Source organism: Dipteris shenzhenensis, chromosome 17, assembly GCF_047967505.1.
Source record: "Dipteris shenzhenensis isolate YYH24624 ecotype China chromosome 17, Dip_SZ_1.0, whole genome shotgun sequence".
NCBI classification, from domain to species: Eukaryota; Viridiplantae; Streptophyta; class Polypodiopsida; order Gleicheniales; family Dipteridaceae; genus Dipteris; species Dipteris shenzhenensis.
Genome location: NC_141612.1, coordinates 53,279,202 through 53,343,168, shown reverse-complemented (window position 1 = coordinate 53,343,168; position 63,967 = coordinate 53,279,202). Strand labels below are relative to the sequence as shown.

The following is a 63,967-nucleotide window of genomic DNA, read 5'->3' as shown; positions in this document are numbered from 1 at the left end:
AGTTTGGGAGCAAATCTCTGCAGGTAGCACAGCCAGAAGTGCAGGAGTGCACTGTTTCAGATTGAGAAGCTCTTCACGGTGTGGCGAGAGCGCAGTATATGCTGCGGGGCCCGTTTTGAAGGCGGAAGTTCTTCGCAAGCACTCAGAAAAAGACCCTGTTTTTTGCTGTGCGACCACTGCGCGGCTAGTCGGTGGAAAGGTGCCACAGAAATTGCATCGTATGCCTGTGTGCAGAGATATTGGGAGTTGCAGATTCATGCCTGTTGCCTGTTGATGCAAAATCGTCACTAGGAAGTGATTGTGTGGTGAAATACCACTTTCGTCAGTGTTGCAGATCTGCCCCTGTGAGGCTTTTTGCAGAAGTTTTGCTATTTGCCCTTGTGAGGCATTTGCTGTGTTTACAGGTTGCTGTTGCAATTCGTGATTTGTAAAATGTCTGAGAATCTGTCTACCATTGTCAGTGAGAAGCTTGACAAGAACAACTTCCAAGCATGGAAGTTCAGGATGACAAACTTCCTTATGGGAAAGGGAGTTTGGGAGTACATCAGTGGTGAAACTGCAGAACCAGTGTTGGGTGCTGCTCCCACTCCTGCTGAATTGAAGGCCTTTAAAGAATGGCATGAAAAAGCCAGAAAATGCTTGTATTGGCTGTCTGTTAGCATTTCAGATTCTATGATTGTGCATATACAGGATGTAGAGACACCTAAGGAGGCATGGGATACATTGGTGAAGCTGTATAGCACAAATACCAAAGCACGAAAGATGCAGCTAAAGCAGGAGTTGCACAATGTGCAAAGGAAAAATATGAATATAAATGAGTATTCCTTGAAGGTGAAAGGCCTTGCAGATTCTCTTGCCTCCATTGGAGCACCTGTTGATGATGAGGACTTAGTGTCCGTGACCTTGAATGGTCTTGGGAAAGATTATGCACAGTTTCGGACATCCATTGGAGTCCGTGAAACATTTCCTGATTTTCAGGAACTTATTGCTCTCTTGCTGAGTGAAGAGCAAAGGAATGGTGGTTCAGCCACCTCAACTTCTCAAGAGACTGCTTTCTACTCGAATACAGGTAGAGGCAGGGGTAGAGGAAGAGGCCGTTTTGGTGGCCGTGTAGGAAATCAGAACCAGCAGCAACAACAGGAAAACCAGTCCTATGGAGGGGGACGTGGTAATTCTAGAGGCAGGGGGAGCCAAAGAGGCCGTGGTTCATGGCAAAGGAACCAGCAAGTAAATAGCAGCACAGAATGCTATTATTGTGGAAAGCCTGGACACAAGGAGAATACATGCTATAAAAAGCAGAATGACATCAAAAGTGGGAAGTTGCAGCAAAGCAACTATGCATCATCAAGTGGGCATGGTGACGACAGAAATGAGCACCTTTTTGTGATGCAGCATATGGTTAACTCCATGTCAGGAGATGCTGCAGCTTGCAATGATGTTTGGTATGTTGATTCAGGTGCCTCTAACCACATGACCAGTCATGGTGAGTGGTTTCATGATGTTAGAAATTTGGATAAGCCAGGTTATGTTGAAACAGGTGATGATACTGCGCACCCAATTACGCAGGTTGGTAAAGTGCCATTGGCTATGCAGGATGGCAAAACGAAGTACTTGGCAGATGTACTTCATGTTCCAAAAATCACTAAGAACCTGGTTTCAGTTGGCCAGATGGTTGAGCAAGGTCTGCAGGTTAGATTTAATCCTGATGGATGCTTTGTTGAGGACTTGAAAAATAAGTGCCGCTTGGTTGCGAAAGGCAACAAAAATGGCAGAATGTTCACCTTGGATGTTGATATGCCTGAGGTGAAAGCTGCTATGTTTGCGCATGTTTATGTTTGCGCATGGGAGAGGTGTCATTGCAGATATTGAGATATGGCACAAGCGCATTGGGCACGTGAATATACAAAGGCTGAAATCTATGCAAACGAAAAACATTGTTGCAGGTTTGCCTAAATTCAGAGTTGAGGGAATGCAAAAGGTACGTGAAGCATGCCAAATGGGTAAGCAGGCCAGACATGCATTTCCCAAAAATGCTAAGGTGAGCAGAAGACCTTTGGAAGTGATCCATTCAGATGTTTGGACAACCAAAACTGCTTCTATTGGTGGATGCCATTATTATGTGACGTTTATTGATGACTACACTAGGAAGGTGTGGATTTATTTTATGAAGCACAAAAGTGAAGTGTTCAGCCATTTCAAGGCTTTTAAGGCCATGGTTGAAAAAGAGAAAGGTGTGCATATTAAAGTGCTAAGATCTGATGGAGGGGGAGAGTACTTTTCAGAAGAATTTTGTGAATATCTAAAAGAACAGGGAATTCAAAGGAAGTACTCATGCAAGTCTACCCCTCAGCAGAATGGGGTTGCAGAAAGGAAGAACAGGCATATTGCAGAAGTAGGACGGGCGATCCTAAATGAGAAAAACATGCCTGATTATTTTTGGGCTGAAGCAGTAGCAACTGCTGTTTATATTATGAACAGAACCCCCACTGCAGCTGTCCATGGCATGACGCCTGAAGAAATGTATACAGGCCAAAACCAGATATTTCTCACTTGAAGGTATTTGGTTGCATAGCTTATGTTCATGTTCTTGATGAGAAGAGAACAAAGCTGGATCCAAAGGCAGAAAAATGCATCTTTATTGGATATGCTCAGCACCAGAAAGGGTATCGCTGTTATAACCCTTCCACCCGCAAAATGCAAGTGAGCAGAGATGTTGTTTTTGATGAAATGAGCAGCTGGTATGCACCAACTGTTATGGTAGGAGATGCAGATGCAGGAAATGGGAATGCTGCAATAAATGCAGAGCAGCAATCTCAAGCCTTGAGTGGACCCAGAGAGTCCTCTACTAGTGGATCTAATGCATGGACAGGGAGATTGAGATCTAGTGAATCGTCACATGGCAGTCCTGATAGTGTTGTGCAGGTATCACATAAGGGAAAATAAAAAGTGGACCATGCTCCAGTGTTTGATGTGTCTGCTAGTAGCTCTCATGTTGATGGAGAGTCAAGTGGCTCTGAAATGAGCCTTGATGAGGAACTTGGGATTCCTTCTGTTGTTACACCTGGTGCAAGGAAAAGCAGGCATGATTTAAAGACTCCTGCAACTGATCCAGTTGTACGGAGGTCCACTCGTATTAAGTATCCAGTTGACAGAGATATGATGGGTATACAGCACATCACTATGCTTATATGGTCAAGGTTCTAGAGGAGCCAGAGCCCACATGTTTTGAGGATGCAGCAGGGCATAAAAATTGGGAAGCAGCTATGGATGAAGAGATGGCTGCCTTGGATGCAAACCACACTTGGGATTTGATGCCTTTGCCTCATGATAAGAAGGCTATTGGCTGCAAGTGGGTTTACAAAGTAAAGCACAATGCTGATGGGTCTGTTAGCAGGTACAAGGTAAGATTGGTTGCCAAAGGTTTTGCACAGACATATGGAATTGACTATGAGGAAACTTTCAGCCCAGTTGCAAGGATGGCAACCGTGAGAGCAGTAATTGCTATGGCTGCTGAAAAGGGATGGTCTTTGCATCAGATGGATGTGAAAAATGCCTTCTTGCATGGTGATTTGCAGGAAGAGGTTTATATGATGCAGCCAGAAGGTTATGAGGATAATTCACACCCCGATTTTGTATGCAGGTTGCGCAAAGCCTTGTATGGCTTAAAACAGGCGCTGAGGGCATGGTCAGACAAGATAGGGCAATATCTTGTCACTATTGGATTTCAGATTTCCAATTCAGATTTTTCACTTTATGTGAAAAGGACAAACAGAGGGATTGTGCTTATAGTCATCTATGTTGATGACTTGATTATTACAGGTGATAGTGATGCAGACATTAATGAAGTGAAGCTGCTGTTGAAGCAGAAATTTGAGATGAAGGATTTGGGAGAGCTGCGTTACTTCTTGGGCATTGAGGTTATTAGATCCCCGAGTGGGATATGGCTGTTGCAAAGGCAATACGGTTTGGACATGCTGTCCAAATATGGGATGACAGGCTGTAAGCCTATCTCTGTTCCATTGGAGCAGAATGTGAAGCTCAATGCAGAGACAGGTGAGCTTCTTGAAGATATTACTATGTACAGGCACATAGTAGGTAGCTTGATTTACATGACTATAACCAGACCAGATTTGAGCTATGCTGTGGGGCTGGTGAGTCAGTTTATGCAGGCACCGAGGAAGCCACATTTGGATGCGGCTAGGCGCATACAGCGGTATGTGAAGTCCACATTGCATTATGGACTGTTTTATGAAGCTGGGTGTGTATTACAAGTACATGGATACACAGATGCTGACTGGGCTGGTAGTGTCTCAGACAGGAGATCTACTAGTGGTTTTATGTTTTCCCTTGGGAGTGGTGCCATCAGTTGGAGCAGCAAGAAGCAGCCAACAGTTGCCTTGTCGAGCACAGAGGCTGAGTACAGGGGTGCAGCAATGGCTGCATGTGAGGTAGCTTGGTTACGGAAGCTACTTGCAAATATGGGACAGTCAATTCATGCAGCAGTTGTCATTCATTGTGACAACATTAGCAGCATCATGCTTGCTAATAACCCAGTTTATCATGCTAGAACGAAGCACATTGAGGTGCATTATCACTTTGTGAGAGAGAAGGTTCTAGCTGGTGAGATTGATCTTGTCTATGTCAGCACTGAGGAGCAGGTGGCTGATATTTTTACGAAGGCATTGGGTACCGAGAAGCTTCGCAGATTTAGGAGCTTGCTTGGTGTACGTGAGATGGATTTGAGCTTGAGGGGGAGTGTTGAGATATCAAGCTCTACCCTCGATATATCTCCTGGATGACTATCATTTATGTCACCGCCTATGTTAGTTGTACTCGTGGTGTAGTTAGACTACCACGTATGTTTTTGGTTTGGGTTCACATATGAACTAGGTATTCTAGGTTTTGACATATAGGGTATTTCCCTCTTCTATTGTATTGTTGTTGTGTGCAAAAGTGAAGAAAGGCTTCACCCTCCAACCTTGTGTCCTCTCTCTTTTGTGTGTTGTGAAGAAAGCTGAACTTGAGTCTCCTATCTCTCTCCCTCATTCTTTACAATGGGATTCTTCAACTAGAGAGTTGATACGCAGTCATAATGTCTATTTTAGAGAGGATGCTATGTTTAGACAGCCCAGGACTGTGGATAGCAGGAGAGTGGTGTTCCAGGTGGGTGTAAGTGCACTAATACCTCCGAATTCTTTGCAGGGGCAGCCCATATCCATTGGAGTGGGAGGTTTTTCCCACGGTGAGCAGGTTATAAAGTTGGGATAGCCACGATTACTTCCTTATTTGGTCAGAGACGATCAGATGTCTCGAGTATTCCACAGGTTTATACTCCTATGGAGATTGTTGATGCATCTTCTATGGACAGTTACAGTTTACTCCCAAGATGCGGAGTGCCTCTTGCAGATGAGGATGAGGCTATGCATGGTGAGGAGGATACCTTGGCTAATGATGCCCGGTATTGACTCGGGTCATATTGCGCATGGGTAGGAATCATTGATATGTTTGCTTCGTAAGTGCCTCCATGGCCAGAAGCAATCCCCTCGAGCTTGGCTTCATAGGTTTGATACCGTTATGAGAGCTCAGGATGTGATGCGCAGTGAGACAGGTTATGGTCTCAGTATTCAGGAGGTCGCTATCCTTCTGAGGTTACTTGCCATATGGTTCCTTATGGACACGGATGCTTTGCAGTGGGAGCTGCATGGTCTTGATGACGTTTGTCAGATACTTGGTTGTATCAGTATGGAGAGGGGGAAGTTATTGAGTACTCCATTGCTTGTATTGGCTCCATACTTGAAACACAGTAGGTTTGACGATCACAAATCAGTTGAGCAGCAAGTTATGGTTGATATGGCAGCCATAGTACTTCATGCATCCATGACTGTGTTGAGACTTGGTTCTCACATGTTTGCCATTGGGGCTACACTTCTAGTTCTTGCTTCCGTTGCAGTGGGAGTTGGTAGCATGATTATGGTAGATTTTGGCAGTAGGGAAGCGGTTGTGGACATCAGGTCCTTATGCTTCCAGGAGCAGCATGCAGGTGATGCAGGTTGGGTAGACTAGCAAAGGTCTATTGTAGGGCATGTGCTTATGGTCACAGGTGGTACAAAGATATTTTCTTTACACAGTGACAGTTCAGGTGCTATGGACTTAGCACAGGAGCATGTGGTGGTGAGAGTTCACTCTCCAAGTGAGATCTGGCATGAGATCTTGGTTGACAGGCATCTACAGCTTGTCATTTTCTATGCTGCAAACCTGATGTCTACTAGCAGCTTATCCTCTATGCACTTTGCACATTGCAAAGTGCCGATGGGCATAGGATGATGATGTGGTCATCTTGTTTTTTAGCCTATGGCTGATTGTATTATATGTATACTATACTCCCTTAAAGGCACACTGCCTTTAAGTGGGAGGTTGTTGGGGTAAAGGGCAGTGTGCCCACCCACTTGTACAGTGCCCATGTATACTCATATATATATGATAGAGGAATAAGCTGGAGTAGCTTTTGCTCCACCACTTTTGGTGTCTCCTATCCCTTTGTGTGTGCTCTCCTCTCCCACACCTTTTTGGCTTTACGGGAAGTCAAGGCACAAATCTTATTCTTGAGACTAGATTGAAAATAGTCAACAGAAGAAGAATTAGTTTACATCAAGCATGAGGTGGTCCTGCAATTGGAGTATTGTCTTATTTTTTAAATGGCATAATTAGAGAGTAGCATGATGCTAAATAGAGGTGGTTAGCTTTGTAGTGTCTTATGAAGGTGGTACATTCCTCTATGGTTTTAGTATACGCCCCCACTAGGGCCAAAAGTAGAGTTCATACATGGGAATCTCTCTAAAGGATAGGAGACAATGCCTTGGTGGAAGACAAGCAAGATAGATGGTTGGAAAAAGGGAGTTGACTACAACAATCCTAGGGACTTACTAATCGCAATAAACAAGTTGGGAAAGATAGGGGAGAGGCAAGACTTGACAATAGATACCTATCTCAAGATTTGATTAACAAATCAATCAACATGACATCCCAAGTGCGCTCCTCTTTTACTCTATTACATTGCAAAACTATGTACTTTATTTTAAGGATGCTCTTCAGCAACTTGTCATAGGGACTTTATTTGGAGCAATAGATAGGTTGGGGAAAAAAGAGGAGAGACAAGACTTGACAAGATATACCTCTCAAGATTTAATTAGCAAGTCAATCAACATAACATCCCAAGTGCACTCCTCTTTTACTCTATCATGTCACAAAGTCTTCATCTTTTGGGATTTTAACATGCTAGAAGACAAGCAAGACAAATGGTTGGGAAAAGGATTTGTTTATCAAAAGCACTAAACTATATGCTTGGGAAATTTTTTAAGGATGCTCTTCGGCAAGTTGACCCCAATAGCCTTAGGAGCTTTACTTGGAGCAAGACTTGACAAGATATACCACTCTCAATATTTGATTAATGAGTTAATGAACATAACATCCCATGTGGAGTCCTCTTTGACTCTAACAAATCACAAACCTATGTACGTGCTATGTGATTTTGTATTGGGTGAAAGAGCTCCTTAGCTCAAGAATTCTAGAAATACTAATGGACTTTGACATTTCAATGAAGCAAAGATGGGATTGGTTCTTGGAAAGGTTCAAGAAGAAGCTGGACAAATGGAGAGAGTATCAAGCTAACCCAACTGGGAGGCAAATGGTGCTAAACCATTGCATTTACCATATTGCTATTTTTTATCTCTCTAGCTAAGAATCCCCTCTAAAACATGGTTGATAAGTTAACTAGGATGTGCATATATTTCCTTTGGGGAGGGGATAGAAAGATTTCAAAGGTGAGATGGTCATTTGGCACAAGACGCAAGGAAGAAGGAGGTCTACTGGTAGTGGACATTTCATTAGTTTCAAAGTGCATTTAATCATGTATTTTGGAGTTCCAAAGATAGGGCCTTGCACAGTTGTTTGGCACGATGAGGAGAGATAGACTACATCATATGAGGATATATGTCGGCTCACACAATTGGTTTCTTAGATGCTCTACAAGGGGGTAGAATTATGGAGGGCCATTTGACAAGCGATGTCCTTTATTGCCTCACCTTGTCATGCAACATTTTCTTGCTTGTCTTCTAGTATTGTCTACGTTCTCATCATCAAAGATCTCCCTCAACTTATCACACTAGATGCAATGCATATCGCCTTGCACACATTTCATTCTCCTTCCATCAAATTAAAAAAAAAACAACCCCCCATGCACCCATTCACCCACCCTTTGGCCCTATCTAGGGGCACATTGCCCTAGGCCTATGCAACATGCTACAGGATTTGAGTGCGGGTCACCGCCCAAGTTGGCATGTTGCCCTAACATTAGGCTACCATGTCCGCTCCTTCCATAAACTTGCCTTGGGAGATCATTGCCAATCTCATTCGATATATTTGGACATCTAGATGAACACATGATTTAGATGGGACTCGAAATTATGCATCCTAGCAATCTCTCAATGATCATTATTAGTCTCAATACCTGGTAGATGTGGAGACCTAGATGCATAGAGAATGTAGATGGGCTATGTTCTCATTTGATGTTTCACACATACATGCTACACTTTTGCCACAAAAAAACCCAAAACCCACATCATGACAAAAATTGATAGTATAAAATTTGGATTCAATAGGACATTAGAAAGGTGGGATACAAACGGAAATTATGATTGTTACCTTTGCAAATACTTAGGAGCCAAAGAAGTGCTCGTGATTGCTCACAAACATCCAAGGTGTCTTCGAAAAACTTGGAGCAATATACCAATATTTCTTAACTAATGCTATAGCAAATGGAATGATGAAAAGGCATGTTGGATTTATCATAGACATCTTTGCCTCTAGTTGCTTTTGCAAATCCTAATTAAGGCTTGATATCAAAATTGATTTGGATCTATTTTGCATTGGACTCAATGTTGCAAATCATAATGCACTAGAATTGCATTCATAACCATACCTTAGATTTCCAAATTTGAATGACATAGATCACATAGCTAGATAATCAACAATGATGTGGAGGATAGATCTAGATCATTAACAAAGATATGAAGCACGATAGAGGCGAGAATTTGGTAGCCAAATGAAAGATATCGATTCAAACCATAGCGAAATGGAATGTACCCAAATCATGGTAGTATTTAAGAGCTTTTAAAAAAATAATTGATAATAATAAATAAGTTAATTCATAACCTAACCTTATCTATTACCCCTCTACCCTTACATCTCCATATCTACAACTACTAATAGATCAAACATAACCTAACCTTATCTATTACCCCTCTACCCTTACATCTCCATATCTATAACTACTAATAGATCAAATTTTTATTAGTTACCACTCTTTTTATAGAGTAGGGGAGGATTGAATGGAGATTTGGGGGGTTCTCCACATGTTTTACCTATTTCATAAAAATGGAAAGCCTCATCCCTTCACCAACCCCCACCCCAACCTTAGGCTCTCTCTCTCTCTCTATCTCTCTCTCCACACAGATCTTGGAGTGTGGGAGAGGGCAACACAGAAACAAAGCTTTGACAATCTCAAGAAGACAATCCCCTAGATTGAGTGGGACTAAAAAGAATAGATTATGTCCTCCAAAAAGGGACACAGTAAGGGTAATCTTCCAGGACAAGCTAGTAAGGAGTAAAGTTCTCAAACAAACCAACAAGTTGAGAAGTACCACATCATGGGTTTTAGAGGAGCTCACCCCAACCCACCTAAAAGTAAGGAACATAGAATTAGTCAAAGTGCAAGAAGCTTGGAAGGAGTTTATTGAGATGGAATAGCACTAATTAGAGACTTCAACTCTAGACCCAAAGACTCCCAGTCTTACAATGATGTAATGAAGGCCATTTTATGATACGACTAAAATATAGTAGTGTGCTATAATAATTTCGAGGCGAGACACCTTGCACACTCCTCATCCCTCTTTGACACCCAAAGATGTATTGGCACTCTTTGTTTGGATGTGCACTTTGTCTCATAGGCCTATGGGGCCTTGTAAGGACGTTAATACAACTGTGTGTGTGTGTGTATCTCGTCGTCTTTTGTTATTTTCTTTGTCCCCTCCCCTCCCCCCCCTCCTCTCTCTCTCTCTCTCTTTATGTGTCTCTGTCTCTCGCCGCCTTTTGCCCTCCCCGCGCACTGTCTGTCTGTCTGTCTCTCTCTCTCTGTCTCAGTCTCTTGCCGCCTTTTGTTCTTTTCTTTGTCCCCCCCCCAACCCCCCCCCATTGTGTGTGTGTGTGTGTGTCTCGCCACCTTTTGTTCTTTTCTTTGTCCCCCCACCCCCCCACTATCTCTCTCTGTCTCTCTGTGTACCTGTCTATCTGCCTCTCTCTCTCTCTCTCTCTCTCTTCATGCTAATGAGGGATTGCCCATGAGCAATTATTTTCTCTCTTCTCTCGTTCTTGTTAAAATTGAGCGGGCCTAATTGAACCCTGATTAAATGATGAATTACACACACTTTTAGATCGTGAGGTTTCAAGGGAGCCCACATCACCTTCTAGTGAGGTTTACATATATAGAGGGAAGGGCAAAGAAGGCTAGTAATAAGAACGTGGGACTTTTTATCAGATGATAGGAACAAGGGTCTTAATGGAGCAACAATAAGTTTCAAATAAGCCCTCAGTTGAGTTTGTGCCAATTACAATTGGTAAGATGCATAAAGGGGCATTTTGTAATAGACTAAGATGTGTTCTTAAGGTTTGATAACTTCTTATTATTGAGCCCATAAGTTCAAAGAGAGCCATCATGTTCAAAGGTGAGTGCATCTTTCATATAAAACATGGCCCACTACATTGTGTTCTTGTTTTACATTTTATTGGTTGTAATTAGTCTTCATCTACGAGAGAATAGTAATGGCCTTTCAAACATGGACTAAAAAGAGCTAATTCTTGTAGATTTTTGTAGTGATGATTATGTGTAGCAGATATGGTAGAGAAAGATGCCATGTTTTGTGGTTGTTAACCAAGATATGGGGAGAGCATTTATGTGGGTGTCGCAATCCTCTCAAAGAGTTGCTCCACGTGCAAAGGGGGAAAAACGTAAGTCACATGGTCCAGAGTGGGACTTTGTTATTAATATTTGTGGCCAACTTTGTTTTGATTGTTCGGTTCAACCTGTCCATCGAGTTTGTACAATTGGGCCGAATTGGGGATGGAAGTTGCTATTTCATATTTGGCTTATTAGCTAAATCTCCATCATTTTGGACTTAAAGTTTGATCCTTTGTCCTTAAGCAAGTATTTTGGGCATCCACATGGCAAAAATAGCTTTATAATGAGAAATTGGGTGACCTACTTTCTTTGATCGAGCGGAAAAGCTTGGCAATTGCCCATCTTGTCATGTAGTCTCTTGCAACTAAGTATTGGATCATAATGCTTGAAAAGGCCATGTGATAGTATGTGACTAATTCAAATGGATGTTTAACAATTTTATCATTTGAGATTTATGTAGTTGACATGCAAGGCATGGCTACATGTATATATGTCAATTGACAATTGTGCGTCCTTGGCCCATAAAAGTTTGTTTGCAATTTATAAAGCCTATATGACCACCATATATGTCATCATGAAATGCATGCAAATAAAGTGATTTTACTAAAGGTGGGATATGCAATCATGGTTGAAAGGGTGGTTTGGTAGTATAATATGTTTTCATGAAGCTTAAAATGTGGTGGAGGTTTTCCAACATCAAGCTCATGAATGATTTATGTATTCTAGAGCTTTAAGCTCTTCTAAAGATGGGAGGAAGGCGGAGTGACATGGAATGGAAGGGGGTATGAGATGTTTGAGGTGTATTGGACGATGATGGATCTTTGCCTACTTGAGTTGCTTGTGAGTGTGCATCTACTACATCATTTAATTTTAAAGGTTTGTATTGAATCGTGAAATCAAAATCTTGAAGACAAAGTACCCATCTTGTGGGTTGTTTGAGATGTTGAGATCTTGGGCCCCGTTGGCGGTGTGTAAAAAGCCTCAAGAGAGGGACCGCTCCATGTTGGCAATGCCAGCTCAGCCTAAGTCAAAGAGGGAGGTTTGACTAGATTGGTAAGAGGGGACTTAATTTTAAGTAAGTAGCCGTTTTGGGTGACAAAACAAACAGAGAGCGAAAGCGAAGGCCGGAACCCAAAAGGACGGCCTCGCTTCTGGTTGAAAGGGGGAATTTTCCATAGCAATTTGTGTGCAGTCACCAGTGGAGGAGTGTTTCTTAAGTGAAATCCAGCATCATGAGGTGGGAAAGAGTCCGATTTAAGATGAAATCGCGAGAAACGCCCGAGGGTCGCAAGTCACCTGGCCGAAAAGGTGGCACCGCTGGTCCTGGGAAGCGCTGGGGACATACTTGTAACTCTGTGAAGAATGGTCGGGCTCTCTATGTCTTCGGAGGCTACGGCAAGGATAATCGACAGACCAATGATGTTCATGTCTTTGATACAAGTGGGTTTCTGATTTTTCTATCGCCGCCCTCTTCGTGTCTCTTGTTCTGGATTGTACGGAGCCGTTTTATTCAAGCAGGTCTTCTCCAGATGATCCTGGCGTCTCGGGTCTCAGCTGTCCTTCCTCGTTTACCAGCACCCCTTATAAAGATTGTCAATTTGTATTCGACTCATGGTAGTAGCTTTGCAAGTTTTAGAAATGTACTATGGTTATTTAATTGTACCAGATTTTTGGCACCTATGATTCTTTCAAGCTTCACTCAGCTTCTCGTCGAAGATCTAGACGTGCAATATGCTTTACCGTGACGCCAGGATGTGACCCGCAACTTAAAACGAATTTCATCTGTAGCCTCAAATTCTTGGTCTCTCTTCAAATTTCTGAACACAACACCTAAAGCGGGAGCTACCATGTCAAACTCAAATCCCCTTTTCAGCTTCAGTAGCGACGCAGTGCTGCAGCCTACGTTTGCAAATTGTTGAGATTCGCCCCTTATCCGTGATTGAAGTAATACACGGATATCGCCGGATCTGGAACGGAATGTTTTTGAAAAAGCTTGCCCTCTTTTGCCTCAATTTCAAGGACTTAGGTCCTGCACGTGGGAGTAGATATTGGAGCTTAATGAGTACTTATGGAGTTTGCTCACATGGCAAACCTTTCTGGAAATGCAGCAAAACAAACATGGAGCAAGCCGATGGTAAAAGGGACACCTCCATCCCCTAGAGATAGTCACAGCTGTACCACTGCTGGGGCATCTTTGTATGTGTTTGGAGGCACTGACGGGAAATGCCCTCTGCAAGACTTGTACATCCTAGATACGGGTATGTCGTCTTTTTCCTTTTTCGATTTTGATGGCTCATTTGCTCCAATTCACGTACGCTTACCAATGACACAGGCTGCAGCTTTCTTCCATGAGCTAGATTTTCTAAATTCTCTTCTCTGTGACACATCTTCTGCACCAATAAACATGCAGTTACGAACACATGGTCAAAGCCTCAAGTGGAGGGGGAGGGACCTGCCCCACGTGAAGGGCACAGTGCTGCTCTCATAGGCCACAAGCTTTTTATTTTTGGGGGATGTGGAAAGAGCACAGATGAATCTGAGGAAATATACTACAACGATCTGTACATATTGGATACAGGTTAATACGGCACGCCCGATCAGAAGAATGCTCTTTAAAATCGTGAAAATGGAAGACTATTCTTGTGTTTATTCTAATGTGATCTGGGTTAGTGAGGTTTCCTCAAATTTATGAAATATTCAAAAACTTGTTTGTTGCAGTCAAATTGCTCTGGACAAGGGGAAGAACTATAGGGACAGCTCCAGCTCCAAGGGACAGCCACACTTGCTCAGCCTGGAATAACAAACTTGTAGTATTGGGCGGTGAAGATGCATCCGATTCTTACTTGGCAGATGTATACATACTCGATACAGGTGAAAATTGTCTGGAGCTTCATAAATAGTCCTTGTGGGTTCGATGTGAGTTTCATGAAAATGCTTGTTATGGTGGCAGATAGTATGGAATGGATAGAGCTTCAGACCAGTGGGCAGAAGTTGATGCCGAGAGCTGGCCATGCTACAGTCTCAGTTGGAAAGCACATCTTCGTTTTTGGCGGCTTCACAGACGATCGAAAACTATTTGATGACCTCCACATGCTCAATATAGGTGCGTTGGTACAATTTGCTTGCATTGCAGCTGCCTGTAATATTGAGGATCGTAGTCTTTGCTAACTTGACAGTGGTGAATTGATTATTGCCATGCCTCAAAGTTGTACACGATTTTTAGCCTGTTGATAGTGGTCATATTTGGGGTTGATGCAGAGAATGGTATCTGGACCAAGGTGGCAACAACAGGTGCAGGGCCTTCTGCCAGGTTTTCTGTTGCGGGGGACTGCATAGAGGCCAGATCAGGAGTTCTTGTTTTTATTGGCGGCTGCAATGAGAACTTGGAAGCCCTTGATGATATGTACTATCTGGACACGGGTGATCACTGTTTTTGCTAACACTGAAATTTGTGGTTGGATGTGGGTGTTATGCTTTTACATTTTCTTTCTAACAGCAATTGTGACAGTTGTGGGGTGGCTACTGAGCATCTGTAGAACCAAACTTCTGGACAGCTCACCAATGGCTTAGTTTACAATGCAGAGCTGAAGGCAGAGAGGGGACAAGAGGAAAAACCAGAGAAGTTTTCGCTGCGGAAAGAACTCAAGCGGAAGCGGCAGGAGAATCAGTTTGTAATACAGAATCCTGAGAAGGAGAAAGAAGCACCACCTAATGTTGATATAAAGCCTAGAATTACTTTGAACACTGAGACACCTGCTTCTCCTGCAGTACCGGTGAACACTGCAATGCCTACTTCTGTGATAACTTTGAACAACGCAGCACCTGCTTCTCCTGCAATTACATTGAGCACAGCAGCACCTGCATCTCCGGCAGTTGGTATGTAATATTTTCATAAACCATTCCTCTCTTTCAATAGGGCTGGATAAAGATGACCAGTGTTTTGGGTTGTGCAAGATCGCTACAGTATACTTAGACTTGTACCACACCTAGTAGCTACTACATGCGTTATGATCTCCCCTTGTTGTCTTGACATTAAATTTGCCTTCCATGGTTGGAGATGAGTGTTCGTAGGTTGTTGGCGAGTTTTGTAGCCTTTTTTTGTGTGAAAAGATCTGTATGTCAAAGATCTCTGCAGCTCATTTGGTAGTGCCTTTATTTTCATTTTGCATTGCTTCATAACAAATTAAATATGCCAATTTAGTGTGATTAAAGACAGGTTTCAGAAATTGGCTTGAATAATAGAATTACGACAGGGTGACAGTTAATTCTCATCCAAAGGTGATTTGTAAGGTACAGAGTTATGACTGACGTTGGCAAATACATGAATAATAGGGTTATGACAAAGGTTGGCAGTTAGTTCTTGTCCAAAGATAGTCGCTTCATAGGTTTGGATGAACAAAAAGAGTTGGGATCTGATCTTTGGAATGTGGAATGCGGAACCCGGAACCCCTTTGCTGGAACCTAGAACTCGGAATCCTCTTACCGAAACCCCGAATCTGTAATCGTATGATGGAAATCGGAACCCACACACTCTTGCTGGAACCTAAAACCTGTACCTCAGAATCCAGAACCCAGATCCCATTTGTTGGAACCCCAAATCTGTTTGATGAAAGGCTCTTGGTTACTGCTTGGTCTTTGTAATTTCTGCTCTGACCTCCTTTTTTCCCCGGTGGAACCAAGCTGTGAAGATAGCTTCAGGGTTAGTATCCTCATCATAAAAAAAGAATTCATTTCGAGATATCCAGACGACCCAGATTTCACGGGCTTTGATTTCTGTCCATTCTTCTGTCTTGCAAGATTTCCCTTTCAAAATGGGCACTTCAGTTTAGAGGTCCCCCTACTAGTAGATGGAATGTCTTCCACTTTTTTCTGGCAAGAGAGCATACCATAAAAGGTGTAACGACATCTTCCACTGCATTTCAACATCTTTTTCACTTTCCATCAAATTTTCCAATCCCGAGGCTTTTAGCATAAGTCCTGGATGTCTTGTGAATTATGAGCCACATTGATTCTCATGCATGGATTTGAGCCACAACAGCTCATCCTTCCGATCCATACTATCCGGGAGTCTACTTCCTTCCACCTTTGGTTGAGAGCAAATATTAAATCTGAGTTGTCAGTCTGGCGGGTGGGGATGGGAAGGGTAGAGTTACATTCAAACCTAACGGAACAACTCCTGGTAGTGAATTTGGGATCCATCTCTCCGTAAATCTTTGTTTGTTCATAGAGCTAGTCTTTTGAGGATAAACTTTTGCTCCCCATTGTTCAGTCTAAACTCTGTTCTAATCTCGTGGTATTTTTTAACCTTAGCTCTACTCTGTTCCAAAGTTGCTTCAAGGCCTGTAGGCCTTTATTGAATCAGTGCCAGGCACATCATTATCGATTTGATCCATCTTAAAAATCACAGAGAACCAATGGAAGCTATTGCCATGAAGTTTCCTTTTTCTTGTCCACACTATATTTGCTTTTATGTTCTTATATGCAGACCACATTGACCTCCATAGGGGGTTTCCTTTGGTACAGCATGCTCTGGGTTACACAGTGCAGACAATAGAGGGTTTCCTTTCCATGTGGTTTCCCTTACAGGTCTAAGTTCTAACTAGGTGGTAATTTCTTAAGAGCAGTAGGGCCCATCTTCATTTGGGTTAAGGATGGCCTTAACTATCCATGTAGGTTTTGTACAAAATGACCATAATTCTTCCTTTTGTGTAAGCGACCACCCCAAAGAAAAGATCTACACGTCTAATCTAGCCTTTCTGAGAGGGGGGTCAGCATGAGAGGGAAAATTTGGGCCATTTGGTATATATAATGATTTAGGACCATGGTTCTACCAGCAAGGTTGTCTTGGAATTCACTTCATTTTTCCAGTTTGGCTTGGAATTTGTCCAAGAATGGTCCCATCTTTGTTTCATAGTGATGTCAAAACCAATAGGAATGCCCAAAAGCTTGAAGGCTGTTCCTTTTCAAAATGCTGCCATCCCATAGCATCAAGAAAGGGTTGATCCTCAAAGAGTAGAGAACAGTAGTCTGTTTTGGAATGATTATGAGAGATTCTGATACAAGACAAAATATGTCAAGGCACTCCCATCACCTTTGCAACATCTTCTCTTCCATTTCTGTTGTCTGCAAAGTGTTGACTGACCAGGCATTTCAATTCTCTTGGTTGAATCCTTCATCACCTCATTTTCAAGAGCCATCCCAAAGCATCTGCAGCAATGGCAAAAAGAACAGGCAATAGGGCAACCCTTCCTGATTAACCTCTTAAGTAAGAAGGAATCAGACGTCTCCCCATTGATATCTACGGCCTTAAATAACTAAAAGGGCAGCGATCTTCTTCTACTCAGTCATAAACTTCATAAATGGCCACAATGCAAGCTTCAGTCACTTCAATCACTTAGCACATCTTAGAAACTAACTTCAACAACAACAAAGGTGACACTAGAATGCCCCTGCTCAATGAAAATAGTACACAGTGCACCCATTGGCCCCAAATGCATTGGTGCCCCTTACGGTATTTATTTAATGCTTTTGAATGGAAATGGTTACAGCAGGGGTTCAACCCTGCACTGTTCCTCTTTGCAAATCCTCTACCGGTCTTCAAGGCATCTAATCCAAGTGCACCTCTAGAATTCCCATTGGCAAGGCATACTCAAGCATCCACTTCTGATCTGACCCAACTGAGAGACCTTCTGATCTGACCCGACTGAGAGGCATTCAGGCATCCAAACCACTGGCAAATTGAGCTCAAGCAGTCTCAAGGCTATCACATGCATCCACACTGTCCTTGGACCTACCTCAGGAACACCCTTGCCTTTGGGTGCTTGCTAGAACTTGTAGGAGTCCTGAAAGGACTGCAAACAATACGCATGCATTGCAAAAAGCTGCAAAGCAAGAATGAATAAAGTTAAACAGAACATGGAACCAATTCCTGCTGTCTGGGGCAGATGGGCGGGCTCCTTCCTTGCACCTATCCTCTGTCCAGGCTCCCCGCAGGGTTTAGGTGACTTCCAACAATCAGGATAAGAGAGAAATGAAGGTAGAGAGAGGAGGGTGAACAAGAAAGAGCTGTAGAGGAAAGATGGTCCATAAATTTGCCTTGAAATGACTGCCTCGGGATCTGTGCCTGGGTCTTCCTAAGAGAGCATGCCAAAAGTAGCAAGTCAAGTTCCTCCCGCAGCCTGCACGGGTCCAGAACAGCTCCAGAAGCCACCACGCAGCCAGAAACATGTGCAGAAAGATCCAGAATAGCAAAAGATAACCCCGGGCACCTGTAGGAGCCGCACACAGCCGTACAGATTCCGTACAGCCGGACAGCCGTCCGTACAGTCAGTAGGAAAATTTTCAAAAAGTTGAAAAATGACTTCTGGCACTTCCTAGAAGTGTGTACTAGTCCTTGGAACAGCTGAAACAGGCTCAAAATGGCTGAAAACAGGCTTGAAACAGCTCAAAAACTGCACAAGAACAACTGAAAACGTCCAGCACCTCTGGGAGAGTGAGGGGAGAGAGATGGAAGGTGGGGGAAGAGCATGCATTTGACAATTGGCACCTTCTTCTTGCCATTTGCCCCTTCATTGAAGTCCTAACCCCCATACCAAGGAAAACGTTGGTGTCCTTGGGCCCAACTTTTAGACCCCTTTAAAAGCCTTTGCCTTGCCCCTAGGACCTAGTGATGCACCTAGACGTTGCCCCTAGGAACTTGCACTTCCTCTATTTACATCACTTTTCACGTCCCCGTGACATAGGACTCATGTAACATGTGTAGATAGGATATGAATCAGAAATCTCCCAATTGATTCTACTTTGGCTGAACATTAGAGAGGAGAGGACTTATGTAACACGTGTAGATAGGACCCATTCCCATTTCAAGGAGAGATTGGGTGAAAAAATCCGAGTCCAATTTATCATAGGTCCTGTCAAAGTCAACTTTAATCAATCATTTATCTTGCTTGGAGTCCTTGACATGTTCACATCCCTTGCACAGGGTGATAACAACCTCAAGGATGTGTGCGCCTTTAATGAAGCCTTTGTGCTCAGGTTTAATCCAAATTGACATCTTCTTCCTTATTCTGAGAGCCAAATCCTTAGCCAATATTTTGTAGCTGTAGTTAAGCATGGTTAGAGGTCTTGAGTTCTTAAGTCTCTTGCTGCTGCTATCTTTTGGTATCAGCTTATTGATACCCCCATTAAGCTAGTAGAGAGAGACCTATCGAAGAGGCTCTCTTGCTAGACTTCTAGTAGGCAAGGTCCAACTATCTACAGCAAATTTTTATAGAATTCTATGGGGACTCCACTTTCTCTAGGCGTTGTACCATGTGTTGTGACATAATCAGTCTCCTCGAATTCTTAAGAGTTAGTGGTGCTTCGAGCTAATAAGTCTAGTCTAGCAACAGAGTGTTGTAGACTGACTTTGTTCCATCACCATTTTGGTTCTCTTCTCAGTGTGAGCTTGAAATCTCTGAGTTCCATTTGAGCTGTGGTGTCCCCAGATTTGGCCAAAATTTATATCCTAATTATTATGAGTTTCAGTCGATTTCTTCTTTTGGTTCTAGAGGCTGCTGCCTCCTTTCCTGCCCATTTAAGTAAAGCTCGAGTGTTGGGCTGATAGTTTCAGCCTAGCTGACAGCTTTAGCCTGCATGAAGGCAGCTGTCCAAATTCTGGTTACGTGGTTTGGACAGCTTTCCCATAGTGGTTTTGAGCTGTAAACCCTGTCAATCTGGCATCTCTTCTATAGTCTCTTATTTATCTGTTGAACCAAGTGTATTCCCCGGGTATTGCCTAGATCCATGAGCTTCAGGTTGTCCTTGAGGTCATCCCAGGATTGCATTTTGGAGCTTTTGATTACCGTTCCCTTTTCTAACAATCACTTCCTACTTGGTGTGGTGAGTGGCTACTTGGTTTCTGTTTAGGCATGCGTCCTTGGATTGCTGCTGCGTACTCAGTTCCCATCTTTTGTTGAATCCTTATCTGGTGTTGAATTGGGAAAGAACCATCAGAGACGATTAAATAGAAGTTGCCTTCCACTGAATCTGTTGATGAATCTACTGCTAATGCATGGAAATCTGAGAAGATACATCTTTTGCGTCATTAGCTCAGTGACCCAGTCATACAACTGCAGTAAGCAAGTGAGTGCTCACCAAAAGTCTTAAGATGCTAATGCATGGAAATCTGAGAAGATACATCTTTTGCGTCATTAGCTCAGTGACCCAGTCATACAACTGCAGTAAGCAAGTGAGTAAGATGAGTTTTCCTTGAGAGCTTTGAATGGGTCCTATCTGGTGGTAGCCTGTAGGTGGAAAGTTCCCTTCTGCCAAGGGTTCTGACTGCTCCTACTCAAGCATGCTTTGATTGTAAAGACTTGGTGTGAAGCCTTGAGGAGGGACACATAGAGAGTGTTACGGGAAGCAGCACTTCTTCCCCGTGGAAGAAGATATTAACACCTTTTCTCTAAACGATGAGCTGCTGTGAATGAGGCTAGAGAGAATCTGGAGATTCTATTGCAGCAGAGAAAGGCCTGTAGGGCAGAAAATGCTTCACGTTATCTTGAAAAGAAATAATCAAGTGGATGAAAATCACCTCTGGGCTCAAGTAGGCTGCTTGGAAAAAGGGAAAAGCTCAATGGATAGCGAAACTGGAAAATAAAGAGAGACAAACACCCGTAGCAATAATGAACGACGGAGACTTTCGATGACGAAAGTAGTAGATACTTTCCCCTGCAGAACTCCCTTATTTTTCATGGCGAAGTAGCTAACCCAAATAACCTTTCAGACCATTTTAGGGGCCCTAGCCAACCAGCTTCCTTTTTGGTGTTGAATTCGCATGGAAATTATCCCCCTTGAAGAGGAAGAGAAGACCAGAGGTCTTTCTTGGGGGAGCAAGAAGTAGAATGAAAAATGTATCCCCTTGAGGTTGATTCTAGGGCTACCCATCGGCCTAGAGCCTCTGTTGTACTTGAGCTAAGAACCCCTATGGAGTGCCTCCTCTACGGAAATGACTCCCTCTTCGAGTCGATCATCTTCATTGAATAAGAGACTAGGAGATCAACTACACAAACGCCATTTAATACTCTCCACCCAACCTAAGAGCTCTTCCAACTCGCTCCCAAGTACATAGAGGTCACGGGTAAGGCCTATGGCTTGACCCTGGCCTAGTAGACATCTGCATCCCATACCACGGATGCCCCTTTCTCATGGGAGGCATCGGAATAGCTTTGCAAGCCTGCTATTTTGGGTGGCTAAGGTATTTCTTAACCTTAGCCCTAGTGCCTTCCAACCTTTGCCTACGGCTAAATATATCATGAATGCTTTTTAGCCCTTTGGACCTCTAACCTAGATGGTATTTCTTAACCTTAGCCCTAGTGCCTTCCACCCTTAGCAACAGCCTCGTCCCATAGGTCTCCCCTAACCCTTGGACTAGCTACTGGCAACCCATTGTAACATTCTTCACCCCTTCAAGGTATTTATGTCCCCGTAAATGGACCCTGAATATATATATATAGGGGAATCCCTCTCTTTGTTTTGGCTGTTCTCTCTTTAATTGGATCTACCTTATATTCCATGTCACATTAAATCTTGACTTCATTCCAAAGTCCTCTAGCTTTTAGAAGCTAAATTGGCATTTCATAAATAACTCCTAAACAATCTTACGGTGTCCCATGCCACCATATGTCATTCGTAAGAGGATGCTTAGGTAGACCGAGTCATGAATAGGTTTGGGTTCAACTCAGGCTGTAGCTGATCAGAACACTTTACGTCAATGTGATTTTGAAAACTTTCCCTATTTTGCAGATGCAAAGTAAGTTTTGGTTCCTGAAAGTAGTTTTGACTTATGAGGTTTTAAAACAGTAGGATCTTGTACAACGTCCTTTCCAATATCCATGGTTGGTTCATTATAGTGCTCTTTAGTTGTCTAATTCATCCACTTCTTCCTACTCCGCGGAGTCTCTTGAAGTTCAGGCACACAATCCTGCATAACTTGTTCTCTTTCAGCCATAATGGTGGTATTCGGGAACGGAACTTGAAGAGGGGATATAGAAGAAGAAAGAATGGAGAGAAAATGGAAGGCCGAATATTGCAGAAAACAGCAAAATATGGGAGAGTATGAGGTACTATTTAGAGTAAGAACGAAAATTGGATTGAGGCAGATAGGCTGAGCTGTGCAAATAGGGAGGGGGTACTAAAGACTTTTTTTTTTGGCCGAAAAAACAGTGCTGATTATATTACTTCGAAAACAAGATACATGAGGTCAGCTTTGCAACTGACGGGGCTGCGTTCACAAATCGGACGCAGCCCTAAAAGGAAACAAAAATGTAAAGAGCTCTCTCACGGAGGGATCAGGCGAGTGTGAATGAACAGCCAGAGAGGTGGTGAATAGCGCCACTGAAGGCCCTGCGAAGTATGCTCGAAGAAGAGGCCCTGCGTATCCCAATCACGGAGGAAACGTCTCCGCTTCTCCCGGCCAGCCCGGGAATCTCTTTGTATCTGGTCCCACTGGCCTCTGAGTGTGTGTATAATCTCACTCCAGATGTCGGTCATGACCTGGGCAGTCGAAAGAGAGGTGCCACCGAGGATCTGCGCTCAGCGCGAGGTCCAAATGTGCCATCCGGCGATGCTGCTGATAATCTCCCAGACTGGCTGCCTCTCCTGAGATCCTGTGTCAGCCTCTGCCAGGTGCGGCGGAATGCCCTCGAGCGGCCCCCAAGTCCCCTGTGTGATAAGGAACGTGGGGTCCTGCAGGCCTGCCTCGAACAACTGATGAAAGCCAGGTGCGGTGCTGCACTAGCAGAACGCGCCCCAAGTGATCAAACCTAGCTCCGGTGCTGCGCGAGTAAGGATCCCGAAGGTCCACCTCCACACTTCCTGGGCGCAGGTGCAGCTCCACAGGCAGTGTTTTGGTGACTCCTCGTCCTCATGACAGATCTGACAACGTCCATCCTGACCAGCCTGCCGCAACCAGCTCCCCACTGGAAGACCCTTGTGGGCGAGTAGCCAAAGGAAGTAGGAGATCTTCTGCGGGCGCTAGCTCTCCCACAAGGCCTTCCAGAAGGCCTGCAAAAATAGCCTAGAGATATCCTGAGCATACCAACTGGGCCGCTGGGTGGGCGAGCGGGCGGCTCTGCATCCTGCCGAGAACTCTCCTGCCCAATGTCGTGCTGTAAGCGAAGAAAGAGGTCGGCCCCTGGCCTGTCACAACCTCTGGCCATCTCCACATTCCTGGGTCCCAATCAAGCTCTGACAAGGCCCGCCCCTCCCAGAGCCAGAGTCGCCATAACTGCAGCTGATCTTGCTCTATAATAGGATCGGTCCGCCAAACCTTCCCCACGAGGCCTACGACCCGAACCCTCTGCCACGGGAGGAGGGGGTCGATGAGCACATCCTCTCTCTTGAGTCGGCCGTCCCCCAAAACCGCGAAGAAGGAAACAGAGGTGTCGTCCATCCGACGTGCAACCACCAGTGGGATGCCACGGGGGGTGAACTGTCCCAGCCAACGGTCATCACCAGGCATGAGGATCTGAATCTCGGGTGGAACCAACCAACCGGCTGGAATCGCTCCGTCTATCTCTGTGCGTCTCGCCTGAGCTCCACGGGCACCTCCAGCTGCGGCTGCTAGAGCAACGGTCTCCAAGTGTCTGTACGTGTCCCTCCAGACTCGAAGGGACTAGGCGGGCCCCCGCATCCAACCGTCCCACATGATATGTGATCTCTCCCCTAGCTGAAGGCCCAAGGCATCTCTGACCTGATCGTTCCAGATGAGCGGCTGGCGGTCGATCTCCTCCTGACAGCTAGGAGGGGACTGTATGAGATTGAGGCGGAGCCGCCTCCAAACCATGAGAAGGCTACGAATGAGCGGGGAGCGGGGGTGAGTGAGCGGTGCAGAAGTGAAGATCCACCTGAGGGACGGTAGCCACTCTCCACCTCGGCGCGGGACGCAAGAACTAATCCCCTGCTGAAGTAACATCTTCCACGTTTGCCCCCCCGGGGTCAAACCGCGGATAACCAACTTGCCCAGCAGGGCCTGACTCTGAAGCTCAGGATCGATGACCCCCAAGCCACCCTCAGCCTGCGGAAGAATGACTGTCTGCCAAGCTACCCTGGCTCTGGTATCTCTGAGACCATCCCCCCCAGACCACAGGAAATTCCGGACCAACCTCCTGAGCTGTGCCACACTGGATCTCGAGAAACACCAACAAGAGGCCACATACCATGCCGTGGCCAGGAGAACCTGGTTGACTACAAGAGCACGACCTGCAAGAGAGAGCTTAGCAGTGCTCCAGAAAGCCAGCTTCCGTCGAATGGAATCGAGCACCGGGAGAAACTGCTGAGCTGGCGTGATGTCCAGGCCGACCTGAAAGCCGAGATATCTAGCTGTCTGTCCCCACGGGATCCATCTTAAACCCAAAAACCTCCCCCACTGTGAGCACGCCCCGGGGTTTGTGAGAAAACCAACTGATTTGTTCCAGTTGATTTTCGCACCGGCTGCCGAACAGAAGACCTCTAAGGTCAGCCTCACCCTCTCTAGCATCATCTCATCATCCTGAATGTACAGTGCTGTGTCATCTGCATACTCCGAGTCCATGAGCTCCGTGTCCTCCCTGATGGGAAGGCGAACACCTCGGATCCCGGTCGACCTCGCCCGAAGGTAGTATGTCATGGCCTCGGCGAAGAAGAGAAACAGGTAAGGAGCGAGGGGGCAACCCTGACGCACTGATCTCTCCAAACGAAATCGCTCTCCCATCCTGCCGCCGATGATGACCCTGCTGGAAGCTGTCCTGTATAACGCTGAAATACCCCGAATCCATCCTACTGGGAACCCTAGTCTCTCCAGAGTACCCTCCAGGAAGGACCAGTCCACTCGATCGTAGGCCTTCTCAAAGTCGAGAAGTAGGATGGCTAAATGTGACCCACTGTGCTGAGCCCACTCCGTCGCCTCTGAGAAGGTGAAGATATTATCCAGGATACTGCGATCTTGGACAAAGCCTGTCTGAGTGTCATGAATGAGGTCAGGAAGTAGAGGCCGAACTCTGGCACTGATCATCTTGGCAAGGATTTTGTAGGCAGTGGTGAGGAGAGTGATCGGGCGCCACTGACGGATCTCCTGTCGATCTCCTCCCTTCGGGATGAGGCAAATCAGTCCCGAGGAGAGGCTCTCTGGCATATATCCGCTGCTGAAAATCCTCTGAAGGGCTGCTAGGAGGGGCTGATGGATCTGATCCCAGAAGGAGGTGAAGAAAGCGCGAGAGAGCCCATCCTCGCCAGGGCATTTCTGCCCATCGATGGCCATCAAGGCCTCCAGCATCTCGTCAGTAGTGAACGGTGCCATCAACGTCGCCTGCATGCTGGGCTGAACAAGGGCTGGAATGTGCCTCCACACCTCCTCGCGGGAACGTCGAGTACGAGGGGCAAGCTGCTCCTGCTGGAAAAGAGTCTTGTAGAAGTCGGTAGCCAACCCCAAGACCTCACTCGGATCAGTAACGATGTGCCCCTCCGCTGTCCTAAGACTCCGTAGTTGATCACCTGCTGCTCTCTGGCCATGCGTCCTGAAGAACTCCCTGCTCATCCGGTCGCCCTTCCCAGCCCAGTATGAGAGGGAGGCGTGATAGGAAAACTTTGAGCGGCGCTGGAGAGTCTCCTCAAGAAGGGCTCTGGCTCGAAGGGCCTGGATCCGAAGCTCCTCCAAGCCCGGGGCTGCCTGCTGGAGTCGCTGATGGAGGCGAGGTCCCTACGAAGAGCTCTCTCTCTGCCCCACCACTCCTGGTGAACCTGAAGGGCTGCGAGCTGGCAAATCTGGCTGGACTCGTGCAAAGCCTGCGCCAGCGAATCTACCAGATCCACGCACTCGCCCCAATCTCTGTCCCAAAGGCTACCGATACTACTGCACACCTTCTCCCTCGAGAAGATGGAATCGGGAATCCGGCACGAACGGGGAGGAAGGGACTGAGCTGCCGAGTCTAATGATAAGAGCACAGGCGCGTGGTCGGAGAGTGTCGTCCCTGGCACTATACCCGCCTGACCACCTTTGCTGATGGCCCAATCACTGACATAAAATCTATCCAGTCTCTCCAGGAGTCTGCCTCCTTCCCTGCGGAAGCCCCACGAGAAGTCCAAGCTCCCGTGCCAACGGCGGAAGGACGGGTCTCTCTAGCTGTCCCTACCTCCTGTCGCGAAGATAAAGGAGTCCCAAGCGGACTGCTCTGCCTGAGCCATACCTGTAAACTCTGGTCCTCTGCCCGGTTGGTCCTCCAAAGTCTCCAGATTGTTGAAGTCACCTCCAACAATCCAGGAATCCATGTCTGGGAGAATCCCTGTGAGTGTCCTCCAGAAAGTGGCTCTGCATCGGAGGTCTGTGGGAGCATAGATGTTGAGGATTCCTATTTTGGAACCCTCCAACTCTAGGCCAACCCAAAGTGCACGGCCTGGAATCAACGTACCATGACCAAAAACTCCCTGGGCAAACAGCTCCCACACGGAAGTACAGACACCGCCACTCCTCCCCTGTGCACCAATCGAGAGCTCCCAATAAGTGTGAGAGCGTCCATGGAGGATCTTCCCGCAGCTACGGGAATGAGCCACTGACAGCTCATGCTCCTGGAGCAGAAGTATATCCAAGCGACCAATCACTGCTGGCTGAAGTTCTTGTCTCAAGAGTCAAGATGAGCTTCCTAGAAACTGGGACTGGGGCTGAGTAGGAAGAGGAGGGGGCTGAAGAGGAAGAGGCGGGGGCTGATGCTGCGGGTCGGGAAGAGGGGGGTGCGACTGGGGAAGGGGCTGGGGCTGAGTGGAAGGGGGCTGGGGAGCGGAAGAGAGGGGGACCTGAGGCTGCAGAGGGCGGGCTACAGTCGAAGAAGAAGCTCTCCCAGGACCCTGGGGCAGCTGCCTGTCAGGTCTCTGAGGCGCTGCTGCAGGTTGGGTAACCTCTGCCTCCTTGCCTTTTTCAGAAATCTTCTTATTCTTTCCTCTTTTCCTTCTGACCTCGGTCCAGCCGCCAGCCATCTCTGGACCGGACTCCGGCTGCCTCTGCTCCTCTTGACGTGGCTGCCCGGAGGGGGGGGAGAGGGCGGAGGGGGGGGCGGGGGGGGCCGAGAGGAGCTGGAGAATCGTGGACAAATAGCAGCGAGGTGCCCAAAGCCGTGACACCTCAGGCACTGGCCTGGCTGTCCTGTGACTACCCTGCTCTGGGTAATGCTGCCAGCGTCTGTCACGATCTCAATCACTGCAGGGAGAGTCGCAGGGTCTGCCACAGCCACACGGACTCGGGGGGCTCCTGCCGCTGTAACCGCGTCGACGAAAATGTCATGCATTACCCAGCCAAAGTGGGAGCCCAGGTCCCTGACTATCGGTTGCAACTCAGCAGCAAGGCCTGGAAAAACTAGCGTCACTGGGTGGCGAGGTATGCGGAAACGAACATCAAAATCCGTTGCGCTGAATCCACGGTACCAAGGGACTATCATGATGATCTTTCCATCCACAGATGTGGGGGAACCAGCAATCAGGTTGCTCGCAGCTTTCGCAGTGGAGAGTTTAAGCCAGAAGATGCCCCTTCCCATAAGGGCCACCTCCTCGATGTGGCTGTCCTCTAGCATGAGAGTGGACTGGAGCCAGTCCCTGATGGTTGATCTGGAGGGAGAGTGTCCAATGACTCTGCCATAGACGGAAGTAAGGGCAAAGTCATTGGCAACCTCTTGTACCCTAGACGACTGTTGCTCTGTCAAGATAACGCGGTAGGCATCTGGAGAGGGAGGGTCCCGCTGGGCCTCTGGTTCCGGGCAGGGAGCCGCCATACCGCCAAGACAAATTGCGAGACCTCCGATGAAGAAGAGGCTGCCACCCAAAAAGGGGGGGAGATAGACGAGGGGATGGAGCCTGGGTGTGACGAAGAAGGGTGAGGCGAGACGAAACGAAACGAGGCGGGTGGGGGAAGCGGAGGCGAAGGCGAGGGCGAAGGCGGAAGGGGTGGAGGGCGGATGGCGGAGGCGGAGGTCGGAGGCGAGGGGGAGGGACGGCGGTGGAAGCGAGGGCAGGAGGCGGAGGGGGAGGGGGGAGGGCGAGGGGCGGGGGCGGAGGTCGGAGGGGTGGAGGGGGGTGAAGGGCGAGGGCAGAGGGCGGGTGGGGGTGGAAGGCGAGGGGGCGGGGCGGAAGGGCGGAGGGGCGAGGGGCGGGCTGGCGGGCGGAGAGCGAGGCGAGGGGGTGGGGGCGTAGCGAGGGGCGAGGTGATGCGGAGGGGCGAGGCAGGGGCGGGCGGAGGGCGCGGCGAGGGGCGAGACGAGAGGCGGGGGGGTAAGGCGAGGGGCGAGGCGAGAGGTGAGGCGAGGGTCGAGGGGCGAGGGGGTGAGGGCGTGGAGGCGGGCTGAGGCGGGGGGTGTGCGGCGAGGGCGAGGGGGGTAGGCGAGAGCGAGGGGGGGTGAGGGCGAGGGAGAGAGGCAAAGGAGGGTAGGGAGGTAGAGGCTGCGGGAGGGAGGGAGGGGGGCTCGCAGGAGCTCTCGAGTACTACCCTGGGGTACTAAAGACTAGGCAGATGAAAAATAAATTTTGGTTCCTGAGAGTAGTTTTGACTCAGGAGGTTTCAAAAAAGTAGGATTCTGTACGAGAGAGGCAAAGGAGGGTAGGGAGGTAGAGGCTGCGGGAGGGAGGGAGGGGGGCTCGCAGGAGCTCTCGAGTACTACCCTGGGGTACTAAAGACTAGGCAGATGAAAAATAAATTTTGGTTCCTGAGAGTAGTTTTGACTCAGGAGGTTTCAAAAAAGTAGGATCCTGTACGACCTCCGTTCCTATATCCTTGGTTTGTTCATTAACGTCCTTTAGTTGTCTAATTCATCCACTTCTTCCTATTCCACAGAGTCTCTTGAAGTTCAGGCACACAATCCTGCATAACTTGTTCTCTCTTAGCCTGGTATTTGGGCACGAAATTTGCAGAGGGGATATAGAAGAAGAAAGAGTGATGAGAAATTAGAACGACGAATATTGCAGGAAACAGCAAAATGTGGGAGGGAGGCGCTATTTAGGAGAACAGCAATTGGATTGAGGCAGGTAGGCTGAGCCATGCATGGGGATTAAATAGGAGAGGGGATTCCTTAAAGGTAGGCCATTTTGATCCAAATAACAAGAATTCCTTTAGAAAACGAAATCAGGACAAGCAGTCAAGAAAAGCATCTAAATTTTACTGCTTTCAATTCAAAAACACTCCTCCACGTACCAATACAGGCCACATCTCAATCGTCTCTTCTAGAAATCACCTTGAATAGGCTGCCTCCCTTCATGAAGCAAATTGCCTATCCCTTGTTAGGCAAAACCATAGAAATACCTGGTCGCCTATCTTGAATTGTCTTTTACTTTCAGCAAGCGATTTGGCTTGACCCTAGCCCACTAGCATCCATGTCCCAAACCATGGAAGTCCCCTCCACGTGGGAGGCATTGGACTAGCTTGCCAGCCTGCCATGCCCATGGCCAATATCCAGAGTCTAGCTATGATCAGTGAACGCCTATGGCCCAAGCCCTCATGCCAATATATAGCCTAGCCTATGGCTAAATACATTAGAAATGCTTTTTTAGACCTCTAATCCACATAGTATTTCTTAACCTTAGCCCTAGAACCTTCCACCCTAAGCTAATAGCCTTGGCGCCTAGGGTGTTCCCTAACTCTTGGGCTAACTACTGGAACCCATGGTTGTAAGATCTGCTCTCAACATGATCTGAAGAATACCAATATCTTCTTTTGTACAAGTGGTTCTCCATGTACCTTAAGTTGTAAGAGGGAGAGGAAAGTAGGAGAGAATAGTAATCTGGATCAATGAGTCTACATATGTCATAAATCATGAAAGCTATAGGCTAATGTACCTTTTTTATTTTTCTTCTTAAATATTTTTATTTTTCTTCTTAAATTTTGTTCCACAGCTCTTGACTATGCCCTACATCTCCACCTTTGAGATTCTTCTCGTGTTATGCGTGGTGTTGAGGGTTTAACGGTGATTGTCTGTTTCTGAATGCCCATCTCCAAAGCTTGAGCTTCATCCAAGATCTTCTCCTTTAAGTAATCATTATTCATATTTTCAATAGCATTGGCACTTGCATTGGTCAAGTGTGTTTGTAACTTTGGGCTTCACCCTTCTACTATCTTTTCTTTCTCTATTATTGCTTTAGAGTTGACCTCTTGCAATTCATCCCTACCTAACTATAGATCAATGGTTGTTCCTTGTACACATGTCCATTTCTAGACATGATGTAGATTGGGTTAGGGAAAGCTTGCACATGATTGGCTGCTTGATTGCACATGGGGAGGGGAATATCAGGGAGTTTAACCCAAACAGATGCTATTGTGGACCTAGGCTTATTAGGAGAAAGTCTAGATACCTAGGCTCTAGGTATAAAGGTTGGTTTTTGACAGCCTACAGAGCCCAACTTAGAGCTTTCCTTGCCATTTCAGCTTTTTCGAAAAGAACGACATAGGTACACTTTTTTTAAGAATTCTAAGATCGGTGACTATGAGTCCCTTCCTATTCCACATAGAGTGTTGAGGGTTGGGGCCATGCAAGAATCATATGAAAGAGTGGGTTTTGTGCCATGCCATTGATTCGTCATGGAGATCTTCATCCAAATAAGCGAAGATGACTTTACGTGTAGGATCAACATTTTGATATCCTCCTTGGTCTGATGCGGTGCCTTTCTTGTTGCTAGATTCTCTAACTGGTATGAATTGTTTACTAATTTGTCAATGTTCAAAGAAGAGTCTGTTCCTTGATGAGCAAGAGGAACATGAATGTCTTTTCTCAACTTACCAAATCCATCTTCACGATGGCTGTCACACCATCACGCATGGAAGCTGTCTAATCAGTCCTATCCAATAATGCTGGGAATACCATCTTAAGAAGTGAATTTTGCTCCCATATTTATAGGGCTTCTAGGACATTATAGAGCATACTTTGTAATATACCTAGTTGTGAAATTAGAATTTTGATTGATTTACGGTGCATTATCAAAAAGTTCATAATCATGCTCGTTCATGGTTGCCCTCGTTCAACGTACGGAACATTCCTTACGATCCGTACGTTTTTTTGGGTTTTTTTTTTTTGGTTTTTTGTTTTTGGTTTGTTTGTTGTTTTGTTTTGTTTTGTTGTTTTTCTTTTTTCGCGTTCATTTGTTTTGGATGACTGGTTTTGTTATTGATGGTGGTTCTGCCAAACTGATTTTGGGCCTCCCAAATGGCAAGGTTCCATATAAACCCCCTCTCTCATGAGTCCTCACTATGATCTCACACTAAGCATCTACCTCCAACTCTTGAGTCTCGACTCTCCCCTCTCCATCTCCAACAAGTGACGAGGCTCAAGCTGCGTCAAGCATCTTCATCTCTCTCCCTCTTTATCTCCATCAAGCACCCCTATTACATGTTTGTACAAGTTTTAAAGCTTGTACAAGTACCTACTCCAAAACTCTAAAATCTTTGTCTTTTTTTTTGAGTATCGAACGTAGCATCGGACGTACGCCTAAGATTTTTTAGTTCGTTTAGTACTGCACTAATATCGAACGGTATGCATCGAACGTGATCGTACGTGTCAACCATGTGCTCGTTGAGTGGCAATTGTAACATGAAATGGTCCATGAATCGTCTTTTAGGGGAGGAAGGTGCTTCTTCTTAACTCCTTTGTATCGTCCAATTGGTTAAAGAACACTTTATTTATTAAAAAAAACCCCAATTATGGAAGTTCCGATGTTATCATCACACCCTGCCATTGTAGCTCTAACAAAATTTGGTAATCTGCAGGTTCAGGATGTGATAAATTTTCACTTTATGAGTTCAAAACAGTCGAAGAAAAAATATTTGAAGCCAAAATAACGGATGTTTTTCATTATGGATATACTATTGAATCAAATATTGATGGAAAGCTACTACGTGGGCTCTTATTCTCCTATAAACCAGGCTTTGCACATGCTGTGCATGCGTATCTCACCAGGTCAGTTTTCTTCTACGAGGTGATCTTGTCACCTGCTAAATCTCTTTTATCAGCAAATTTCTAAGAAAAAAAGAAAAGATGTTTTGCTTGCTTCTTCCTGTGTGGTTTTTTGGCAGATGATGAGCCCCTTTTGTTTTTGGGATGTTGACCATCGTATTCACTCCCAAAAGAATGAGTTATATTTTTCTGGAAAGATGGAAACAGAGTTTTAACTTCAGATGCTTAATTGTTATACTTTCGATTTTGATTGTTTTTTGTGCTAAATCGAGAAAACATACTTTGTGGTTTTCTATGCTAATCTGAGTGGTGCCTTTGATTGGATCCACTTGCTAGATTTACCTCTAATTGATGCAAAGAACTCTCCTGATATAGGCCCTGCTATTGATTTCAACAGGTTTTAGATTATCCGACCTCATGGACTTTAATGGAAATGGTTTGTTTATTGATTGCTGGCCTGCATGTTGACTGCATGTGGGCTTGTGAGGCTGTGGTCAAGTCAGTCTAGTGTAAGGAAGTGTCGGCAGAGGTTTGTATGGCAAGGTAAAATGCTTAAAAAGGCATGGGGATTTATTTAAAGACCTTTAAGTTTGTTTTTTTTTGCCGAAAAAACAGTGCTAATTATATTACTTCGAGAACAAGATACAAGAGGTCAGCTTATAGCTGACGGCTGCGTTCACAAATCGGACGCAGCCCTAAAAGGTAGCAAAATAAACCATCCTCTCACGGAGGGATAAGACGAGTATGAATGAACAGCCATCGGGGTGGTGAGTAATGCCACCGAAGGCCCTGCGTAGTCTGCGCGAAGAAGAGGCCCTGTGTGTCCCAAGCCCGGAGGAAGCGTCTCCGCTTCTCCTGACCGGCCCGGGAGTCTCCCTGAATCTGGTCCCACTGGCCTCTGAGAGTATGAATAATCTCACTCCAAATCTCCGCCATGATCTGGGCAAAAGACCTTTAAGTTTGTAATTTCAGAAAGCTTTGGGAGAGAGTGTGATTTGAGCAGTTTTCTATGCTAAAATGAGGTTGGCAACATACATCAATATCTTCTGATATAGCTCAGCTATTAGCTTTGACTCAACTTCAGATTTTGGATATCAAGGTATTGAATTGAAGTGGCTTCCTTGCTGATTACCCACAGGCTTGTTGTGATCTTTCTGGTAAGGGTAGTGTAGTGTGAAGCGTCAAAATAAGTTTTAGGCTGTATGCCCGAATCATCAAGCTTCCTCTACCTCTCCCTCAAGAGGAAAAAAACAACAATCACAGCCCATCCTCTTCGAGGCATTAGAGAAGGAGAAAACCAGCTGAGCCAAAGATCAGGCTTGGAGACAAGCTGTTCAAGTACAACAAATACAAAGACGAAGATCAGCCAAAAGTTCTATTGGCATGCGTATGAGATGTTGACTACTTCTTTGATGGAGATAGAAATGAAGAAAAAGCCAAGATTTGATTTGCAGCTTTACATCTATAAGACCATGCTTCTCTATGGTGTGCTGCTATGGCTCGCACGAGACAACAAGCCCACATTTGGAGAAGGTTTAAGAAGCAATTGCAAGATCATTTTTTGCTAAAGAAGTTTAAAAGAGATATGATGGTGCAATGGGGTGTCCTTTGGCAATGACAAGACAAAAAAGTCTGCGAGTATGTTACTCGTTTTTGGGTTACTTTATTCAAAGCTAAAAGGATTTGGTGGAGCAACAAAAGGATGTTCTATGTGGGGTTGAGATATGCTATTCAAAATGAAGTCAACATTCTCGGCCCCGTGACTTTGGGGGACACTATTGCTCAATGATGTGGAACTAAATATTGAGAAGAAGCTACTTTTATTCAACAAGTGCGACCCAAAATAAGAGGGGTCTCCAAAAAGAATTCAAGAAGAATCAAGGACCATCCAATGGACCACCTCGAGAGTATGTCCGTCGAAAGAAGTCTTCAAATATCCTATCTCATCAACAAAGGAAAAGATATTACTCGGGATTCCGATGCTTCAAATGTGGTGAGCATGGCCACAATTTCTACGAGTGTCCTCACAAGAATGCTACTAAAGCAAGCATCGACGGAGAGGCTTTAAAGAAGACACCGGCAGCCCATGACATGGAGGTTCTTCAACAAAAAGATGAGGATCTCCATCAACCAATGGTTTGCTCAAAACTTGGGGTCAGGTAAAGATCATTCAGCCCCTTTCTTGGTTGATGATGGTGCAACACAAAAATTTATATCCCACGAGTTATCACAAACCTTGGGCATAGCCACTGAAGACAAAGGTGAAGCGCAAGAGGCACCTGGTGCTTTCAATTGTTATGAAGAAAAGGTGTATCCTCTGAAACGAACACTAACTAATCGCTCAGTCTTTCTGTCGATTCACGAATACAATTCACAAGCGTTAGCATCGCATTTTTCCACCCAGCCATTCTTGTGAATCACATGTACACAAAGATACGTAACTTTTATTCCATCATGCCTATCCACAAGCCCTCAGTTCCCTAGATGGTTCCCTCTGCCACATGTCATCATTTTAGACCTTTAACTTGGTACACCATTTACCCCTCTCTTGGGGCACAATTAAAACATTTTTTCCCTTGGCATTATTACACATTTAGGCGCACCTAGGCCTTAGCACTCAGAACCACCTAGTCGATGCCAATACACCCTCACCTAGGACCTTGGCATTTACTTCCCTTGACCATTTTATTTACGCACATAAAATATTACAAAAGTCGGTCATAGGTCATCTAAGAGAAAATGCCCTACCGATCTTTCCGAGATCATGCTATCTCGGCTAGAGCATAACATTCCTTCCCTCTTCAAGCATCAGCGTCCTCGATGATGAAATCTCGGAACACTCTCCGTAACTGATATACGGATTTCCAAGTAGCTTTTGATAGAGGTAGACCATGCCATGCAACCAACACCGTGGGTATCTTCCGATTGTGCACTTGCATTGTTCCTCGGTCCAGGATTCTTGTTGGTTTGCGTCTTGCATTATCCTCTATCTCCTGAAACAAAACCACACCTTCGATTAGTGAGTCACCAGTATGCAAAAATTTCTTTAAACGAGAAACATGAAACACTGGGTGCACCTTACACCCCGGTGGTATTTTTAATTTATAGGCTACCTTGCCTATTCTTTTTAGAATTAACCATGGCCCACAATATCAAGGTGATAACTTAGCACACTCTCCTGCAGTCAAAGACTTAGAGTGCGAAGGAACTCTGAGAAAAACTCTTTCTCCTTAAATTCTCTATTGGATGGGTTTTCATCCATACGCCTTAGCTCTATCCATAGCTTGGCGGATGTTAGCTCTCGCAAGTGCTAGCATCTCCCGCATCTGAACCACAAAGTTCGCGGCACTAGGCACTTTCTGAGGTATTCCAACTATAGTTGGATTTGTTGGTCTATAACCATAGTTAGTTCAAACGGAATGAACCCTATAGAGGAATGCTTTCTATCATTGTAGGCAAACTACTTGCAGGGCACTAACAGATTCTCTAGTTGGAATGAAGTGAGCCATCTTGGTAAGATGATCAACCACCACAAGGATAGAATCATGTCCACCTTGTATCGTAGGCAGACCTATAATAAAGTCCATGGAAATGCTCTCCCACTTACTTAGTGGTATCTCCAAGGGCTGTAAAAGGCCGGTTGGCTTTACCCGCTCTGCCTTACTTACCTGACATGAAAAACAACGTGTCACATATTCATGAATATGCTTTTTCATCTTTGGCCAAAAGAAATCTCGCTTCACGAGATCATATGTCTTCTTGACTCTTGGATGTCCCGCACATGGGCTGTCATGGCACTCTCGAATGACTCTCTGCCTGAGATCATTCTGATTAGGTACTACTGCCTTGCCATTTCTTTTCAACATACCATCCCTTATGGCATATCTTGCATAAGTTTGGCCTTTTTTGGATGCAAGGTCATCCTTTTCGTTTTTCCCGGGTTTTAACACATGAGCCTTAGGCCAATGGCTCTGGACAAACTCGTCCACCTTTTGAGTTTCTCTAATCTCAGCCATTAGAGCACTCTCTAATACCGTGAAACTCATGTTATGCATAATGCGTGACAACGCATCAGCAACTTTGATATCTTTTCCTCTTCGGTACCAAATCGTCAAATTAAACTCTTGCATGAGTTCTGCCCACCTAGCTTGGCGGCCTCTCAAGTCAGGTTGTTTACAAAAATGTTTCAGAGTATCATGATCAACATCCACATAAAACTCTGATCCATATAAATAATGTCTCCATGTTTTCAAAGCATGGACAACAGCATACAACTCTAATTCATGAGTTGGCCAATTCCTTTGAGAGGGAGAAAGCTTCTTGCTTTCAAAGGCTACTGGCCTTCCCTCTTGGAGGAGAACTGCTCCTACCGCAATGCCACTTGCATCGGTTTCCGGGAACAACGGTTTCTGGGGATCAACTATTTTTAACACCGGTCCTGTGACCACAGCTTGTTTTATGGTGTTAGAACTTTCTTGTTGATTCTGTTCCCATATAAAAGGTACTTTATCTAAGGTCAAATCAGTCAATGGCGATACTATTTCGGAATATCCTTTGATATGCCTTCGATAAAATTGGACAAATCCCAAGAATGATCGCAAAGCGGTCAAACTTTGAGGGATTGGCCAAGTCAGTATCGCAGCCACTTTCTTTGGATCCATTTCTACCCCCTCTGGAGTAATTATGAATCCTAAATACTCAAGCCTAACCATACACAGTATAGTTTTCTTCTTATTTACATAAAGACTGGATTTCCTCAAAGTATTGAACACTACTCTTAAGTGTTCACGATGCTCAGTAATACTTTTACTGAATGCTAGAATATCGTCAATAAAATGTACTACAAACTTTTCGATATACGGACGTAGTAAATCGTTCATAAGCATGACGAATGTAGCTGGAGCATTGGTAAGTCCAAAGGGCATTACCAAAAACTCATAATGACCAAACCTGCTTCTAAAAGCGGTTTTATGCACATCCTCGGCTCTAATACGGATTTGATGGTAGCCACACTTAAGATCTATCTTACTGAAAATTACGGCCCCATGCAATGCATCTAGCAAATCATCGATCTGAGCCATCGGATACCTGTGCTTAATAGTGATATTATTCAATGCTCTGTAATCTATACAGAGGCGAAAAGTATCATCTTTCTTCCTCTTTAATATCACTGGCGAAGCAAAAGGTGAAAAACTTGGTTGAATCTGCCCCAGCTTGAGGGTATTCTTCCAGTTGTCTTCGCACCTCAGCTTCTTCTGTAAAGCTTAATCTATAGGGAGGTCTATTTACAGGTTCTGCCCCCGGGATAAGCTCAATTTTATGTTGAACATTCCGCTCTGGAGGTAACCCATAAGGTAACTCATCCCTAAAACAATCAGAGAATTTCTCCGATATCTCTTTAGCCAACTCGGCCATTTCTCCATCTTGGGTAGCCTCAGTGCTAGTCGACGCATCATCAATCGACTCTATTGGTGCTATACACAGACATAGAAACTCTTTCGGAGTCTTCCCTTGAGGTAAATCCTTTTTACCTCGCAAAACATATTCTACCCTGTTCATCTTGAACTGGTAAATATGCTTTTTCCAATCAATGGGTGGATTTTTCCAAAAATGCCAAGCCATGCCTAGGGCTATATCTGCGTGAGCAAGCCTGGTCAGACAGATACTATACATACATTGATGGTCACTTGAATGAGCATGCAAGGGTCTGGAACTTCGAATTCAGGACTATGTTAAGAAGCTGGACTTTAAATCCAACTGGGTAACCCTTTGGTCCCATACTTTAGTTGAACTTCTGTCTGCCATCCTGACCGTATAAGCATAGTCAGACAGACTAGTTTTCAACTTGAGCCTCTTAATAAGCTTGGAGTTAATTACATTGTGCGTTGACGCTGAGTCAAACAACACAATCACATCATGATTGGCTACTTGCCCTTTCATTTTAATCAACTCGGGCTCATCGAAAAACGTATACCCTGTTGCTGCGGGCTTTGAAAGGATGTTATCAGATGCACCGCTTACTAACTTAGTAACAGACACACTTAACAATACAGGTACTAACCTCTGAGAAGGTCCCACCAATTGCATCTGCATGTATTCCGCATTGGGACTCTCCTGCATTTCCGCGTTGCATTCAGATATTATCATATTGGCCGTGCGATGGTCTTTGTTTAGTGGACAATCTTTCCATTGATGTCACTGAATGAAGGCAGCCGAAATCCTTCTTTTCTAGCTTTCTCTTTTTGCTCAGGGGTCAACGAGGACTTTGACCAAGCCCGGGCTGCCATTGGAGTTACTTTCCTTTTCACCCCAACGGTGGTACTTGTCTTTGTTGGTCCCTCAACCGGCTTCACTTGCTTGGTTTGGCCACTTGGGTGCGAGACACTTGTCTTTGAAGTCCATTTCCTCTGAAATCCCCCTTTTCTCGGGTACTCATGCTGACCACTCCATTAAGCCCACGAATAGTCACGCATCCCGTGCCTGCGCTCTGGTCTTTCGATGGTCGTCCGTGCCACCATGCGCTTCAAGTCTGCAACTGTACCTGCTCCATCAACGCTCAGCCTCACGAACAGAGCCACCTAACACACATGTCGTTCGCCTTCTTGATACGTGACTCGTATGAGTCCCCTCGTCCAGCGTGAAGCTCTGATACCAAATGAAACGAACACCAACTAATCTCTCAGCCTTTCTGTCGATTCACGGATACAATTCACAGGCGTTAGCATCGCATTTTTCCACCCAGCCATTCTTGTGAATCACATGTACACAAAGATACGTAACTTTTATTCCATCATGCCTATCCACAAGCCCTCAATTCCCTAGATGGTTCCCTCTGCCACATGACACAAGGGTTGAGAATCGAGATGTAAGCATTTCAGCAGGAGTTTCAAGAATACTATTCCTATGGTAATCCAGCCACAATCGTCAATAGTTGTTAAGGGTTTGCAGAGATCTGGTAAGATAATGACAAGATCGGAGCATACCTTTTCCTTAAGCTCTTCAAAGGTTGCAATTTCCTCGGTACCCCACCTCAAAGGCACTCCTTTCTTCTATGCACCTGGCAAAGTAGCGAATGAACCGCCTGTAGTACGAGCATAAACACAAAAAGCTATGTACTTCATGGATATTCTTCAATGGTGGCCAATCTAATGGCCTCAACTTTGGCAAGGTCCATCCTGACTCCATCTTTTGATACTATGTGCCCCAAAAAGTGGATCTCATGCATGTAGAACTCACTCTTCTTGGCATTGATAAGCAACTTCTGCTTCTTGAGCTTTGCAAAGACAACTGCTAGATGCTCCTTATGCTCAACTTCAGTCTTAGAGAGTCCAATTGGATGCCTATGGGAACATTTTAGGAGGAGTGCTTATGCACGATGCAAGAGTGGTTGCATATCAGAGCAAGGTGCTCAGTGATGCTGAAATGTATTTGCAGATTTATGGGAAAGAGATGTTGGCTGTCATATATGCTCTTTCTACTACCTTTTAGGTGCTGATTTTATATCGAGACTGATCACTAATCTCTGAGGTACTTCCTCACTTAGAGAATGCTGTCAGAAAAACACATGTGGTGTTCAAACTTCCTTTCAATGTTTCATTTTCTTATTGTGCATAAACTTGGCAAGAAAAATGTTATTGCTGATGCACTTTCAAGGAAGCCAATGCCCGATGCACTATCCATTAAACCTCAAGTTTTAGCTGTCACGATTGCATACCACAGTGAACTTGATGCAATGAAGGATCAATATCAAATGATATTGACTTTGCAAGGATTTTTTATCAGCTGGCTGAGGGCCAAATACATGAGCACTATCTTTTAAAGGATGGTTTTTTGATGATGCATGGTAGACCCTGTGTCATGAAGTAACTTCGGCCAAAAGATTTAACGGAAAATCATGTGCCACCATATGCAGGATACAGAGGCATTGATTCCACAGTGAAAACAGTGGAACATTTCTTTTATTGGCCAACTTTGAGGAAAGATGTTGAGGCATATGTGAAAGCATGCATCACTTGTTAGAAGGTGAAATATGACAGGCAACAGGTATCTGGATTGCTACATCCACTATCTATGTCAGATAGGCCTTGGTAGAGCATTGCCATGGATTTTGTGTTTGATCTTCCTCGGAGTCCAAATAGACATGATGGGATCTGGACAATCTAAATTTAGAACAACAAAAAATCTAAATTTGTATGATTGGATATATTCTAGTCTTACAAAGGTATATAACAAAAAAATCATATGCAGATTCAGCAAGCAAGCCCACTTCATTCCTATCAGGAAGAAGATTACAGTTACAGTGGATTAGATGGCAAAAATATTCATGTACAATATTTTCAAGTATCATGGAATGCCTCAATCCGTTATTAGTGATACTCCGACTCCAACTGGACATGATGGGATCTAGACCATGGAATGCCTCAATCCATTATTAGTGATAGGGAATGGTGTATGACCAGCCTTTTCTAGAGATCTCTTTGAAAACATGGGCATTACGCTGAATTTTTCATCCTCTTTCCACCCACAGTCAAACAGAAAGTAAAAAAAGGCAAATTCTATTTTCTTGAATCTTCTAAAATGCTGCCTCAGAGCATAAGGCAAAGTGGGAATAGTTTTTACCTCTAGTTGAGTTTGCATACAACAACATAGTGCATTCTTCGACAAGGAAAGCACCATTTGAAATCGTGGAAGGTGGAAGAAAGGTACCTCTCATTTTGCATACAAAGGAAAAGATCTTAAAAGTAGACCGATATGTGGAAAGTTTGGATGCAGCTTATAAGAAGGTTAAAGTAGCCCTCCAGAAAAGCCAGGAAAAGCATAAGCGAGCAGCCGATTGTCACCGCAGTGAGCTCCTTTTCAAAGAAAGTTGGTTGGGTTCTGCTACGTTTTCAGAAAGCAAAGACTTCGAAATAAGAAAGGCAAAGAACGGTTGTACGGCAAGCTGAGTATGAGGTACTATGGGCCCTTTAAGTCGTGCAGAAGATTAATGATGTAGCTTACATGCTGAAGCTACCACCGCACCAGACTATTCACAATGGTTTTCATGTGAGTTTGCTGAAACCTTTCCATGAGGATGTGCCTGAAGAGATGCCTAATGAGGAACAACTTGAAGTGGAAGAGTAGGATGAGCTCTTGATTCCTGAGAAGATTTTGGCACATAAGGAAAGAAAGGTCAGAGGTAGAGTTTCCCGTTGTTACTTGGTGAAATTCAGGAATTATTCAGCACTAAGGTGAAAGCTGTACCTAGAAGCATTTGAGCTCGAGCGACTACGGTTTAGGCTCGTTCAAGCTCAATAGAGCAAAGGTTCTGAGCTTTGATGCTGAAGGGGGTGGTAGCACCTCCACTCCCTCAGGAGAAACATGCTTACGTATCTAGAGGTTGCTTGGTGACACTGCAGGTCTCACCTGAGGTACTAATTGTTGATAGTATTTCCGCCACGGGACCTTTATGATGAGTGTACTAGTCACTCCACACAGGTGATGCCTTGATATTTGGATGGACTTGTACGCTCTCCTACACCATATGATCATTGCCGGTTGTATAGTGCAGATGATGCACATTCTAGCATGGGCTATTGATGCCTATTTTATTGTTGTGCATTTGCTGTAATTTTCAGCAGTTTGCTGTCTCAAGAGGGGGCGGTTTGTTACGCGGGCGTGATTTTGTATGTGCAACTAAACACCTGGATTCATGCCTATTTTATTGTTGTGCATTTGCTGTAATTTTCAGCAGCAAACTGGATAGTTTGCTGTCTCAAGAGGGGGCGGTTTGTCATGCGGGCGTGATTTTCTATTTGCAACTAAACACCTGGATATTGAAAACCCCTAAGGTTTGATGCGAGCAGCAGGGTCTAATACTAAATGCACCCACTAGGCCCAAGTACTAGGCCAAGGCAAGCAAAAGAGGGGTCAAAAAGTTGGGCCCAAGGGAAGGCTTAAGTGTGTCATTGGTAAGTGCGTTACAGGCTTTAATGAGCCACGTGGCAGTCCCTTGTGTGCATGCGATTAAAGTGTTGACCTTTCTCTCTCTAGCTTGGGATTCTCTCCCTAGACGTGGACCTAACGTGACGTACGTAATCTCTCTTCCTCATCTATGAGCGTTTGCACACAAATTGAGGCTTTTGGCACGTATTTCTAGGCGGTATGGATATCTTTCATGCATCCCAAGGTGCATGGATTGGCCGTACAGGCTGTACAAATACCTTGGCATGTTAATCCAAGTTGCACGCATTAATTGGTTGTACAGACGTACCGATCAGATTGGCACGCCATTCGAGGTGTCATTATTACTGCTGTGTGAACGATTGGAAGGGTGTACAAGATGATTAGCAAGATGTACGGGCTGCTGCACGAATCTCGAGGCAGCTTTGGCTGATTGTGCGGACTGTTGGCACAAATTCCTACACTAATTGCTGGATGTATGGCTCATTTTTACGCCTCCCTACGCTCATTGTTGGCTGTACGGTCACACTCTTTTACTCGTGATCATTTCTCTCTCTCTCTCTCTCTCTCTCTCTCTCGCTCTCTCTCTTGCTCGTGTTTCTCTTTATGCTGAGTTCTATCTCTCTCTTTCCCCAAGTTGCCAAACTCTCTTGCTAGCCCTTGCTTGGTTGATATGCTGCCCTCTGGAGGTGTTCTAGCTCGGATTAGAGCACGTGGGAGCTGAATAGATGCCATTTGGAGTGAGTTGAAGCTCATTTGCTTCTGTTCCCTCATTTGCTCATGATTGAATGTCACTTGTGCGCTAGTGGGCTCCTGAACAGAGGATAGCTGTGAGGGAAGAGGCTGCCCCTCTTCCAAGGACAGCGGGTATGGTCATTTTGAACCTTCATTTGGTTTCCATTTGTCATTTTTGAAGCTTGTTGTTGCTCTTTTGTTGTTCGAAGTTCTCTCTTGGCCATTTAGGATGTGGACAGTCACCCAGATACAGAGGATGTTCGTAGATTGGTGCCAAAGAGACAGTGTTGTGGATTTCTTCTTGCCTTGAGGTCTCTTGTTTAGTTTGGGATGTGTATTGTTGCATTGTCGCCCTGAGAGGTTGGACATTGGACTAAACCCTCTAAAGCAAGCTGGATGCCTTGTGGAATGCATTGTCAGCTTTCAGTTGGACATAGGCAATTGGCAGTTGGGTGCTAGTGTGTGTTTGGGTCGGATGCCTTTTGACGCTGGGAAGTGGCTTGGACAGTGGAATTGACAGTGAGGCAGAGTGCAAGGGTGAGCCCTTGTTGTAAAACAGATTCCTATGCCAGAAGGAATAAACCCTTGTTGTAAAGCAGTTTCCTTTGCCAGAAGGAATAAATAAATGTCAAAAGGGGCGCCAATGCATTTGGGGCCAATCTGCGTCTCGTGTATGGTTTATGGGGAGTGTGTTTAAAGTTGGTTTCTTAGTGGTGTTTAACTATTGGAAGTGGCTGGAAATGATGCATTGTGGCTGTGATTGGTGTTCTAGGCATAGTTACACTGAAACGCCGAAACGGCGCAACGAAGGCCCGAAACGGCGTTTCCCCCATGCCAGACCCCCCGAAACGCGAAACGCAGGCTGAAACGGCGATCCGAAACGCTGAAACGGCATCTGAAACGCCGTTTCAGACCCGAAACGCACCGTTTCTGGGGGTCTGGAACGTTTCAGACCTCAGTTTAAAAGGCATCCACTCAGTGGCAGATGTCATCCAAGATGATGGGTTTCCTCTTTCTTTTCCATTGGCTGTTGCAAAATTTGACCTTGGTATGCATTACAAATCCATTGGGCAAAAGATTACAGCTATGCTTCAACCTTTTCAGCCCATTCCACCATTGGAGCTTCAAGAACGTCTTGATGATTGGATTATTACCTCTCTAGGGTCGTTCTTGAAACCTTTACGGCTGTCACGTATTATTGTTTCTTCATTATACAAAGTCCTTTTATCTCCGCCATGAGTTTCTCACAAGCTCAATCAGCTTTGGCGAATGACTCGCATGGCAAAGTGGTGGCGCAAAAGATTGAGATACATTTGGCATTCTAAAATGCCACTCAGACAACGCCGTTTCAGACCTGAAACTTCTAAATGTGTGTATGCATTACTCTAAACCCCCTTGATGACGTGGCGTTTCCCCGTTTCATCCCCTCTCAAAAATCCCGAAACGTTTCCGTTTCCGTTTCTCGTTTCTGTTTGCCCGTTTCCCGTAACTCTGGTTCTAGGAGGCACTTCTTTCAAATGAGGAAGAGCTGATCAAGCTAAAGCACTCGTTGGCGAAACTCAGCTGGGGATTGGCAAAGGTGGTAAAGCAAGAAGTTAACCGGTAGGAAGAACTAGGCACAGTTAACAGGGCCTCATCAATGCTGAAATCTAATTGATATCCATATGTGGGAGGAACACACGTTGGAATTCAGCAAGCCATTCAGCAAAAGACCAGCAAGCCTGCTCACGATGAGCTATGTGTGAACAAGTCAAGGTACAAGACAGAGTAAGAGCCAATTACCGATCAGTGAGCCCAACCCCTTTTAGGAGAACTTCTACTTCTAGTAATCACAAATTAGCAGTCTCCTACTTTAGGAATGGCCTAAAGTAGTTCCCTGCTCTCGTGGAAAATCTTCTACTTGTGTATGCACAACAGTATCACATGCAGTTGATATAAAGGCTGCATACACCTGAGTATCTAAATCAAAGGCTGCATATTTCATGAACACCCTAAGAAAGGTTGCAAGTATTACATGCACACTCACTTTCTTGCATGCGCTACTTTCTAACTACAGCATATGCATGCAAATTGATCATGCACACATTAGATACTAGTGCATGTCACAAACATATCTTGATCCCTTTGCATGCACACCCAAAAGCGTATATGCATGATCTTAAAGGAAACAAAGGTTGCCATTCCGTAAAACCAGGCTGCTGTACAGTCCTGTACAGCCTACTATTGGAGAATTCAGCAAGCCGTTCAGCAAAGGACCAGCAAGCCTGTTCACGATCAGCAATGTGTGAACAACTCAAGGCTGCAAGAGCATGTATCTCTAGGTGCAAGAGAGAGCGAAAGAAAATGACAATCAGGGCCCCCAACCCGACGGACGAACAGACCATCTTAAGGAGAATTTCTACTTCTAGTAATAACCTAAAATAGCAATTGCCAATTTAGCAATGGCCTAAACTAGCTCCCTGCTCGTGTGGACAATCCTCTACTTTTGCATGCGCCACATGTGATCGATATAAAGTCTGCATACACCTGACGATCCAAAGAAAAGGCTGCATATTTCATGCACACAAGGTTGCACATCATTTGAAAAATTACATGCACAACTTTCTAACTAAAGCATATGCATGCAAATTAATCATGCAGACATTAGACACTAGTGCACGTCACCGACATACCTTGAGCCCTTTGCATGCACACCCAAAAGCACACATGCATGATCTAAAAATATTGCTGCCTTAGCAAAATTCATCATCCATCCACGCTCTCCTGCATAGAAGCATATCACCTGTCTAAATAGCCTTAAATGCAACCAAGGTTGCCATGCCATCCACCCATGCGGAAACATATCGCTTGTCTAAATAGCCTTAAATGAAACCAGGCAGTTCCACTAATCCTCGGTACAGCCTACTCAGGCTGCCACAATTCACCAATGTAATGGGAATTATGTCCTATTTTATTTCCCTTGTTGATGGGACTGTGATGCTATTCTGAATGATTCCCCCTAGTGATACAGTTTCATGCTGCTATCAACATATGATATTGTGGACGACATCGAAACGATTGTAAGGTGTTCTTTTCCAGGAAAAAGCTGTCAACGGATGCAAATGCAGGCAAACTAACAGAAGCTCGAAAGACCAAGCTAAAGATTGCACGGGCTTCAAAGCAGACACCAACAAGGTCTGATAGTCAAGCGTTAGTTTCTGACCAAGGAAATACTGGAGAAAGCGCAGCAACTCCACACAAGCAGGCTGATGCCTTAGCAGATCAATATCAACAGTATCTGGTGAGAATGTCAAATAAACCATGGCATGCTAGGTTATCTTATATTGCTCTTTCTCTTTGCAAGTTAGCTGTTGCAGATAGTTCTAAAAACTAACGATTTACAGAAGGGCAAGTGCATTGGTCTTTCATGAATGTGCCTGAAATTGTTTTTGGATGAACAAGCAACTATTTTGTGTTGTAAGATGCATGGCTGTGTTGTTTTCTTTTATTTTTTTGAGATTGGGATTCGTTGTAGTTTTGACCCTTTATTTGGCTATGTTGCTTTAGCAAGCACTCGTTCTGTTTAGGAACTGTCCTCCTTCCTTTTTTGATTTATTTCAAATTTTATGTTTCACCATATTTTTCATTTGCATTCATGCAAGTTGTGAAGTCTGGTAGTTTCAAATGTAACTGAGGATTTATGTTTTGGTTCATGTGCTTTGTCCTTTATGTATTAAAAATTCTTTCTTTTCTTTTAAGGATCTTTTTACTATGGTCACTGTTACAAGATGCTAATATTTTGCCAGTTTGGAATTTAGTATTTAAACAAAGATAGCTGTTAGTTTATGGTAGCAGAGATGTTTCTGTGGTTGCATTTCACATGGAGTGAGGGCCGAGGTCATATTTTGAAGTCCAGCTTATCCTGGAAAAATTGTACTCATGAAATTCAAAGATATTAGCATCCTCCATTTTGCTAGTTTTGGGTATAGAATTTAGTTGTCAAGGCTTTGAGGAAGTTGCACAAAGGATTTTCATTTCTTGAAATAAGTTGGTCAATATGGATCCTTATCAGAACAAGATTGTTGGAATGTCCTCTTTCAAAAATGAGTGGCCCTCTCTGCTTGAAATCAAAGTTTCTGTTTATCTCTCGTCTGTTACAGATACAGTACCCCTGTTTCTTCAATTTCTTTTTCTTGGGAAGTGGAGGGTTGACTCCTCTTTTCTTTTGCGATAAAACTTGAATTGGTAGGAAAGCTAAGCAAATTATTGTTTCACAAATGTTTCCAGAGGCTGCCATACTTCGTTTTAGTAATGACATTCGTAAGTTATGAAGCTGCATTGTTTGTTTTGGTTGGGGGGGGGAGGGGGGCTGGATGATTCAGAAAAGAAATTCCTGGGGATGGGCATACACCATGTGAATAGAATCTTGCATGCGTTTTGTTCTCAATCAAAGAAATTCTGTTTTGGATGGCAGCTGTCCATGTGTGATTGTGATTGCTCGTGCTTCATGTAGCCCAGCTTACACTCCACATAGCCCCTGATTGTGATTTCACCGTATTTTTTAGGCTAAATGAAATTAGGGAGGCTAAATGAAACTGCACTATGTTGTGTTTTTAGAGGATGAATTTGGGAATGTTCCTGGATTCATCTAGGTATATGCATTCACTCCTTAGTTTTGGAGGGCTACATGAAGCATGAGCAATTAATCATGTTTAAGGAGTGAATGCACCTGGTTGGTAATGGAGGTTACTTTAATAGACCAATTGAGTAGGCTGAACATATTTGCTTGCTACAAGGAACTAGGATTAGTCCAAGAACTAGAATGCATGCATTTGCTAACCTCTAATGGGATAAAGTGTTGGATATTGTTTATTGGATGTGTAGGACCTTGGAGAGTGCTAAATTTCCCATTTTTTCAGGGTAAAATGCCCCAAGACAAGTGGCACCCAACTTAAAAGGAGGGCCCGCTAGAGCAAAAGCAGTTATCGCCTACTTTTTGGAGAAAGCTCTAAAAGCCCAGCTTTTGGGAAAGCTCGCCTGTTCTAGGCTAGAAAGCCCCAGCTTTTAGAGAGCAAGTGGCAGCTTTTAGAAAGCAGATGAAACCAAGTTCTTTGCTCTCTGAACTCTTTGCTATTTCCCAATGAAACCGAGTTCTTTGCTATCTGAACTCTTCGCTCTTTCTCAATGAAACCGAGTTCTTTGCTCTTTGAACTCTTCGCTAATTCTCATGTAGTTCTCCCGCACGTGTAACTCTCGATACAGACTTCTTTGCTCACAGCTCTCTTTATCTCTGTCTCTCTTCCTCACTCACAAGCACACTCGGGCCCATATGTAAAAATCATATTTTCAAAGAGCTCTCAGCTCAATTCTTTTGGCAACATGCCATGTGTCAAAATATCTAACTAAATTTTAGTTACATGCCTCAACGGGAAAAACCTCTAGGGTCTTAGTAGCCCTCGGTCACATGGACTTCTCTTGGCTACCCGTTGGTGAAATCGCTAGCTCTCTCTCGTGGATGTTCACGCTCGTAATTATCTGCAGAAAAACTCATAAGAGCTCTCTCTCTCTCTACACACTGCTAGGGCCTAGGACAACATGCTGGGCTGGACCCCCCGAAGGTATTTTATTTCTTGAAGAGAGAATCTGTTACAAGAGTTCAGCGTAGAGCTGTCTGATACATAAAAATCCAAAACGTGAATGATTCATTACAAGAGCTTCAAGCTCATTTCAAATTGGCAACATGCCACTTGTCTAAAATCTAGACTAAGTCCTATTACATGCCACTATGGGCCACTGTGGAGTCTTCAAAGCACTTGGTCACACGAACCGCCTCCTAGATGCTTGTTAGGCTCCCATAGCGCTTAGGACAATAACTCTTCCTAGTACCTGCAACAATTAATTAAAGCGTACCACCATGGCACTCATTAATTGTTAGCGCTTTGCATGCAAATAACACACTGTGGACTAATTCTAGTCACGGTGGGCGTCCCCACTGAATACATGTGCACACCTAAACAAATATAAAAAAATATATTTATTCTCTGGTTAACCGGAGTCAACACTCTTGATTATAATTAAGGAGCTTTGACCAAGGGTTGAGGCGCCTTAATCATAGCCAAGTCTCTCCAACCCCTTAATTATAGCCAAGTCTCTCCAACCGAAGTAGGCACATATTGGTTAACCGTGGTTAACCCTCTTGGCGCATGCTAAGTCTCGTTGACCGAAGTCAACACTCTCTGACCGTAGTCAGCTCTGTAGTTCTCTTGTTAACCGCAGTTAACCCTCTTGGTAATAAACCAAGTCTCCCCGACCGAAGTCAGGTTTACTTGACTAGAGTCAAGTATCTTTGACCGTAGTCAATCCTTTGACCATTAAAAGAACTCTTTGACCATAATTAACACATATAAAACTCTTTAATTATGATCAAATAAATGGTCAAGTGTACTTTGACTTAGGATATTTACATTGTGGTGACATCCCCTCGGCTTCTATTCAGTTGACCTCAACTGAAAAGCTTCCTTGTAAACATCCAAAAGCTGTGGATGGTCGGATAACATATTTTCGTCCATCCACTTGTGACTTGGCATCTAATGCCGTATAATTCTTGAATTTTACAAGATACCTGTAAGACTCCTTGCCCTGAGGGCCTTTGCATACAGTATGGTACACAATTTGCTTTGGCTGAAGGACCTCCTCCAGCTCATCCACTTCTGGTGGATCCTTTGATACTGGTTTTGTAGGCTCTGGTCCTTGGAATTTCTTTAGAAGACTCACACTGGAATGCATTGTGAGTCCTCCAATGCTCTGGCAATGCTAACTTGTATGCAACCTCATTTATTCTTTCTGTAACCCTGAAAGGGCCATAGTATTTGGGAGATAACTTTGCATACACTTTCTGTTTGCCTTTAAACTTGCGGAGCCTAGCTTTTTCAAACTTCAAAAGTACCCAATCCCCTTCCTTGAGATCTAACTGTCTCCTATGCTTATCTGCAGCTCTTTTATGTTTCGCTTGAGACCTTTCGATTGCTGTCCGGACTTGGCTGTAAGCTGTCTGGAGGTCTCTCACAAACTGATCATCTTTGGTCCTCAATATAGGTGGCAAAATCACTTTCCCATAAATGACCTCAAAAGGGGCTTTCCCTGTAGAGCTTTGTACTGTATTATTGTAAGCAAACTCTACCAATGGTAGGTACTTTTCCCAGTCTGAACCTTGGTCACCCACGTAGCATTTCAGCATATCCAATGCTGTAGAATTTGCTATTTCACTTTGATCATCTGTCTAGGGATGGAAAGAAGAAGAGAAATTCAAATTCGTCCCCATGTTATCAAATAAAGCTCTCCAGAATAGACTGGTCATTCTGGGATCTCGATCACTGACAATGGACTTAGGCATACCATGGTGCTTAAAGATCTGTGGCATAAAAAGCTTAGCCATATGATCTGCCTTTATGGTTTTGCGAACCGGAATGAAATGAGCTTGCTTGCTGAATCTATCAATGATAGTCCAAATCCCATCATTCCCTGACTTTGATCTTGGCAAATTAAAAATAAAGTCCATTGTAATACTTTCCCATGGTGCTTGAGGCATGGGAAGAGGCATAAGTAGGCCAGGTGCCTTCCGTCTATCATACTGCACTTTCTGACACGTAAGGCATTCAGTAACAAACTGATGTATATCTTTCCGCATCCCTGGCCAAAAGAAATACCTCTCTAGTGCTAGAGTTGTTGCTGTAATTCCTCATGTCCAGCATAGGGAGGTGCATGGCATTCCTCCAAAATCTTTTTCCTCATCTCTTGGGTGATGCATAGGCAGTCATCTTTCATTAGATACCCATCTTTGAGGGAATAGTGACTAGTGGACTGCCCCTCTTGCATTTGCTGTAAAATCTCGCCAAAATCTGCATCATTAGCATATTGTTCCCTCATGCCTTCCAGGTCTTGATGATAGGCAATAGTCACATTATTGACCTGGGGTCTTCAGGACAAGGCATTTGCCACTCTGTTCCGAATTCCTGGGGTATGGACAATCTGAAAATGATACATTGACAGCATGTTTGCCCTTTCATATGCTTCTCGGAAAGCTTGGTCTTAGTCAAAAAGTATCTCAGACTTTGGTGATCAGTTTTAACAGTAGAATCTGCACCCAAAAGATAGTGCTTCCATGTATGGATGGCATGAATTACAGCCAATAACTCTTTCTCATAGATTCCCAGATATCTTTCAGCATCATGCAATCTTCGGCTCTCGTAGGCTACTACATGTCCATTCTGATGTAATGCAGCCCCAACACACTCTCCACAAGCATCACAATCAACATCAAGGTTGATAAAGATCCGGGACTACAAGAATAGGCTCTGTAATCAACTTCTCCTTGAGTCTATTGAATGCGTCCTTCTGTGATATTCCCCATGTGAGGGCTGCATTTTTCTTCGTAAAGGTCATGTAATGGAGCTGCGATATCAGCAAAATGCCTAATAAACCTTCTGTAGTAAGAACACAGGCCTAGGAAACTTCGAACTTCATGCACAGTTTTCAGCTCTGGCCATTCTTGAATGGCACGGATCTTTGCTGGATCCATCTATATCCCATTCTTGGATATTATATGCCCTAGATAATGGATTTCTTCGAGGAAGAATTTACTTTTCTTGCTGTTTGCATAGAGCTGATGATTTCTCAGCTCTTGAAACACTATAGCAAGATGTTCCTTGTGCTCTTTTTCTGTCTTTGAAAAGACTAGGATATCATCAAAGAAAGTACCCGTGAAATGCCTGTACTTTCGGAAGATGCGATCCATCATTCTATTGAATGTGGCTGGAGCATTTGTCAACCCAAAAGGCATCACTAAGTATTCATACAACCCGAATGTAGTGCGGAACGCTGTCTTGTGCACATCCTGAGGCTGTATCCTCACTTGGTGATAGCCACTCTTTAAGTCTATCCTGCTGAAAACTGAAGCTCCATTTAATTGATCCAGCACATCATCAATGTGCGGAATAGGGAATCTATTCTTGATGGTCATTTTGTTCAGTGCGCGGTAATCAACGCACATACGGAATGAGCCATCTTTCTTCTGGACTAGCAATACAGGGGAACAAAAAGGAGACGAGCTGGGCTGAATCAACCCTTTGGACAGCAAGTCTTGTACGTGAGCCATAATCTTCTCTCTCCGAGTTGCACTAACTCTATATGGGGGCCTATTGGGTGGCTCGCTACCAGGCATTAACTCTATCTGATGATCTATTTTGTATGCAACTGATGCACGCTGCCTTCGCTTTTCAAAGAGAAAATTTACCTCAACAAGAGGTGTCTTGCATTCACAATCTATGCCAGTACTGGTTGTCAACTCAAGGCATAAACTTAAAGCTGTGTGCCTCTTTTCTGGCTACTGCAAATGACTTCAAAAAGCATTTGTTTTTCCCTCTTTTCACTGCTCAAAGGCATGCGTACTCTTTTTCTGCAAATCTCTGTTTTCTATGCTTTTCTGCTGCTTTTCTGACAGTAGAAGTCTGACAGGAAGGTGAAATCTGCTAGCAGAAACAGTCTCTGCAACTGTCTCTTTTTTTCTTTTTTTTGGAAACAGTAACCAGATGAAGTAACTGACTGGTTACTCTAACCAGATTGATTGGTTTTGGTCTGGTCAGTCTGCAACTAGACTAACTAGACTGGTCACAGTCTATTTACACCAACCAGACTGGTCTGGTTAGGCTAGATTAACTGGACCAATGTTGAACTAACTGGGTACTGGTTCAACTAACCAGAGTTAACTAGCTGTAGTTAACTTAACCACGGTTTCACTAACCACAGGTCAACCATCCAGGATTGACTGTACCAGGGTTAGTCTAACCATTGGTTTACCATCTCAGCAGTCCAGCTGGCTGCCACATCAGCAGCTGCCTATCTGCCACGTGTCAGTGCCACATCAGCTTCCTGTCAGCCCTGCCACATCAGCACCTACCATGTGTCAAGGCCACGTCAGCTGTCTGTCAGGCCTGCCACGTCAGCACCACGTGTCCTCCTGCGCCACGTCAGCCTAAGGTTCCAAACCTTGGCTGACTGATGCGCGTCGCACATCGCACCGATGCATTAGTCTCTTCTGGCTTCTGCAACATCTAGTGCCCGCTCTCAGAGTCGACGATGGAACCTGGTAATCCCGTCAGAAAATCTCCAAAATCACCTTTCGTAGGTCACGTGAAGCTCACGCCTTCCGGATTAGCATTCGTCGTTTGAGCGCTTCAATTCGTCCGTCGGCACACGTTTGTATCTCTGTCAAAACACATGGGCCTGCGCCATGTATCCCCGTGAAGGCATCTCTTCGTCAATAAATCGAGAGCCGCCAAATGGAGAATCACCCATAGTACAAACGGAAAAATCCCTGCGTGATCACAAGAACTACCCCCGTTGGCTCTCCGTCTTGCCTTTCTGTTTGCAGACGCTTAAACACCACACTTTGCATTCGCCAACAGGCTATGCGTCGTTGTGGTAATAGGCCTCATCAATTTGGCGACTACCTCCTTTACTCAGGTACACTTGCGCCTGCACGTCACGCTCACCTCGACGCTTTTACGTGGTCACGGTACCTGAAGGCTTACTTTCCGTCAGGCGTTCTACGCCAAAGCCTGCACTCTTCAATCTTGGATCGTCACTTCCTTGGAAGAAAATGAGACCTTAGGCTTTGATACCAATGAAATCGCTAGCTCTCTCTCGTGGATGTTCACGCTTGTAATTATCTGCAGAAAAACTCATAAGAGCTCTCTCTCTCTCTTTCTCTCTCTCTCTCTCTCTCTACACATTGCTAGGGCCTAGGACAACATGTCAAGTTGGACTCCCCCGAAGTTATTTTATTTCTTGAAAAGAGAATCTGTTACAAGAGTTCAGCGTAGAGCTGTCTGATACATAAAAATCCAAAACGTGAATGATTCATTACAAGAGCTTCAAGCTCATTTCAAATTGGCAACATGCCACTTGTCTATAATCTAGACTAAGTCCTATTACATGCCACTATGGGCCACTCTGGAGTCTTCAAAGCACTTGGTCACATGAACCGCCTCCTAGATGCTTGTTAGGCTCCCATAGCGCTTAGGAAAATAACTCTTCCTAGTCAACAATTAATTAAAGCGTACCACCATGGCACCCATTAATTGTTAGCGCTTTGCATGCAAATAACACACTATGGACTAATTCTAGTCACGGTGGGCGTCCCCACTGAATACATGTGCACACCTAAACAAATATAAAAATATATATTTATTCTCTGGTTGACCGGAGTCAACACTCTTGATTATAATTAAGGAGCTTTGACCAAGGGTCGAGGCGCCTTAATTATAGCCAAGTCTCTCCAACTGAAGTTGGCACATCTTGGTTAACCGTGGTTAACCCTCTTGGCGCATGCCAAGTCTCGTTGACCGAAGTCAACACTCTCTGACCGTAGTGAGCTCTGTAGTTCTCTGGTTAACCACAGTTAACCCTCTTGGTAATAAACCAAGTCTCCCCGACCGAAGTCAGGTTTACTTGACTAGAGTCAAGTATCTTTGACCATAGTCAATCCTTTGACCATTAAAAGAACTCTTTGACCATAATTAACACATATAAAACTCTTTAATTATGATCAAATAAATGGTCAACTGTACTTTGACTTAGGATATTTACATTGTGGTGACAGTTGGGCTCCTTAGCACTTGGGCAATCAACCCCTCTTAAAATCTGCAACCATTAATTAAAGCGCACATAGCCATGGCACCCATTAATCTTTAGTGCTTTTGCAAATAAATTCTAGACTAATCCTAGTCTCTGTGGGCGTCCCCACCAAGCAAAACTTGGGCACATAAAAAACTAGCTTTGTGGTTGACTGTAGCTATAATCAAGGGCTCTGACCAGGGGTCGAGGCGCCTTAAGTAATGCTAGTACTCTCCGACGGTAATAATCTAGGTTGACCGGAGTCAGCCTACTTTGGCCGGAGCCAAGTCTTGTTGATTGAGGTCAACTCTTTCTGACCGGAGTCAGAGGTTCTTTGGTTAGCCGCAGTTAACCCTCTTGGCATATGCCAAGTCTTCCTAACCGGGTTAGGTTTACTTAACCGAGGTTTAGTTTCTTTGACCGAAGTCAATACTTTGACCAATTAATTATAACTTTTTGAACATAATTAATAAATGAAATACTCTTTAATCATGATCACATAAATGGTCAATTGAAACTTTGAATTTGGAGTATTTACAACTTGGTGACAGCATACGCTTTATGGCTGCCCACCTCAGTCTATAAATGAGAGCCTTTGTGTTTTCTTGGAAAAAAGTCTTGATTTATATTCAGCTTCATGCTCTTCCATCAGCTAGTCGTACAAGAGATTCTATTGCAATAAAGACCTTGGGGGGGGGGGGAGGGCAGCCCTTATTTCTGGCCCCTCATGCTTCCCCTCTCTCTCTGTCTCTCTCTCTCTCTCTCTCTGTCCCCCCTTCCTTTCCCCCTCCTATCCTCTATTGTGATGAGGTATCCAATTGGATTGCTGCCTTCTCTCCTCTCCTTTTCCTTTTGTGCATGATCTCTTAGAATTAATCATTGCTGGCCATAGCCAGTCAGAGTTTTTAGGCTGGTCATGGAGTTTTCCCTTCCATCGCATTCATCTAAGGTCCAGTTTGGTCGTGGGTTTGAGATTTTCAGTTGATATGTTGTTTTTAGTGTGAATTTCAAAAAGTCTTTCAGTGGTACCCAAAGTTAGTTTCTTTACTGCCCTTGGTGAAGACAATTCAAGATTTCAGAGAGAGAAAGTGAAAGTTTGATTGTGATTTGAAGGGAATAAGGGCTTCCGAATACCAACAATTCCAATCCAGGAGCTGCCCAAATTGATCGCAGTTAACAGATGCAGCTTGTTCAGCCCACAAAGTTGCTCTAGTCTACAATTTCAGTGTGGAGACCAAGTGATTTTCACACGGAAATCAGTCCCATGCTTCGTGAAGTTGGCCCTGTTTGCTGCCCTTTAACAGTGAATTTCAAGGCCAGATCAGTCCTAAATCTTGAGATTTGATCAGCTCTGTTTGCTGCCCCAAAACAGCAAATCGTTTTGCTGATTCACTGCTAGAAAAGTTGATCTTGCTCAAAGTTTTGAAGCTGTCTATAGTGTGATCCAGATTTGGTTGTTTCCTTCTCAACAAGCTACGAACAGTTCAGCCTTGATCTATTTGCACTTTTGAGCGCATGAACGCACAAGTTCAGCCACCAGACGGCCCAGCCAGAGGAATCCGATAGGGCCAGATGATGACCTTGAAGAAGAATTTGTAAGAGTCAGAATCCAGGAGTTGTAGACCTTGAAGAAGATTTCCCGATTTCAGCATCTCTTTGAAGAGAACGTGTCCAACCATGAGTACGAGGGGTCCCACACACCCTCTCCATAGCTATGCATGTGCGTGCCCTCTCCCACTCCCATTGTTTTGCTGATTCACTGCCAGAAAAGTTGATCTTGTTCAAATTTTGAAGCTGTCCATAGTGCGATCCAGATTTGGTTGTTTCCTTCTCAACAATCCAGTGCTTTTTCGATCAATCAAGCTACGACAGTTCAGCCTCGATCCATTTCAACTTTTGAGCACATCATGGTTTCAAGACATGGAAGTTCAGCCATTAGACAGCTCAGCTAGAGGGGTCTTATAAGGCCAGATGGTGACCTTGACGAAGAATATGTAAGAGCTAGAATGTACGAGATGCAGATCTTGAAGAAGATCTCTGAATTGAAGAGCACGTGTCCAAGCAAGTGACGGTTCTAAAACCTTGAAGACACTCTTCTACTTTTGGGGATGCATCCCCTTTGGTACTATCTTTCCCAAGTGCTTAAATATTTCTTACTGGTACCTAAGCTAGAGTTTTCCTATTGTCTTAGAGATTGGATTCTACATCACCATGGTTCTGCTACTCATCCATTACAGTTGGCTGATGTATTTGTGGCCAGTTTGTATAGGGTTTTGATGCTTCCACCTTGGATTTCAGATGGGAAATCAGCTTTGGTCTATGAATTGTAATGCCAAATGGTGGCAAAAAAGATTGCAGCAACTTTGGTCTTGCAAACATTCTCTTGGTCATCATGTTTTTCAATGGCGAGTGATGCTTGGGGTTATTCCTTTTGGTCAACTCCTTGCTGGTTGTTACAGATGTCTGGCTCCAAGGGAATCCTTGCTCCACCTTTTCTTGGCATTGTCCTGTGACCCGCGACTCTCTCTTTTTTCTTCAACAGCGTCTCTAAACCTGGTTCCCTATTGCTTGCTTTGGCAAAGCTGTTTTGGCTCCCATGCCGGAGGCAAGAGTTCGATCTTTTTTTCACTTGGGTTCGTTATTTGGAACTCTGGACTTTGTGGCAAGACAGAAATCATACAGTCTTTGGAGATTCTCTATTTTCCAAGTTTCACTACTTTTGGATGTCACTCATGCAATCTTTCTATGATTTCTAGTCTGTTTGTCAGATAGGAGACTCTCTTTACTTGTCTTATACTGAAATCTTCTGACCTTGTAATTGCATGTCCCCTCTTTGGGGACTCATTCTTGTAATATAAGCATACACGGATTTCACCGGGGAAAAAAAGTGTGTGTGTGTTGAGAGGTAGGTTAAGGGTGGTGTGATGTGGGATCTAAAAAAACTCGCAGATTTTGTTTAGCTCCCAAAAGAGGTTGCGACAAAAAACTCAAAGAAAGATTTCCCCCGGTGGTAGGTGGGTGGACGAGGTATTTTTACTGGAGTATCCACAAGTTTTACAATTGTAGCAAGAAGCTTTTGAGTTGAGGGCAACTGATTAGAAGCCAAGGCGATGTTACGAATTTTTACTTCTCCTAAGAAATAAAGAGAATTTTTTTTATTGACTCTGGTCAAAGAAAGTTGACTGTGGTTAATTGGAACAAATTTCATCTTTCCTTTGCTTTGCATTGGTTAATGTAGGGAATAGGATTGCCCAAGAACTAGAATGTATGCATTTGCTAACCTCTAATGAGTTGGATATTGTTTATTGAATATGTAGAACCCTGGGGATTGCTTTAGTTCCCCACTTTTTAAGAGGAAAAGCACCAAGACAGCCTATGTCTCAACATAGACAAGGTACCTCCCTTCTAGTACATCGTTGAGGCCCCCTCTATCCCGCTCACATACCACGAGTCATCTGAGAGGATCTCTTACAATTACACACATTTAGGATTTGGTTGGCACCTCGTGAGCTCAGTGTGAAGCTTAGTTTCTATAGACCACTTCCTAGGAGTTTCAACAGACCAAGATACACACGGATCCACCTCCCCCATCCATGAGGATATCGACTGGGCAATTTCAGACAATCTCTGTATTGAGAATGGGTTGGCGGAGGGCATACCAAGAGAGTGTTGCATCTACAGCTTATGCGATTACCGGAAGATCGAGTCAGAGGAGCATTTCTCTTTCAAATGCCTTGTGTAGTATGAGATTAGAGGACGCTGTGACTGCCTTTCTAGGGATGGCTTTGGATCTCTGTCCAGTTTCCTATCCTACCTAGACCAGAGATGCTTGGCGGCCTTCGTCCATGAGGCCCTCCGACGCAAGGAGGGGTTGCTCAGGGCACGTAGGGGAGATTAGGATACACAGCCAGACTCCGCTCAGAGTAAGATCATTGAGTTTTTCCAGCCAAACAACATCGACCAACAGGATTCACGAAGACAACGGCCGTGAGGATCCGAGGCATAGCCAAAGACACGTGAGATTCGTCAGCAGACTGGGACACAGATCACATTAGGGGACCTTTCCTCCATGCTCATTAGGCCGGAGGGACGACCCGCATGAGTGACAGAGGCAGTTGTTCGCCACAGGGCTAGAGCCAGCATCCCTAGCATCTTCGCACTTTGTATTGCACCAACTGCTGATGGCATCCCTTTGCTTCTACCTCAACTACTCCTGAATTTAGGGCTGTTTCTTACCATTGTCAACTGTGGCATGCAAGTGGCCGTCCAGAAATCACAGCCCATGCTTCTGGGCCACCAAGAGGAAGCACAAAGGGAAGAGGGCCTTGCTTGGGGACCAAAGAGGGCTAGAGGGGGAGGAGGTCTGGGTGACCAGCAAGGGAGGGAGGGATGCAAGGAACAATGGGAGGAGCCGTTGAAAAGGACAGCGTGGTATGCTTTTTCAGTGTACCGTGTTTTCCCGTACAGTACAATGTTTCTAGCCGTTTTGGCAAAATGTTTTGCCCAAGAAACGTGTCTAGGGGCTCTGACCATATCAATGCATTTTGCGGTGACACTGTCATGCATGCGTGCATACATAGGCAGACCCACATGCAAACACATTTGGTGCGCACACATAATACATATAACATGTATGAAACATACCTGCAAATATGCAGGCATACACACAGACATTCATTCATACATTACTCATGCAAACGTACATGCTAAATATATACACAATGCCTAGGCTGGGATACATGCATGCATACATGCGAACATACGATGCTCACATACATATACAACCATATAATGTGCACACACTCATTGACATGCAGGCACACACATGCAGCCATTGATGCATACACGCATGCATGCATTGATGCGCACAGTGCACACGTGCATGTACACACATGTGCATCCATACATGCTCATATACATACATACATATAACTATGCATTGATGATCAGGTTTGCTTAGATCACTCTACATTGGAAGCAATGCTGTTTCCAGGAATTCATTCTGTGATTAGCCCTCTCTTGAAGTGCTGGCATTTAATCATGATTGAGTTTACCTTTCATATCGGGAGGTCTGATTGGAGCTCAGTATGAGATTTTGTGTGTGAGAGCCTATGTATATGTGGCGATCCATACACACTGTTTGTCGCAAGTCACTGTTCTGAGGATAGTGTAGACAGTTTGTAGCCTTGTTTGTAAACTCCTAAGTTTAGAAATGCATACCTTTTTATGGTTGAAAGGATGAAGCTGAGCCTATTGCTGTTCATATGTGTTAGCAATTGGTTTAAAAAGCACTGTTCTGGTTTACATGATGAATTTTGGACTGAGTTTGGTATATGCATTTTCTTGTATGTGCTAGCAGCAGCAGCAGCAACAGCAGCAACTGCAACTGCAACTGCAACTGCATCGACAACTGCAACAGCAACAGCAACAGCAACAGCAACAACAACAGCAACAGCAACAGCAGCAGCAGCAGCAACAACAGCAGAAACAGCAGCAACAACACCAACAGCATCAGCATCAGCTGCAGCAGCAGCAACCACCACAACAGCAACAACAACAGCAACAGCAACAGCAAGATCATCATCAATATCAGCATCAGCAGCAGAGAATGCCCATTTCTGCCCCTGCTCAAAGTATTGTGCAGCAGGATACAAGACACTTCATGGGTTCAGGGTACACAGGGTTGCCTGTCCCTTCAAGCGAAACTCATTATCCTACTTCTGGGAAAGGTGGCGTATATGCTGTTCGCACGCTACCCTCGTCTGCACAAGGTTTGGCTTCGTAACTAGTTTTGCCATGCAATATATCTGACGTGTTGTGTTTCTAAGCTGACGTGTTTTGAGGACTTGATGAAAAGCAGGCACACATCAGCAGCATCAACCTTCTAGGGAACAGGTTTTGCAACCAGAGCAACAATGATATATGTCATAATGAGCCGGGCATTTGACAGATAAAAAACAAATGTCTGAGCTCATCTGCTTGTACATGTAATTTAATTTTGGTGATAAACTTCAACTTGTATCATACTGGGTAATCACCCCTGTAGAATCTCCAAATTTTCTGTCAGTTTACAAAAAATGTCTTGAGTCGCCATGAAGTAGGTCTCATTTCAGGAAGTGTGTTTTGGAGACAATTAGGTCTAGCAGAGAAGGTGAGAATCTATGCTTCTCTTGTTCTAATTTCATGGTAAGTCATTTCAACATGGAAGGGCTTGCTCGATTTATGTCTTCCAAAGAATATTTTTGCTTCCAGATATTGCAGTAAATGCATGTTTTGGGTTCAGTTTGGTTATTGTTACCAGGACATGAAATCAACGGTAAACCCAATAGTTCTGAAGGTTATTACCAAGAACTGGAAGCGCTTTTAATCTAAAATTTGTATACTTGAGCGTACAATCGTCCAAGTGCTCTTAATAATCTTGTCTGAGTCTCTTGATTATTTCAAATAGCATGTCTAAGCATTTTTCATCTTGAAGAACATGGCTTCAACTGTATATGCATGCCCATCTGCTTCTAAATTTACCTCCAGACTTTCCCCCTTGACAATGTTTCAATTCTCTTTTGGATTCTTATATGTCGTATATTGATCTAATTGTCTCTTTCTATAGAAGGGAAGTAAAGACTTCATTTGCTTGCTGCGGGAACATACGGTCACACCTCTGACAGGGAGTTGGGTGGAATGAATGAATTGATGCATCGGGAGCTTGCACAAGCAAGGCAGTGAAGATGAATTTTCGAAAGAGATTAAGGTGATGAGCAAGAGTGGAAATATACGTAGAAGCAAAGGAGCAAAAGAGTTTTCGAATTCCAGTGCAATCAAGAATTAAAGACATGATAGTATCTATAGCCCATGCTTTAAATCTAATCTGATCCACCAGGCTTTAAATCTAATCTGATCCACATTTGTACTACAGGCTATACTTCTAAACTATGAATGAAAGGGATTCAAGTGATGAGCAGGAGGGGATTGAATCCAAGTTGCGGCCTGCTGGTATTGTGATAATTCTTTCTATCTTAAATGGTGCATTGCCCTATCAGCTAGATTTAGATTTAGATGCTCGTTGGGGAGAGACTAAAATGAAAATGTTATAGACTTCACAAGCAGTTGTAGCTTGAATGAAGAGATTTTGGACAACCTTTTGATTAGCCTTCTCCTTTAGTGCTAGCCTTCGTCATGGCTGAGTCTGCCCTTCACCTCCAGAGTGCCGATGGAAACTCAGTACGAAGACTTTGTATAAATGGATGCTCAAGTATGTGTGGGGGTGTGGATTTGTATGTGTGAGAGCATATTTTTATACTATGGTCTACACCCACTGTTGGGTGCTGATGACGTCAGTGGGGATGTCATAGTAGCTAGTCCCTACTATGCATGGTGGAGTTCATAGTTTTCAAACTTGTGAGTGACTATCATGAGATTGAAATTGCACTATGTTGTGTTTTTAGAGGATGAGTTTGGGAATGTTCCTAGATTCATCTAGGTATATGAGCAAGAGGGGAAATATATGTGGAAAAGGAGTAGAGCAGAGATTCCATTGCAATCAAGAATTAGACAAGTAGTGTTTGTAGCCATAAAATTTGTTTGATCCACTTTTGTATTACAGGCCTATACTCTTAAGCTGTAGGTCAACCATCTGTGTTTGAAAGGAAAATTTTCCTTTCTATTGTGGGCCAAAGTGTGAACTTTTAAACGTGTCTTGAATGTGTTGCATACTCTTACTCATATTGGTTTCGTTATGTTGGTACGCAGTGCAACCCCAAAAACGTTTTTATTTCCCAAAGCGTCCTTGTTAAATTGCTAGATAGAACTAGTAGCCCGTATAGGCTAATTAATGCATACGTTAAGCATAGGTGGTGCTTATTTTCGGTTTTGAAATTCACATTACATGATGAGGGGGCAAGGGGGGGGCAAGGGAAAGGGACACTTTAATCTTCCCCAAAAAGGAGAGGCTTCTCTCAATAAAAGAACGCCTTCCCCCATCTCATGCGCACTATTTTTAGGCAAGCAGCATAGTGGGGTGAAATGAAAATTTGGCTTCTCCTTTAGCCATGTGTACTTTCTAAACATAGCTGTCTTATGCTTTCTTCAAGTCTCGATATAAGTTCTCTCCGAGATCTCATCTTCAGCTTCTTCCTTTTCCCTCTCCGAGTGACCTCCAAGCTTCGACATGTTCCCATTCGTTCCTCAACTAGTTCTCTTCCTCCTCTTCGATTGGCCTCCCCATCCGACCATGCGTTTCTTGATGAGTTGGTTTGCTTCTTTCCCACCAGTCGTGCATTTTGTGCCTCCAGCGTACAATCGTCCTCTTCAGCTCTGTCCCGACTCTCTAGGTGCCTTTCTTCATCCTCTTAGCTCCGATATGTTCTCATTCGTTCCTCAACTAGTTCTCTTCCTCCTCTTTGATTGGCCTCCCCATCCGACCATGCGTTTCTCGACGAGTTGGTTTGAATTCTTTCCCACCAGCTGTGCATTTTGTGCCTCCAGCGTACAATCCTCCTCTTCAGCTCTGTCCCGACTCTCCAGGTGCCTTTCTTCAGCCTCTTAGTGTGATTCGGTTCGAAATTCTAAACATTGAAAATTTTAATGCTTATGTTTGTTGCCATTGAGGCTTTGTTGCGTGCCGTTTGCAAATGTTATGTTCTCTTTCGTTCCATCATTTTTTGGGATGCTTTTTGGGATGCTTTTGAAGGCAGTTGGAGATAGATTCTTACGCTGATGCGGCTTTCTTCTTGCAATTACAACTATTTCAAAGTGTTACGTTGCTCGTAGGTTTTGGGGACTTAAAAAGATCATGTGAATTGAGTAGACGGCGGGAAGGAATGATGATTCATCACAATTTGTTTTCTTGAGCATTTTTGTGTCTTCACTCTCGACTTCTCCAGCCTCCTATGAATCCTCTCTTATGTTGACCCCAACTTCTTCTATAGTGGACTTGGCATCATCTCCTTCATGTTCTTCTTGTTCCTCCATACCTTTTAGTTACTTTGCATTAGGCCTGTCCAATTGATCTTCAAACTTCACTTTCATGAAATCTTACTACGCATTGTCGCTTGTGTTGACTACGGTCAATTTGGCATCAGTTCTTTCCTGTTCTTCCTATTCCTTCACACCTTTTGGTTACTTTGCATCAGCCCGTGTGAGAGATCTTGAACTTGACTTTCATGAACCCTTACTCCTTGGCCTTCCAACTTGTCTCTTGAGGCTTCCTTTAGCTAGCCAGGGGTCTGAGAGCTTTTTGTCCAGGACCAGGTATGCGTTGGTCTCTCTATTTGATGGAGATGCGACAAAATAGAGAGACCAAATTGCGCCGCATTAGAGAGCAAGAGATAATGACACACCCGATTGAGCTAGAGTACACCCATGGCCTTAGCGGAGTTGAGGAGGAGATAGATGACATTAGGGTCGAGTGGGTTAGTGGCATAAGATGACGGTGTGGAGACGTAGCTAGAGATGCAGAGACAGACCAAGGCACACACAATGGATGTTTAGTTCATCTCAGTCATATTTGGGATCGCCTTGCTAGAGGTGTTACTATCGTTATGGCTTGTTGAAATAGAGATCTCAGAGAACACGCCCACACCATCGAGAGATACGACTGGAGAGCCACTTTGGCATCAGGTTATGTATTTTGACCTTGAGTTTCGAGTACTACTTTTGTTTGTTGTATCTGTTTTTTCTTAGTACCTCGCAAAGT

General features: G+C 44.5%; 1 protein-coding gene across 3 annotated transcripts; it reads left to right on the top strand.

Moving 5' to 3' along the window:
* The first annotated feature begins 12,103 nt into the window (after positions 1-12,103).
* LOC147892294 (uncharacterized) lies at positions 12,104-60,704 on the top strand. 3 transcript variants are annotated; one of them, XM_087388491.1, is made up of 11 exons: positions 12,104-12,451; positions 13,120-13,269; positions 13,422-13,589; positions 13,730-13,882; positions 13,962-14,114; positions 14,270-14,431; positions 14,594-14,887; positions 31,761-31,950; positions 45,703-45,904; positions 59,633-60,047; positions 60,134-60,704. In XM_087388491.1, exons 1-11 carry the CDS (start codon positions 12,244-12,246, stop codon positions 60,193-60,195), a joined length of 2,157 nt encoding a protein of 718 aa, XP_087244617.1. In that variant the 5' UTR covers positions 12,104-12,243; the 3' UTR covers positions 60,196-60,704. The 3 variants fall into 3 exon arrangements, with proteins under 3 accessions (XP_087244617.1, XP_087244619.1, XP_087244618.1); XM_087388493.1 differs by having other exon boundaries at positions 59,636-60,047; positions 60,134-60,703; XM_087388492.1 differs by having other exon boundaries at positions 60,137-60,702.
* The last annotated feature ends 3,263 nt before the right edge of the window (positions 60,705-63,967 follow it).

Bases quoted from the DNA above. Each gene is read 5' to 3' on its own strand.
- LOC147892294 (XM_087388491.1), top strand. From the start codon at position 12,244: ATGAGGTGGGAAAGAGTCCGATTTAAGATGAAATCGCGAGAAACGCCC. The intron at 12,452-13,119 runs GTGGGTTTCTGA...CTGGAAATGCAG, and splicing joins TGTTCATGTCTTTGATACAA to CAAAACAAACATGGAGCAAG. The intron at 13,270-13,421 runs GTATGTCGTCTT...ATAAACATGCAG, and splicing joins CTTGTACATCCTAGATACGG to TTACGAACACATGGTCAAAG.